This window comes from Rattus rattus, chromosome 3 (genome assembly GCF_011064425.1).
Source record: "Rattus rattus isolate New Zealand chromosome 3, Rrattus_CSIRO_v1, whole genome shotgun sequence".
Taxonomy (NCBI): Eukaryota; Metazoa; Chordata; class Mammalia; order Rodentia; family Muridae; genus Rattus; species Rattus rattus.
Window position 1 is genome coordinate 64,824,915 of NC_046156.1, and position 60,948 is coordinate 64,885,862.

Here is a 60,948-nt window from a genome sequence, read left to right on the forward strand (position 1 = left end):
CTGGGAATTGAACTCAGGATCTCTGAAAGAGCAGCCAGTGCTCTTAACCACTGAGCCGTCTCTCCAGCCCTAATGATGGTTCTTAAATGTTTCAAACTTCCATCACCCACCAGAGGTAATGGAAATGAAAAGATACAGGGGAAGTGGACCTGTTTAGAAAGGTTCTTTGGAGCAACTCCCATCTTGTTGTCTGGAAATAGGCAGTTCAGTTCACAGGTCGGCAGGCGGCAGCAGCTTGATCCACTGGCAAACACTGCATGGATACACCAGCAGTCTAGCTCGGTAGAGTTGGGTCAGCATCAGTGGTGATGTGACCTAACAGAGACAGCCAGGCCTCAGCCTCAGCTTGAGTCAGTGGTGGGGGAGACCAACAGGAACACTAGGAGAAGTTCTTGGCTAGGGGAAGCGAAGATCAGCGAAGCTGCAAGGCCCACTAGCTCCAGCAAGCCGAGCTCAGTCTCCGTCACTCTGTGAGGTCCTCCTTATACCATCCAAACGTCACGTGTGCCCCATGTGCCTTGCCTCAATCTGTGCATCCAATCAGCCTGAGTCCTTGGAGGCAGCAACGAACTGGAGCACAGCACCAGAAACCCTTCGTTGTGCCTCTTGATGGCGCCCAGACAGATGCAGCTAAACCACACAGCGTAAAGCGGATCAGTACATATGTGTTGTCAGGAAAGAATCTTTCCTCACGTGTCCCTTCACGTGCTTGCTTTAGCAGAACATCCTCTCCTGTGTCTGCTTCAGCAAATGTTCCTTCTCCAGTCTACTTTAGTCTTTCACCTCTGTCCACTTTAACAGAACGTCCCTTCACGTTTGCCCACCATTAACACATCTGACTTTCCAAAGACCCCTCAAGTTTCCACTTCAGGGAAAGAGGGTAGTTTTGAGGTAGGAGTTTCTCTGTATAGCCCGGAGTGTCCTAGCACTTTCTTTGTAGACCAGGCTAGCCTGACACTTAGAGAATGCTCACCAAGTGCTGGGACTAAAGGCATGTGCGCCACTATCGCCCTGCTGGTGTTCGTTTTGTAACATCCTTTTATTTATGTTGTGGGATCAGGGCATGATACAGCCTATGGAAGACAGTGACAACTTCCTAGTGGATCCTTGAATCACACTCAGATCAGAGGGTGTGGCTTTACCTTCACCTCACTTTTACTCACTGAGCTATCTCACTGGATTGTGGCACTGTGTTGTGGTTTGCCCTGGAGTTATCAGTATTTTGATGCTAATTCCACTGCCCCAAGGACAGTCATACTCAGGACTCAGGTGACTTCACCAGAACCTTCTCCCCATTGAATTTGTAAAACACAGGTGAGGGGCAGGTACAGGATAGAAGGAGGCCTGTCATTGGAGGAGAAGGAAAGATGGGTGGGAGAGAAGTTTGAAGGAAGAAGAGACTGGAACGGAAAGGAGGAAGAGAAGAGGGAGAAGGTGAGAAGCCATGAAGGTTAAGATTACGCTCTGTGTTGTTATTAATGTTTTTTTTTTCTTTCTTTCGGAGCTGGGGACCGAACCCAGGGCCTTGCGCTCCCTAGGCAAGCGCTCTACCACTGAGCTAAATCCCCAACCCTGTTATTAATGTTCTTAAGAGATGGATGGTACTGGGCTTTGTATGTTTAGGTGGGCAATTATATCTTATCAATTGGATCTAAGGTTATTGTGTTGTGTGTTCTTTTTTGTTTTTTTTTTTAAAGATTTATTCATTTATTATATATAAGTACACTGTAGCTGTCTTCAGACACACCAGAAGAGGGCATCGAATCTCTTTATAGATGGTTGTGAGCCACCATGTGGTTGCTAGGAATTGAACTCAGGATCTCTGGAAGAGTAGTCGAGTGCTCTTAACCGCTGAGCCATCTCTCCAGCCCGTGTTGTGTGTTCTTTCATGTGTAGATTTAAGTGTAATGGAGTGTGGGGCGGCTGGTCTGGGCCGCCACGGAATTGGGATGTGTGCTTCTGGCAAGATATCCAACAGATATCTTGGGGCACTGAGGTGACGGACCTAAGGGTGGTAAAAGACATCCTTACTTTTTTATATTTTTTATATTTTTGCAACAACAACACTGCTATAGAGGGAAGGTGTAAAATATTTTGGCTGAAGCCAGGTCCTTGGCTAAGATCCCAAAGAAATAACCCAATGGTTAGGATCTATCTGATGTCTCTGAACTAGAAGGGCCCTCACGAAGGCCTCATGAGCTGGATCAATGGTGGGCTACACTAGCTGTTCCACCTCAAGATCTTGGGGGAAAAGAGCAGCTTATCAGCCTCCATGAACATGGACTGGTGATTTCTCCCATGCCGTTCTGTTCTTCAGACAGGAGTCCAACTGAGTCAGTAGATGAACTGTTCCAGCTACCTGAGCTGCTGAAAGATTTTGAGACCCTGTCCCAGCACTAGGCAACCTGCTGCTCAGAATGAGGTGACAACAGGTCCCTAAAACCCTCCCTCAATCCTCTGACTTTGCCTGGATACCATCTCCTGGGTCTCAGTGGAAGACACTGTCACACGTTAGAAGGCCTGATTCCCTGTAGGTGAGCACTGAGATAGACTTCAGGCAACCTCCCACCCACACAAATAAAATATAAAAACAAAAATACTGGAATGCCCTCACCATATTAATAAGTAAACAAAGAAATGATGGTAAAGCAACACTCACTAACCTAGTGTACTTTAAAAAAAGTGATTCCAGACATTTCTACCCACTTATAAGGTTAAAAAAGAAAAGAAAATCCAACACTCGTGTTTAAACCTCGTGTATTATGCTGCACAGATTGTCTTCATATGTGAGTGGGCTAGTGAAGAACTTCTTCCCAGGTGACACGCAATACTTTTTAATATATCAAGGTTAAAACATATCTCCCCACCAATTATAATTATTTGTAATTACTAATCTGCTTTAACACAAACAGTTTCAGTGCCTTTCAACTTGTCCTGAGTCTTCTCTTCAAAATTCCAGGGAACACTTGATTTTCATGCCTTCAGGTTGGCCAATACTGATGACCTAAAGCTTGTAAGTTAGCTACTGGACCACTGAGGAGGCCTCCAGCTCACACACTGCACTTCTGAAGCTACCCAGCACCATGAATACAATTCTCAATGCAGATTAAGGGACTAGCTTGTCCAGGATCCAACGTGGAACAGGGATAGCCTTAAAACACTCACTGCAGTTTTCCTCCTACAGAATGAATCCTTTTCATACAGGTCTTCCTAGCAGTGGTTTCCTATTGCCTTGACAATCTTCAATCGCTGTGGCTGTCAGTGCCGTGCTTGGTACTGCTGACAATCCCACAGACTGGGAGAACTGGGCAGTGAAGGCGTTCAGTCTGGCAGTCCTTATGCAGTGAGATATTGTTAAGCAATGGCTGCTGCACTTTCTTCCTACTTTGCTGCTTCTCCTAAGTGCTGCGGCTTCTGTTTCACAGGCTTGGACTTGGGTCTTTCATTTTTTTTTTAAATTATTTATTGTCTTTATGTATGAGTACACTGTAGCTGTCTTCAGACACACCAGAAGAGGGATTCAGATCCCATTACAGATGGTTGTGAGCCACCATGTAGTTGCTGGGATTTGAACTCAGAACCTCTGGAAGAGCAGTCAGTGCTCTTAACCCCTAAGCCATCTCGCTAGCTCCTGGGTCTTTCATTTTTTGATGGCTTCAATATTAAAATGCAATTTGCATAGTAGCGAAAAGGTACCAGGCTCTTCAAAAGACAACTAACCAGAATTTAAAAGTCCCAGCAGACACTCCTTCTGGGATCTGGATCCAGATCTGCCATTCCTCTGATAACGAGGAGCAAGAAGTTGAGTGGCAGCTTTCAAGAGGGGCTGCCCATGGCCCCTGAGCCTGAAGTGACCCCGACTCTCCTGAATGTGCCACACACAGCACATTCGAACCGCAAGATAATCCTGACCCCATGACAGAGAGTTGACCCCTAACAGTTCAAGCTGCTCCGTGCACGACTAGTCTCAATCACGTACAGAGCTGCTTCAGGAGTTCTCTGAGGCTGCTCTGACTACTCTGAGGAAATCTTCTGATTGTGAAGCCAATTCACACATGTGATCCTAAAGCTTCAAGACTGCTCCATCGGACAGACACGCCACACACTGTCCAGCCCCGAGTCTATCTAAGGACTGCTGAGGTTAAGGGAACACAACAATTTTACTCAGCCCCCTGATGGCTCTTCTGTTTGGACAATAACATTAGTCTAGTGAAAAATCATCAGGCCTCACCTAATTTTTCAAAGGGGATAGAAAACTGGACAAGGTCGTGGTAAAATGGTCCTAAGAAAGAATTTGTTTTTATTTACTTGTGGTTTTGTTTTTCTGAGACAGGCTCTCATTCTGTAATCTACGGTAAACTCATGGTAGTCCTCCTGCTTCAGACTTAGGAGGAGTACAGAAGTGATGCCTAGCCCAAAAAAGGATTTAAATAAGATTTGAGTGATTGGCAGTGGTCCCAGACCCAGAAACAGGTTGCCCAGGTAAAGAGGGCAGAGAGGGAAGGGAGAACCAAGCAAGTTCAGGGAGAAATGTGCTCCTGTCTCCTTACCACCTGAGCAGCAGGGTCAAATGTGCACTTCTCTCTCTCACTGTAGGAGCACTGTTCTGACCCTGCATGTTTCTGGCCACGTCTTCTTGTGTGAGCTTAAACCTCGGCCCTCCACAGTCCATGACAGGAGTCCACTCAGCAGACACCTACTCACCTTTAGCGCCAGTTTCGCTACTCAATCTTTGCTGTCTCTAGGATGCACAGTGTGGCTAAACAAGGCAGAGGTTCTTCTGTGAGACGGTACCAGGAGGCTCAAGTTGAAGGGTGGTGGGAAGAATACAACACAGAGTTCCTTTGTAAACTCAGTCAAGTGCACACGGTTCACATACTCTCCTGGGTATAAACAATTTACACGAATAAATTTACATCAGCAACATAACCAAAACAATGGCCAACCAAATTCTAATGTGACAACTAAGGAGTGGACAGTGCCCTGATGAGTTCATGAGTCAGAGTCACCTAGCACAGGGCTTTAGACAGTAAGTCAGTGACAACTCCCAGTAGGCAAGTCCCCTCGCCAGTGACATTTAGAATAAGCACATAGCAGGAGAGCAAACAGCATGCTCACTAGTGCAGAGTACTGACTGCGTGGAGGAGCACTGCAGCTCACAGCGCTGCTGCCCACTTCACTCAGGTCACTGAGTCCTTCTTCCTCCTGAATGGCGACTTCAGCCTCTTCCACACGCTGCTTTTGGGCTTAGCCTTTTTCTCCATGGCCAGTACTAACTCCTTTTCTTTCTTACGAATCTCCCGTACGAGAGCATGGAAAACGTCATCAATGTAGTAACGATAGGCAGCAGAGGTCTCAAAAAAGGGACAATTGAATTCTCGAGCCAGAGACAATCCCTCTTCCTTGGAGACCTTCAAAGGCACAAACAGGAGAAAATGCATGGTGTAAAGCAGGCAGCAGTGACAACTGTCACAGGACAGCCCCTCACCCAGTGGGTACCAGCAGAGTACACAGCCCGTGTGCCTGAGATGACAGGAGGGTACTACATGACTTCACACTACATGATTCTACCTCTAGTGTGTTTTCTAAGATTTTTTTTTAAATACAGAGTCTTATATTCCAGGGTAGCCAAGCACATCTCTGAACCTGTAAACCTTCTGCCCTACAGTGATGGAATTACAGGTGTGTGCCATGAGCTTGATTTATGCAGGGACAGAGCCTAGGGATTCCTGCATAATTTCTTTCTTTTTTTTTAGATTTATTTATTTTATGTACGTGAGTACAGTGTCACTGTCTTCATTCACATGAGAAGAATGCATCAGATCCCATTATGGATGGTTGTGAGCCAGCATGTGGTTGCTGGGATTTGAACTCAGGGCCTCTGGAAGAGCAGTTGGTGCTCTTAACCTCTGAGCCATCTCTCCAGCCCCTGCATAATTTTGTTACATTGTTTTTTCAAGACAGGGTTTCTCATGTGCCCTGGCTTTCCAGGAACTTGTTTTGTAGACCAGGCTGGCCTCAATCTTGGATACCCACCTGCCTCTGCCTTGTGCATCACCATGCCCAGCTCCCTACATGATAAGCAGACAATACCAACTGTACTACCCCATAGCTTGCAATTTTCTTTTCTGAGACAAGGCCTGTCACTGGCCTGGGGCTTTCCAAGTAGGCTGGCCAGCAAACCCAAAGGATCTGCTTGTTTCCATCTCCCCAGTACATACCACCATGCCTAGTTTTAAAAACAAAAACTAGGGGGCTGGGGATTTAGCTCAGCGGTAGAGCGCTTACCTAGGAAGCGCAAGGCCCTGGGTTCGGTCCCCAGCTCCGAAAAAAAGAACCAAAAAAAAAAAAAAAAAAAAAAACTAAAAACCAAATGAATTCAGGTCCTTTTACACTCACTTTAGTGATGGGACCAGGACCTAGCCCTTTCAAGGTAATGTTTTTGGAATAGTTATCAAGTAAATAGGAAAATTGAGAATGGTAGTTTTCTTTATCCTGCTGCTTCTAAGAAAGAAAAGCATAAGGGAAGAGACATCTGCCCTAGCTAACACAGGCCAACATGAGGTATCTTTTTTTTTTTTTTTTTAGCTTTCAGAAAAATATGGAACGCTTCACGAATTTGCGTGTCATCCTTGCGCAGGGGCCATGCTAATCTTCTCTGTATCGTTCCAATTTTAGTATATGTGCTGCCGAAGCGAGCACCAACATGAGGTATGTATTGGGCTGTGGAGTGTCATTCTTCCGTCTGCTCCTCCAGGCAGTGAGGGAGGGTTTGACATAGGAACTGCTAAAGCTTCCGACTTCCCAGGAGACCTGTATCACTGCCCTGCTAGCAGCTGTGGGAGCGCACACTTCAGCACTCCACTCCTGTTCACATTCAAATCATTACTAGACTAAAGGGCATCGCTTGGCACAGCCTTTAATCCCAGCACTTGGGAGGCAGAGGCATGAAATTTTGCCAGTTCAAATCCAGCCTGGCCAACATAAAGGACTCCAGACCAGTCAAGACAACATAGTAGGATTAGAAAAGCCCTCAATCATTTCTCTTATTTCTGAAGGTTTACTTTAGCTTTTTTGTTTACATTTTTTATTATTTTATGTGTATGGGTGTTGGCCTACATGTATGTCTGTGTACCATGTGCATGCCTGGTACCCATGGATTCCAGGCACTGGGTCCCAGGGAGCTGGGGTACAGAGAGTGTGAGCCCTGCTATGTGGGTGCTGGGTAGGGAACCCACGTTCTCTGCAAGTGCAGCCACTACTCTTAACTGTTCCGTTAGCTCTCCAACCCTCAAGTTATAATTAATTTTTATTATTTTAAAGTACTTACTTACTAGGTACGTACACTGTGTGTGAGGTCTGCATGCCCCAGCACACGTTTGACCATCAATGGACAACTCTGTGCAATTGTTCTCTTTTTTTAACTTTATGTGGATTTTAGGGCTTGAGTTTAGGCCACTGGGTTTACAAGACAAAGCAAATGCTTTACTATCTGAGATCTCTTGTTAGCCATAGCCTGTATTAATTAAAAAAAAAATGTCGGATTGAACCCAGGTGCCTGTGTATGCTAGGCAGGAGCTCTACCACTAAGCCACATGCAAACATTTCTGAAGATTTGGAAGGGAACAGCTCATGATCCTCACTTAATGAGTGTTCTATTGCCGTTTGTTTGACGATTAACTAACTAAACCAGGGTCTATGTAGCCTAGGCTGGCCTTAAATGTATGGCCTAGCCTCTCAAGTGCTAAGGTCATAGGTTCATGCCACAGATAGCTTATTAACTGTGTAGACTCCTGTGAATTGATTTCCAAAATCTAAATTTTACCTATAATAACAGGAAATTAATAGAGCGACATTTCCAAGGCCAAGAGAAGATAATGTTCATGTTCTATTTTAGGGGCAAGCAATCTGCAAAACAAAAAACAAAATGACTACCCACAACATCCCAGACCTCTTCTCCTCACCTGCCTCAGCTGCTTTAGGTCAGACTTGTTTCCCACAAGAACCACCGGTGTGTCATCGGTGCGGCGGACTCTGTAAATCAGTTGTTTAAACTCCCGAACTTCATGGAAACTTCGACGATCCGTGATGGAGTAACAAATGATAAATCCTTCTCCTGCTCTCATATACTGATCCCGCATGGCTGTAAACTCTGCCTAAAAGGAAACAAAGGCCCAGAATGCATTGCTGCAGCATGGACTCCCATGCACACACTGGCTACTTTAGAGTAAAGGAACAGCATGTCAGTTACCTGCTATCCTGAGGCAGAGCATGGAAAATTAAGAGAGACAAACTAGTGACACTGTCCACAGAAGCCTCTCCCTGTCCTAGAGGACACCCTCCACTCACACAGTTCTGGGCTTAGTACCTGTCCTGCTGTGTCCAGGATGTCCAGATTGGCGGGCTCGTCGTCAATGCGGATCCGGATCTTATAGGCATCTTCTACAGGAGGGAAGAAAGGCTGTTAGAAAACACAAGGCCGGGCCGTGTTGGCGCACACCTTTTATCCCAGCACTCAGGGGGCAGAAGGAGGCAGATCTCTGCGAGTTCAAGGCCAGTCTGGACTGCAGAGATGGTTCAAGGACAACCAGGGCTACATGAAGAAACCCTGCTCAAAAAACAAGACAAGGGGTTGGGGATTTAGCTCAGTGGTAGAACCCTGGCCCTGGGCTCGGTCCCCAGCTCCGAAAAAAAAAGAAAAGGAAAAAAAAAAAAAAAAAAAGCCAAGACAAAACAAAAACCCCAAAACCAATAAATAAATAAATAAACAAGGGGTTGGGGATTTGGCTCAGCGGTAGAGCGCTTGCCTAGGAAGCGCAAGGTCCTGGGTTCGATTCCCCAGCCCCGAAAAAAAAAAATAAATAAAATAAATAAATAAATAAATAAACAAATCCCTCACGTGCAGGAAGAAGCAATTGACTTTAAAACTTGTCCCACAGAAGAGTTGGTCCCACATATTGTTATTTATTTGTCTGTATATCTGTTTGGTAGAGCTAGGCCTTGAATCCTGAGGTTCAAATGTTCAGCAAGTTCTCTACTCCTCCTGCGCTACTCTCAGGCCCTATCTCTCCAGTGTCTCTGTTTGCTGTCCTGTGTGAGTGTACCCAGGCTGTTACCAGTCTCACCAGGCAGCTTGCACACTGGAGTTAACATATAAGTTCAGGATTCTGGGGACCTGAAATGAACTCTGCTTCTGGATTGTACAGCAAATGCATTAACTTTCAAGCCCACCAAAGTTCTTTTTAAAAGTTTATTATTATCGATGTGTATATGAGTGTATGATGTATGTATAGATGCATAGAAAGGTCATGAGTCAATTTTGTGGAGTTGCCTCTTTTCTTATAACTCTATACATGATCTTGGGATGAAAATCAGGTCTCTAGCAAACTTTGACCTGTTGAGTCGGCTCCTAAGTTGTTTTTATGTGCTTAATTTTCTTAGGATGCTATTAAATTCATCAGAATATATAGGTTAGGGTATACAATAGGTTTTTATTTGTTCATAGGTGGTCATGTATCTTATTCACAGCTATAAATCTAGCCTAAAAATGAACTCTGAGAATTTAAGAAGCAGAGGCAGGATGATCTCTGTAAATACGAGGCTAAATTTGTCTACACAATGAGCTCTAGATCAGCTAGGGCTACAAAAGAAAGTGCTGTCTTAAAAACAGAAAGAAAGAAAGAAAGAAAGAAAGAAAGAAAGAAAGAGAGAGAGAGAGGGAGGGAGGGAGGGAGGGAGGGAGGGAGGGGGAGGGAGGAAGGAAGGAAGGAAGGAAGGAAAAGAAAAGAGAGGGATTGTCTTAGTCACTGTGCTATTGCTATGACAAGACACCATGCCTGAAGAACTCTTATGAAAGAAAGCATTTAATTGGGGACTTTCCTACAGTCTCAAACGGTTAGTCTATTACCACCATAATGGGAGCACATGATGGGGAGCACAGCAGCAATGCATAGCATCAGAGCAACAGCTGATAGCTACAAACTGATGCACAGGCAGAGAGAGAAAGAGAGAGGGGAAGGACACACAGAGTAGACCTGACCTCAAAGCCTACGCTCAGTGACACACTTCCTCCAACACGCCATAACTACTAATCCTTCTAATCCTTTCAAACAGTTTCAGTCTCTGGTGACTAAGCATTCAAATACATGAGCCTGCGGGGTCATTCTAATTAAAAGCACCACAAGGATTCTGAAAGAATTTCTTTTAAAATTATTAAGCCAGAGATGGTCCTGAGTTCTAACCTGAGTTAGATCCCTAGAACACAACATAAAAGTAGGGAAGGATAGAACCTACAAAACTTTCCTTTTGACTTTCTTTTTTTTTTTTTAAAAGATTTATTTATTATTATACATAAGTACACTGTAGCTGTCTTCAGACACACCACAAGAGGGCATCAGATCTCATTACGGATGGTTGTGAGCCACCATGTGGTTGCTGGGATTTGAACTCAGGATCTCCGGAAGAGCAGTCACTGCTCTTAACCACTGAGCCATCTCTCCAGCCCTCCTTTTGACTTTCACACATGTGCTGTGGCATAAGTAGTCCCCCCACCCCCACCCCAGGCATTGTGCACATACTAAAGAAGTATTTTAACTGTTGGGCATAATGGTACCCACCCTTAGTCTCAATTATCATTTACTAAAGTACATGTAAGAGGTAAGGCTAAATTATATGCACTAAATCACTTAGTAGTCACAATAATCCTTCCATTTTTCAGCAAAAGAATGTCAGTCATGATGACAGTACACATTCTTAGGGTGCAGAGGCAGGTCAGGGGTGGTGGAGAACGTCCTTAAACCCACCACAGCATGAGGAGTGCAGAGGTAGGCAGATTTCTGTGAGTCTGGGTCCAGAGAGTTACAGGTGAGACCCTGTCTTTAAAACAAACAGCTAATCCTAAAATACTGGATGTCTTCTTCAACCCACAGTTAACTAGCGATGGGGCAGAATTACAACCCAGGGCTACTTGACTGAAAGGCCTTGTGCACAGCGTATGCTGCAGTTTATCTTTCATACCTCAGCCCCGAGTAATGGTTTGAGTCACCATGCCTCTACACCTTTTTTTTTTAAAGACTTACTTTTATTTTATGCATGAGTGTTTTGGCTGAAAGTGTGTATGTTGAATACCATAGAGGTCAGAAGGGGGCATCAGATCCCGTGGAACTCGAGTTCCAGTTGGTTCTGAGCTGCCATGTTAGTGTTGGAAGCTGAATCTGTGACCCTGCAAGTGTGCTATATTCGGTGAGGCATCCCTCACCAGTTGACTATTTCCTAGAAAATGTCATAAGCCCTTCCTTGCAAAACCAACTTCCTTTCTGCATATTGCTATTAGCTGTAACGCTGGTGATTAAAGCGTGGGTGTTAAGCAGGTGGTAGTGCAAGCATTAGATATCTTAGCCCTTTAATTTCACTTTTCTGTTGTTTGTTTTTGTTTTTGAGATACAGTCTCACTATGTAGACCGGGCTGGCTGGGAACTCACAGAGATCTGCCAACTGATACTTTTTTCCTTCTAGAGCACTGAAGAGGGAGCCCAAGGCCTCTGAAAGACAAGCTCCACCACTGAGCCCCACAGGCCCCTTCTCTGTTTGCTCTTGCTGCAGGCTTTAGCACTGCAACCTTTTCCTCTTGCCGCAGGTTCTCACACTGTGGCCCTTTCTGCTTTTAAAGTGTGGCAACCACGATGCCAGGTCTCATTAGGTTGACCAGGTTAATCTTGAATTTGGTCTGTAGAACAGATCGATGGTCCTTCAATTTGTAAGCCTCCTGCCTCGGCAGCCCAAGAGAAATTTTACTTTTGAGACAGCGTCTTAAATAAACAAATCTAGCTCTGGAACTTACAATCATCAACAGGTGAGATCTCAGGCGTGGGCCGTGCCAGTGTTGGCAGTTAGATAGAGTGGGCTGAGAGATGGCTCGGGGGTTAAGGGCACAGATAGCTCTTCCAGAGGTCTACTCAATATTTTCATCACTTAAAAGCAACTGCCAGATGTGGTGGTGCACAATTTTTAATCCTACCCCCTTGGGGGCAGAGGCAGGCAGATTTCTGTAGGCCAGTCTGGTCTACAGAGTGAGTTCCAGGCCAGCCAGGGTTACACAAACAAACTTTATCTTTTTTTTTCCAGAGGTGAGGACCGAACCCAGGGCCTTGTGCTTGCTAGGCAAGTGCTCTACCACTGAGCTAAATCCCCAACTCTGAAACCTTGCCTTAAAACCAAAACCAAAACCAAAAACTGTCTGCATACATCCCAAGATATTTCCTTTTCACATTTTAAAGTTCATTACAGTATTTAATTGGTTGTGTGTGCACATGGGCACACACATGTCACACAGTGCATGTGGACTTCAGAGGACAACTTTCAAGAGCTGCTCCTCTTTCTACCATGTGAGACTGAAGGATAGGACTCAAGCTAAACAAACCTGCCAGCCCATGACACAGCACAGCTCCAGAGGCCAGAGGAGAACTTGCAGGAACTGTTTTTCTTGCAGTAACCGTGAGTTACTGGAACCAAACTCAGGGCAGACTTGGTGACAGGTGCCTTAACCATCTGAACCATACAGATCACTGGTCCCTAACATTTTAAAAATCAATCCCTGCTTCTGACTCTTTCTCAGAGATAAAGAAGTCTATTTAATCAATGCTTTTTGAATTAGAGATCACTGTCTCTCTCTCTCTCTCTTTTTTTAAAAATTTATTTATTATATATGAATACAATGAAGATATCTTCAGACTCACCAGAAGAGGGCATCAGATATCATTATTGATGGTTGTGAGCCACCATGTGGTTGCTGGGATTTGAACTCATGACCTCTGGAAGAGCAGTCAGTGCTCTTAACCACTGAGCCATCTCTCCAGCCCGGGATCACTGTCTCTTAAGATTGGTAATTTTAAAACCAACTTAGTGGTTGGGACCGACATAGATTTTAAAGTCACATGTGTATACGTGCTTATATGTGAGTATACATATGTAGTAACTTTTTATTTTTGTTTTGTCCACCGTGTGCTAAAGACACATGTACATTGACTGGGGAATCACACAAGACTGGGAGAGTAGCACAACAGGGCAAAAAATGGACTGATTTGGGGTTCCTGCCAATGACCCAGGTTGTCCCACATGCGAGCTCACACCTTTGTAGAACTCCAGTTCCCAAGGGCCCAATGTCCTGCTTCTGCAGGCACCAGGCATACTGTGCTGCATAGACAAACACACAAATACCCATACCCATAAACTAAAACTAAATCTTACAAAAGAAAGGGAGTTCATGAGGCAGGGATAATGATCTGCAGCAGAGTGTTTACAGAAGATATATACAGTCTTAAATCCAATCCATAGCACTGCAGACAAACTGATGAAACCTCCTTAGGGTAGAAAAGTAAGAAAGCTGGGGATATAGCTTGATAGCAGAGTGCTTGTCTACCTTAATCCCCAAAGTTCAACCCCAAGCACCACAAATAAAAACATTTTTAATGTCACTTCCAAAAATATACAGAAGAGGGGGCTGGAGAGATGGCTCAGTGGTTAAGTACACTGACTGCTCTTCCAGAGGTCCTGAGTTCAATTCCCAGCAACCACAAGGTGGCTCACAACCATGTGTAATGGATCTGATGCCCTCTTCTGGTGTCTGAAGTATGTGCAACAGTGTCCTCACATACATAAAATAAATGAATAAATTTTTAAAAATATATAGGGGCTGGGGATTTAGCTCAGTGGTAGAGCGCTTGCCTAGCAAGCACAAGGCCCTGGGTTTGGTCCCCAGCTCCGAAAAAAAAAATAAAAAAAAATAAAAATATATATAGAAGAAATGAGGGGCTGTTTCTGGAGTTCTTTTTGGTTTTTATTTTAAGTTTATTTATATTATTATTTAAATGTTTGCCTCTGTGTGTTTGTACACATGCTTACACGTGCCAGTGTGTGTGCAGAGACCAAGAAGACAACTTCTTAGAGTCAAGTCTCTCCTCCTATCTTTCCATGGGTTTTGCAAAATTCAGGTTACCAGGCTACTGGGGCAAGCACGTTTACCTCAGATGCTAAAGTGGTGGTTAGGTTATATAAGCAGATTTTTGTTTTCAGCGAAAAAAAGAGCTGGGAAAAGTTGAATTTCCTTCTTCTTCAAGAACTATCAGATGGTACCTGCTCCTCGGCCTCAAAACCCTAACTCTCTCCCGCTAGAATAAGTCCCAGGGCACAGGGGCTTCTTCAGTAGCAAATTCCTAGATCCATCCAAGTTTGTTACTAGCTTTTGCAGCTCACATCTCACACTGTGTGACAGCCAGTGAACCTCACTATACTGTAGGATAGCTACTATGTTAAAATAGAAGATGGTCAGTGGTACCTGGGAACGAAGAAGAGACGAGCTCTGAGTAGTTGGTCAGGATTATATCACAGCACCAGAAAACAGACAGGTACCATGTGCACAGCCAAGGAAAATCCTGCCTATTTGGATAGTTCTAAAAACCAATATAGGAGACTAGAACAAAAGAGGTATAGAACTTATCTGCCCTTCTACCAAGGATTGAAGTTAGGACATGGGCCACTAGACTCTGTGGCCTCAGCTCAAGGCCTGGGCTCCCAGCCCAACTGAGGTGACCATGTGACATTTTCCAGCCAATCTCTAGGTGTGGCTAGTTCTCACTATAAACAAGGGCAGAATAACTAGGTGGGTGTAGTAAGCCAGTCTTCCCACACCCAGGAGCCAGCAGTGCAGGAGAGCAGGGGTGGCAAACACTCATCCATAGGCAGAGGGTAGATACTGACCCTGCCTGGCCAGTTGGCACAGGTCATTTCCCTCTAGGGAGGAATCACCAAAGCTGATACAACTTTGAATTTGGGCTCTGCACTGGGAGCCATGGGTGGGCAGCCTGGATTTTATTCATGGAGTTCCCATACCACGGTTTGAGTGTCTGAAACAATGTTCTAAAGTTGATATACCAGAGCTAGGATACAGTGGTACAGCATGTACTTAGCCTGTGTGAGGGCCTGGGCTTAATCCCTAACACAAAAATACAGAACTCCCGTACAGTCTGCTAAAAAGACAGTAAGTGTTTCCATTTTTCCTAAGCCCACAGATGCATATGCTGAATAAAATAGGCACAGCCAGAGATCGGCAGGGTTTTGTTTTGGTTTTGACAGAAGATCTTACTATGTATTCTTGGCCAACTTTTATGCAGCTGAGACTGGTGCTGGATTCACATTGCTCTTGCTGGGTTACAGCTGTCTGTCATTGCTCCCAGCTGACGGCCGAGCTTTTGTGCCCTCCTCAGCCCTACTGTTCTTTTCATCATTTAGAATCAAAACTGCTTCCTTATGATTTAGGAATGAGTAACATCTTTAGTCTACAGCAGATAGTAGCTAATAACGACAACAGTACAGCCCACGAACCACAGAACTGCACATGGGGTTCGCGCCTCTAGTCCCAGACTAAGCGAAAGGAGCTATGAGTTCAAAGGCTAGCTTGGGCTTCCACCTTTATCAAAGGAAACCAACAGCACAACTTGAGACAAGACAAGGCTGGGGACGCAGCTCAGTGGCAGAGTCCTTCCTGGTCTGCGTGCCTTGAGTCTCAGGTGCAATCCTCAGGAGGGGTGTGGGGGGAGACCGATTTGCTCCGCTGGCATTCTACCAACACATGACAGTCAAAGATTACAAAGACACAGGAGACGACATTTCTATATAGTGAGCTGCGAGGATAAGGAAATAAATGGAGAGCTTCACAGGGAAGACTGGCTCTAGAGTTCAGCAGGCTGGCTCTACTTGTTTTTCTGCTTCTTTTTGTGGAAGTTCAAACCAGCTGACTCATACTTCGGGGTCAGGCTCATGTCAGACCCTTAACAGTGATAGCAAGAAGAGGTTTCACTGAGTAGCCTTTAAACTTTTCCTTTAATCTAACAATATATTATATGTCCTGAAAAAAATTTTGTTTATTAGCAACATAATTCAAAGACTAAAGATAGCATAAATGTACATATGAAGTGTAAAATAAAAAAACTTAAATGTTTACTCTTGCTTCTAAGTAAGTATAAATTACATAGACAAACAAGCTTAGGATATAAATTTTTTTTTCTTTTCTTTTTTTCAGAGCTGGGGACCGAACCCAGGGCCTTCCTCTGAGCTAAATTCCCAACCCCGATATAAATATTTTTTAAACGTTAAATCTATTAAGATACTTTCACAGGGTGTATCTGGAAATATAAACAAGGAGCTAACTTACCAATGGTGGGGTCATGATCTTCTGGGAATCGGTGGCTGATGAACTGCATTGTCATGGCTTCAAAACAAGAAATGGAACTCATGACAGTGACCATTATGTATTTTAACTATCAATTTTGCACAAGAGCTAGTAACCCATCTGTTCTGAGTATTGCTTTTCAAACGTTTCTGGCAAAGGTAAAAGGTTACCTACCACTCTTCCCAACTCCACCGGCACCCAGCATCACTAGTTTGTATTCCCTTGAGAGTGCTGCAGGGCTGCTACAGCTGCTACCAACTGGGCGAGCTCCAGACTCCATTGTCCTCTTGGGCAGTCCTGGGCCCCTGGGAAAGGCCTCCTAGAGAAGGCACAGAACATTCAATCCAGGACGGAGACAGTCGGCCACAGTCTGAGAGCCCCCTGCGTCCCCAAACACTGTGGCCTACTCTGCTCACTGCGGAACACTAAGAAGCCTAGGTCCTCTCCCTCCCCCGTTAGACTCTGTCCTAAAACATATCCTAGATTTCCAGACTTACTTTTTCCAGAAAAATAAAAAGAACTTGGACTTCTCTTCAGATTGAGGCAGCGTGCCAGTAGGAAGGAGCCGGATGAATGCTGAGGGTTGCCTGACACTGCCAAGTCCTCTCCGGGTGGCTGTGCTCCCCCATTCCCCTGCCACCACCAACCCCGTCCCTGCCCACCTGTGCTTGTACCTCTGAAACCAGTTCCGATCCGAGCCGTAACCCGCGTTCGTTCCCAGCTGCGCCCCACAGCCCAGGGCCCCGCCCGGGTCCTGGAAGATGGCGCCGGTGGGCGGGGCGTGACCCTGGAGGCCCGCCCCCACAGCTGACAGAGACTTTGCTCCGCCCCACGCCTAGCTCTAACTCGCAAAGCCCTCTGGTCACGTACGAATCTCAAAGCTTGCACGAATCTCAAAGCTTGCACTTACATAAATGGGTGTTCCAGTAATCGAACAGATACTTTTTTTTTTCTTTTTTCTTTTTTTCGGAGCTGGGGACCGAACCCAGGGTCTTGCGCTTGCTAGGCAAGTACTCTACCACTGAGCTAAATCCCCAACCCGAACAGATACTTTTAAAGTGATCAACTTAGGGCTGTTTGCTGCTGGCGGAGAGAAAATATCTGTCACCAGATGTACAAACCCACACCCCCTCAATCTTACTAAAATACATTAGGGTAGGTATGGTACTTGCTACAGAGCCGCGCTTCATTTTCCAAAAAAGCTGTCACGTCTAAGGCTCTTGAAACCAAACCCAGATGTTCGCAGCATCCAGTTATTCTAGTTGGGAGTTTTGTATTTTAAAACTATTAAGACAAATACAAGTCAGATAGGATGCAAGCACATGCCTATAAACCAAGCATTTGGAAGGTGTTGGTGCCAAACAGTTAAAAGGGCCAGCCTTGGATACATACTAAATTCCACAATGCTTGGGTTGCATGAGACAGTCTTAAAAGCAGAGCTCTGTTTATCAGTGGTTAAAAACACTTATTTCTGCACAGAATCGGGATTCATTTTCTAGCACCTCCACAGTGGCTCACAACTGTTCAGTTACAGGGGATCCACAACCCTCTTTTGACCATTTGGAATGAAGATGGTACACGAATATTCATGTAGGCAAAAATATACACATGAATAAATATACCTTTTCTAAAAAAGCAGGTAGCTCACGCCTTTAGTCCCAGCACTCTAGAGGAAGAGGAAGAGGCAGAGGCAGGTGTATCTGACTGAGTTTGTGGCTAGTCTGGACTACAAACTGTCTTGAAAAATTAGACAGATAGTGGGTCTGAATTCCAAGCTAGTAAAGGCTACATATTGTACAAAGTGAGACCCAGCCTCATAAAGAACAAACCAGGGGGTTGGGGATTTAGCTCAGTGGTAGAGCGCTTGCCTAGCAAGCACAAGGCCCTGGGTTCGGTCCTCAGCTCCGGAAAAAAAAAAAAAAAAAAAAAAAACCAAACAAACCAGTAATCACTGGGCACTATCTGTATCCACTCTGTGCATCACAGGTAGGGAAACTTCCCTGCATTATTCTTGCAACCTCCACATCCCTTATCTGTTGGAGACAGGATGTAGGTGTGCAGTTTAAGCTATCCTACAGTTCCTGACCTTTCTGTCTCAGAAAGTGCTTAAGAGTGGTGAGAGGAGGGGTTGGGGATTTAGCTCAGTGGTAGAGCACTTGCCTAGCAAGCATGTAGGTCCTCAGCTTGGGGGTGGGGTTGAGGATAGACGAGGATGGAACAGAAGGGATGGTTTAGGGTCCTACTTTACAGACTGACTTCAAAACCATGGTAATCTGCCGGTCTTCCAAATACCATTATTAAGAGTTTGAGTCTCATGTAACCGAGGCTGTCTTTAAATCCTCCATCCTCCAGCACCTGAGTTCTGGGATAAGTGTTTTCATGTACTGCTGAAACTTTTGAAGAACTGGGTGTGGTCTGACAGCTGTTTGAATCCCAGGTATAAGGGTACGGGTTGCTTGGAATGTCTGCAGCAGCTATGATTTGCCTTGTGCTCTAGCAGAGGCATGGTTTTGCCAGCTGCAGTTTCTGCAATTGTGTTACTTTTATTATTCTAGAACTTTTCAGATTATATAAACTCTAGGACCTGATACTCTTGGGGAGGGGGGGTAGGTTTAGGGAGGTCAGTTGTGGTTTCTTAGTAGCTGTGGTCAAGAAACAAGAGATTAGATTCAGGGATTTTCCTCATTCCCCTCTACACCCACACTTTTCTCTCCTATCTAGTGTTAGGGGGTGAAACTGGGGGGTGAAGGGTGGGAAAAAGAACCCAAAGTAGCAAAGACTGGCTACAAAGCCCTAATTAAATGCTTTCGTTTTAGAGTTGCCTTGGTCATGGTGTTTCTTCACAGCAATAGTGACCAAAAAAAAAAAAAAAAAAAAAAAAATGCTGCCTCAAAATACTAATTTCTCTAAGATAGGGTGTCTCTACATAGCACTGGCTGTCCTGGAACTCACTATGTACACCAGTCTGGCCTTGACCGAAGAGATGGCTAGTCTTCAAAATAATTTATAAAGAGCAAGTGAAAAGTAACCAGACATAGTGGCAAAGTGCTGGCCTAGAATACCAGCACTCTGAAGGCAGAAGCTACATGAAACCCTGTCTCCAAAACTCCAAAGGGGGATGTGTCTAGGATATATCTTAGTGGTGGAATTTTATCTAGCATAGACAGGTTCTGGGTTCAATTGCCAAAAACATGAGAACAAAACATTCGAATGTCTTTTAGGCAGTGGCTGTAACTACACTGAGGTACACAATGATACTCAATGTTAAATACCAGGGGGAAGGCCAATCCTGGTGGGTTTCTTTAATCCCAGCATTCTGGACACAGAGGCAGGCAGATCTCTAGGAGAATGACGCTAGCCTTTTTATACAGAATACCAACCAGGCAGCTCAGATATTAGAGGTACTTGTCACGCAACCCTGAAGAGCTTAGTTTGTTCACTGGAAGCAAAGTGAAAGAATTCATTCCTGAAGGGATGTCCTCTGACAGCTACACACATCATGGAACAAAATGTATCCCATTAATTAATCTTGTTTTAAGATTTATTTTTATGTAGATGTATTTATAATTTTATATGTATCTGGCCTTGGAGGTCAGAAGAGCATACAGTGAGACCCTATCTCAAAAACAAATAAAGCAAACCATTAAAGGGGGAAAGTAAGAAAATAGAAAATAAATAACTTAATAATCATAAATCTTTTTGACTTTAAGGATATACTTTGCAGTTATAACCTCAAGGGGCATATGCAAATGTTGAAGCATGTTAAGTTTTTATTGGGTAGGAAAACTGCATTATGCTCCGAATACAGAAGGTTATTAATAAGGGGCTGGAGAGATGACTCAAAGGTTAAGAACACTATTTCAGGGGCTGGGGATTTAGCTCAGCGGTAGAGCGCTTACCTAGGAAGCACAAGGCCCTGGGTTCGGTCCCCAGCCCCAAAAAAAAAAACCAAAAAAAAAAAAAAAAAAAAAAAAAGAACACTATTTCAGAGGATCCAGGTTCAATTCCCATGTCACACGGCAATTCACAACTATGTATAAAACTCCAGCTCCAAGGGATCTGATATCCTCACCCAGACATACACGCAACAAACTAACAATGCACATTTAAAAAGGAATAAATAATTAAAAAGAGTTTATTGATATTAGTGTATGAATGGGCCAGGGAAGAAAAAGAAAAATGACAAGCAGAATCTTTATACATTTATTTATAATGAAATTATGGTCTAATTATTTACAACATACAGGAAACCAGAGTTTGTACAAAGCCAACCTGCAAAGTATTCAAAAATGTGCAAAAATGACAGTCAGTATCTCAGACACTCCTGGCTCAGCCACCGATTCCTTCACTTCCACACATCAATATTTGATACAAAAAAGTTCTTTTGGCAAAAGTCACAATGCCAAGAAAAAAAGGACAAGTTGCAATTCCAGTCAGAGTCACCGTCCTATTGGTAGCATCACATCTCTCTTCTCGCTTCGACCAGTTCTGAGACAAATGAGTATTTCATTTGTGTGATGAGCTCTGACCAGCTTTCCATCACGTTTTCTTTGAAACGTGAAAACAGGGAGGTTGGAAGGGCAGTGCCAACAGCAATGGCTATCTGAAACAAGTGTGCCTAAGGGTGCCAGCTTTGGGTCATCCTGGTATTGAAACAATGCAAAAATAACTCCATTTTCCTATTGAGGATCCAGTTGTAGTTGACCATTCTAAATTAGTAAAACAGCATTTTCCAAACAAAGAATCCAAATGGAAAGAGGGATGAGGAGCTCTTAGAATTACATGTAAGTATGGAAGGAAGGGTCTTTAAACCATTTCCCACTAATAAATAGTAAGGCTTTGTTTATAACCAGTTATCAAAATTGACCCAATAGTAGTAAAATACAAATAAAACTTTCTTTACAACAGAGTTGAGGCTATTCATTTGGAAAAGGCTAGACCAGGTCAAACATATGTAGCAATGACTCTGTCCTGATATTTCACTGGACAAGCACATTTCATCAACTTTTAAAAAGCTTGATGCAAATTTGTGATTCTAAGTGAATTTTAACAGATGTTATGCCACTGCAGAAATAGGGTTTTAAAAAGAATGGCATCCCTTTATGACAGGGGACACTGCATCCCTAATGTCTTCGAAGGTCCAAGATGGCCCCCAGAACAGGTCCCAGAGTCTTGTTTAATCAAGTGCATGCATTATTGCTAAGAAGAGTCACCGAGTGCCAGAGCTCTGTCCACTATTTCCTATGGGGCCATCCAGAACGGCATCTGCTGCTTAGCTCGTGGCTGTGACGAAGGGTACTGATAGCCCAAACTCCAGCCCTGTGGAAAGCTACTTGCATTTTTATGACCTCCATGTTCTTCCTCTTCATCAGAGGAGTCTGCAGCGTAAGCTACTAAGCCAAATCCCTTCTCTGCTGTTTTCATCTTCTTGGCTGGATAATCTAGAAGAGAGAACAAGCCCAACCCCAATCCCCACCAAGAAAAAAAAATACCATAAATTCGTTAATTAAAAAAAAGATGTTAATTGTAAGTGGTTAGTTGGACACCATTTTGTAGCCACAGGGTCAATGGTCACCCCATAACGTTGATGATCACACGAAAAACAGCCAGCACCAGCAAATGACAATCCACCAGAACCATGTAAGAAAACAGAGAAAGAAAAAAGAAAAAAAAAGAAAAGAAAAAAGGAAAGTTAGCAAGTGAGTCTCTGAAGACTAACATTTCACCTCTTAAAGAGCTAAAAGAAAAGAAGAAAAGAAAAACTATTTTTTTCTTCTGTTCACTTTTATCAACTAGAGGCAAGGAATACAATGATCCCATGCACAGGATGCAGAGTTCCGGGATGCTGCTGGGTGTTGAGCTCAGCTCCCAACACATAGGGAAATTAACTTTCCCTAAATCTACATCAGATGACCGCCAATTAGACAAAATGAACAATAGAATTTTGAAATTACTTCCCAATCATTAGTATTTCCTACGAATTTAATACAAGTGGTATGCATAAAATATAAAGCAGACAACTCTATTACCAACACAGAAGGACTAAAAATAGAAAGGCATATACTATCCTTATAAATTAAAAAAAGTATTGTTATCAGTCAGTAGATGACGGAGATTGGTTCCAATCTTCTGGACCGACCACCAGGTTAGAAGACTAACAGCCACCCTACTTGTCCTCCCAACCCCAGCTCCACTGTACTCACCATGGCTTCCGGTTAAGGCCCCAGACCCATTCCTTTCATCAGACTCAGTTTTTATTCCAGTCACTGGAAAGGCTGGTGGAGGCATCAACTGCCTGTCAAAAGCATGACATTTCTTTTCAGAGAAATCCAGCATTTTAAATTACCCAGTTAATAACAATAGGAACAGTTGCTGATATGAATAACAAGAGACTGCTGATACCTTAACCATTTGCCTTTGCCCTCACTCTTTAATCATCAAGCCTGTCTAAATAAGGAGACCATGCCAAAAACAGTTGCCTATTAAAAGAATTTGGGGGTTGGGATTTAGCTCAGTGGTAGAGCGCTTGCCTAGAAAGTGCAAGGCCCTGGGTTCGGTCCCCAGCTCTGAGAGGAAAAAAAAAAAAAAAAAAAAAAAAAATTTGGTTCCCTCCTAGACAGTTAAAAGCTCTTCCACTGAGCTATATGCCTGCCTCCTCAATACCCCTTTATGAAGGCTGATGTCATATGTCAATGAATATGAAAGGAGAATTCATCTATTACATCCTAAACTACACACTGATTCAAATATTTCTACCCATGGTATGGGTGCTTTTTCTTTGTAACTTTTACTTTATTTTTATGTGTCTGAGCATGTTGCCTACACATATGTGCACCCATGCTAAGTTCCCATGGAGACCAGAAGAGTGGTAGATTCCCTGGGGTTGGAGCTACCAATGGTTTTGAATTTACATGATGGTGCTGGGAACTGAACCTGTATCCTCTGATTGAGTCAATCTTAACCCATGAGCCAACTCTCCAGCACCCACCTATTTTATTTTTTTGAGTCAGTGTCTCCTGTAGCCAAGACGGACTCAAACTTGATGGTCTTGAACTCTTATCTTCCTACCTTTATCTCCTGAAAGGGCATCTACCACACCAGACTCTATCCTTCTGAACTAGTAAAAATGGTTTGATTGTATTAGCACTTTTGTGACTGCATAACTTAGGAAAATGCCCAACACTCAGAATATAACTACCTGAGACAAAGAAAGGGGTTGACATCATATTATTCAGTTTTCATTGAACTGCTCTATTACAATAACTTACCTGTCCCTCTCTCGCTCTTTGCCTGAGGAACTTGCCGGCTTCGATCCTGCGCCTTCTATCTCATTCTGACTGGAGAAGCCTGTACCTAAATTAGTCATATGAATGGGTCCATGCTATGAGCAGAAAAATACAGTAGCATTAGCAAATCTACAACTGCTGCATTGACTTTAGCTCCTTAATGTAACTGTCAAGTGCCTCATCTTTCTGACAAACTGCCATCAATTAAAAGGCATTACAAATTGGGATTTGGGAGAATAACTGAAGTCAAGAAGGGATTGTTTCTGTAGAATTTAAAAGGGATGGTGTATCTCATTGTTTAACCAACTGCTCTAAATCCAAATGGTGCCTAGAAACCTAGTGACATTAACTGCAAAATGCTTAGTTCTGAAGATGTCTGAAGACCATGATAAACACAAAAGAGCCTCTTCTCATGAAATAGCAGCAAAATTATTCTCTGGACCTGGGATTAAACTAGCCAGGGTCCTGTGTGCATTGCACGTGCTCTGCACTGAACTGCGCCTCCTCCAGATCACCTTTACTATATGTTCATGATGTCATCACTCCATGTTCACAAGGGTTTCCTGGGGTGGCAGAGCAGGGTGGAGCTGAGAAAAATTGTCCCCCTCTTTTTTAAGGGGGCTAAAGAGAAGAGAAAATTGAAAGCCCCAGGTTAAATAAAATTTATGAAATTGAAGATTGACACCTTTTGGGAAGTGGCTTTCAATTATCTTCTGTAAGAAAAAGTGTAAAACTTAATACAATTCCTGAGTGTTGGTCATGGGGGACTTCCCTGTAAATTGTTTTATCACAATGAACTCAAAAACAAAAAACTGACAAAGGAAACTCACTCAGGTTTTAAATTAACTCCTCGAGAATAAAATCCTAACCTAACTGGATTCCAGTAGGAAGACTCCTATCTCATAAGACAGTTGATATGGATGCAAATTCTTATTTTAAGGGAGAACACAGAAGGGCAAAAAAAGGTAAGAAAGGACAAGTGGGTGTTCATTTAACCTGGTATCCAAGCAGTCCAGATTCCCGTTCATCAGGAAGCTCCTCTGTGAATCGCCTCTTCTGTGATTGTGGCTGAGCTGGGAGTTGGGGCTGGGGCTGGGGCTGAGGGCCAGCAGGCAAGGCAGTTTTGACAGGAGCAGCAGGAATAAAAGGAGCACTTATTGGGCTCTAGGACCAAAGAAACCAAGGAGGAATAACGTATGAGACGCTGGATGACTAAGTAATGTTGAGGACAAACCTCAACAGTGAGGATGTGTCAGGACTGACCCGACATTCCTCCCCCCTCCCTCCAGCCGGCCCGCCCCGCTCTGATTCCCAGGCTGCACCTGGCATAAGGAGCACTGGGAGAACAATACTCACTGACCAGTGAGTTCCAAAGCAAGAGCAGCATGCCTCAAAAAAACTAACAGACATATATATGCCTAATCTTCACATGCTTTAAGAGGCAATCATTGCTCCCCCTTTAAATATATATATAAATAAAGAGTCTCTGTACAGCAAGTAACCACACAGCTTTATCCACTCTGTCATTTTGCATTTCAAATACAAAGAGCTATACATAACTCAAAGCTAAGCAATTTTGGATCCTTCTTCAGAATGAAAAGGGGTTGGGGATTTAGCTCAGTGGTAGAGCGCTTGCCTAGCAAGCGCAAGGCCCTGTTCGGTCCCCAGCTCTGAAAAAAAAAAAAAAAAAAAAAAAAAAAAAAACAGCCCAGGGCTTGAGAGAGGCGGCTGGGCAGTTAAGGGCAGCTGTTGCTGTTGTTGAGAACCTTGCTTTAGTTCCTAGCACCCACATGGTAGCTCAGAAGTGAGGTGATCCAACAACCTGTTCTGACATTTTCAGGCACCCACACAACACATATACATACATGCAAAACATTCACACCCACAAAATAATCTCAAGAGTTAAAAAAGTAAAAATAGCTGTGCTTGATAGTACATGGACTTTAATTTCTAGACTTAGGAGGCAGAGCAAGCAGATATTTGTGAATTCAAGGACTGATCTACATAGCAAGTTCCAGGCTATCCAAGGTCATATAAAGACACTATCAAAAATGTAAAATAATATTAATGAGAGATTAATAAAAATTTAATTTTAAGCCTTTTAAAAATTTGCATGTGTGGCATATATGCACACATGTAGTGCATGCACCTGAGCACACACTTGGAGGCCAGAGAGGGCATTGGATGTCTCTCATTTTCCAACTATTCCTTTGAAGCAGGTTATCTCCTTAAACCTGCAAATGATTTTCTGGTCTAACTAGAAGTCAAAGGATCCCTCTGTCTCTGCCTCCTGGGGAACTGGGTTTATAGGTATGTGCTGAAATTTTACACTTTTTCTGACTGAAGATAATTGAAGTCTGTCATCCAAACTAAGGTCCTCATATAACTGCAAAAACTCTTTAATCGCTGGGTTATCTCACTAGCCACTAACGACCTTTTTTTTTTTTTTTTTTTTTTGTATAAACTGCACAACCATCAGTGCTCATAGCCCACAGGTATATAGCTAGGCAATGGTTTAAGGCTACAGTTTATTCTGGCATGGGTCCACTAGAAGAGGCTCACACAGAAGAACCCACCATTAATCCATTATCATTTTCCAATTTCGTCTTTTCCTTGCAACTGAGGTTTGTAGATAACACACAGATGGGCTAGAAAGCCAAATTTTCCCTAAAATTCTATTTTGTTATTTATTTTATTGATGGTACTTATACATCCTTTGTCTATACCTGATAAAATTGGACTCTAAGACTGTTACACACAGGAGTTAAAGATTTTGTCTTAAATCATATTCCCTAAAGATCTTTTCAGTATCTTCGTTTCTTCATCAATAACACACGAAATGAAACAGCAATTTGGCCTATCTCCTGAGATTTAATGAGATAAGTTAGCCTTATCAAGAAAGAATGAAAGGTGGCTGGGTTGAAGGGTACCTGCAAGCATCATAGCTGGCAGGAACCATCTGTGTGAGATAAGAATGAAAAAGCCAGGCAGTGGAGGTCCAAACCTTCAATCTTAGCACAGGGGTAGCATGATCTCTACCTCTAATGGTCTAAAGAGCAGGTGAATTTATCTACTGTTATTTGTGCATAGTGCTTCTGAGTGACTCCTATGCCACACACATTTTTCTCTTTGAGACCACGAACAGATGGTTCAAGAGATTGATTTTGTTGACTGCCACGTGTCACATAAAACCAAAGGTTCTTTTGCTTTGTTTTTTCTTTTTTCTTTCTTTTATTTTTAAAGATTTATTTATTCTATGTATGTGAGTACACTGTTGCTTTCTTCAGACAGACCAGATGAGGACATCATTGCAGATGGTTGTGAGCAACCATGTGGTTGCTGGGATTTGAACTCAGGACCTCGGGAAGAGCAGTCAGTGCTCTTAACCACTGAGCCATCTCTCCAGCCCCCTGCTTTGCTTTTTCAAGACAGAGTTTCTCTGGGTAGCCCTGGCTATCCTAGAACTCACTCTGTATACTAGGCTGGCTAGCTCTGCCTCCAAAGAGCTGGGATAAAGGAATGTGCCACCACCTCCCAGCCAGAGCTTATTTTTCTTTTTTTTTTTTTTTTTTTTTTTTTTTTCAGAGCTGGGGACTGAACCCAGGGCCTTGCACGTGCTAGGCAAGTGCTCTACCACAGAGCTAAATCCCCAACCCCAGAGCTTATTTTTCTAAACCACTGGTAACATCATTATTCTAGGTACAATGATATCAACTTTAGTAAACAATACCATCAGGTATTCCCTTTTACATCTATATACAACTATTGTTTCCATTATTAGAACTTTTAAGAAGCCTTAATTATGCTAAAATCCATATTGTGTCTAGACTGATTAGTCTCACAAAATACCCTCCATTCAAGTGATTAAATATTCATATATACCATCTTTTATCCAGATAACTGATCCAAAAGGAAAAAGACAATCCTTAGCATGGCAAAACAACATTATAATGTTTCTTATTTCAGGTGTGCTTTTATCCCCCTCCATTCTTTGTTAATGGCTATGGAGACTGTGGGACCTGGGAGAATGAAGTCAATAAATGAGGTGGACTAAAGTCTAATGCAATAACCAACTTTATTCAAAGCATCTGACAATTTATACTTAGAGAGTTAAGAGGAGTCACATGATTAAAGTGTTCAATCACATGAGCAAGCCACATGTGACAGAGAAGTCTTACATGGTAAGAATGTTTTCTAAAGACGTATATAAACAAGTAACAATAGCCAGTTTTAATAAGTAACCTAAATTTAATAAATAATCTAAATAATATAAATTCACTCCTATGTATCCACTACACCTGGGAAGGGCTTGAAAGCATAATCCAAGAACAAGCCCATGTTTTTGAAGAATCTGAGGTCACAAGACTCTTGTCTTGTTTTCTTGGAGTGTTCTCACAAGCACTCAGAAATCTTAGATACTCCATTCTTGGATCATATCCCCACATCTCCCCCTTTTTTATTTTTTAATAATGGGATATGCATAGTGGTTTTGAGATGTAAGTAAATCTATGCCACCAAACTATGTTTATACTGATCATAAAAATCAATATAATACAATAGCTTGAAAAAGAGACCCATATGATTAGTAGTCTGGTATCTTCTAAAACTTAAGTCTATATATGCCTTTAATAGGAATATAAATGTTATGATGTCCTATTCAAGTGGGAAGTGATTCAAATCCCATATAAAAATTAAACACCGTCCCTTCTTTTTTTTTTTCTTTTTTCTTTTTTTCGGTGCTTGGGACCGAACCGAGGGCCTTGTGCTTGCTAGGCAAGTGCTCTACCGCTGAGCTAAATCCCTAACCCCAACACTGTCCCTTCTTTAGAAGACTTAATGATTCTAATACTGTCCCAAGGTCCAGTCATAAATACGAAATTATTAGTGAACATAATAGGAACTGAATCTGTCCAATTACAAGTTGAAGAAAGAAGATGAGAAACATTAGATCTAAAGACATGTTCAGAGACACTCTCCACAGACGTACAGATCAAGGTAACTAGCACTGCCAGAAAGAAGATTCTCTGGTGACCCAGGGCTCTGTGTGTGTTTCATAGAATAATTTCTCCCTTGGCACACTTGGGCCTTAAAACTTTGTTCCCAGATGACTTCTGATAAGGTTGATATCTCCTTTTGCCCTTTAGCTAGATCTGCTATCTCTCTAGTAACTTTCACTGCTTCCCCCACCTCTGCCTCCTCTTTGACAGCCAAGGCCAGAGGAGGCAAAGGGGAATCTACAATGTTTCAGTGGAACCATCCGCAATAACAGATGCACACTTGTTCCCCATTTTCTTCCGGAGAAGTTAATAATAGGGCAGAGGTAAATGTTATCAGCTTGTTTGTTTCTTTCTCCAATAAAACCAAAAAGGTTAGCGTGTCCAGGAGTATGAGCCTATTGCTAGAAATAATCCTACAACATAAGCAAAATCTGAAATATTTAAGAGCTTATGAATCAAAGCAGTTAGTTCCACCTGTTAGGCTGAGGGAAAAGCATTGATAGACTGATGACTATCTCTCCTATACACTTAGATGAACCATCAATAATATAAGTATCTGAATGGGAGGAAAGTTAGATAATCTTTGGAATCATAAATTCAGTAGTACCTGCGAATGAAATTTGAAAATCCATAGAGTTCTATGATACTCTTAAACACTGGTTGTTAATAGGGGTAATATAATACAGCAATGGTTAAATCCACACAATTGTTCTTGCCTCTCGAGATAGTATGTGGAGACTATCCAAGGCTGACTTTCCTTCTGGAGTTTTTTTTTTTTTTTTTCTTTTCTTTTTTTCGGAGCTGGGGACCGAACCCAGGGCCTTGCGTTTGCTAGGCAAGCGCTCTACCACTGAGCTAAATCCCCAACCCTCCTTCTGGAGTTTTAAATAGACTGGCTAGTGTATAGGAAATACCAAGTGCAGCTTACGAGGCAAGGGAAGAACTGGGAAACAAACTTCATACCCTAGCTTGTCTAGATTGTAAACTTATAAACTTAGCTTTCACATGCTCCCCTGAATCCTTACCAGGAGTTGGATATATTTAAGATTAGATTATCAAATTCCTCACTCCATGCTTCAGGGTCATTTCAGGCAATGAAGGATACTTATCTAAGGAGGCTCTAATAAGGAGGCTGAGGGACCTGGTTGTGGTGGCACACACCTTTAACCACAGAACACCGGAAAACAGATACATAAGTATTCCTGAGTTGGAGGCCAACCTAGACTAGAGGGCTATACAACCTAGAGTAGAGGGCTATACAAAGAAAGCCTCCTTGGGGAGTGAGGGTGTGCATGAAGTTGTCATGGGAATAACTATCAAAGCAGGCTGCTATTATTTTCAATTTTGCCTAAACAGGGAAGATGTCATTTTTTTCTTTTACAATTCTAAGGTTTGATCATTCAGTTTATACTCGTTCAAGGAATTAGCCATCTCCTCCCTCTTGATTAATATTGTCCTTACCTTTCTTAAACATTTTGATAACAGTCTGAATTAATGCTCAAGTGACCCAACTGAATGGGGAACTTTTCTCCTAGTTTATATGCCTTTTCAACATTCCTTTAGATTTTTGTCCCATACTTCATACAAAGTTTCTTCTGGAATCCAGGGCTTATAATCACAAACAACTTGTAAACAATTGAATAGCTGTGATTTAAATACTGTGCTCTTCCATATTCTTTAAAATACAATGCATACGTTCAATACAAAGAAAAGGGTTCTGTGGCTTCTGTCCCATTATTCTCACCTCCTTGTGAGGGTCCGACCCTCTCATCTCATAGCTGACTTCAGGTCCCTACTTGTTTACCATGCTAAAGGCAGTGGGACCCGGAAGAGTCTATAGACCCTAAAAATGAGGTGATTCTCATGCAATATCAACTCTATACAAAGTAGTAGGCAGTTTACACTCTGAGGATAAGTCACATAAGTGTACAATCCCAAGGACAAGCCACACATGGAACAAATAGTAACAGCTGGCTGTAAGAATGATCTGAGGTAAGCGCATTCCTATCCCTATGCTGGAAAGGGGCAAGAAAGCATAATCCACAAACGATTCTGTGACGTCTCCTCAGACTCCAATCTTAGATGGTGTTCTGACACCCCCTGACAAACAGCACTGGGATTCTGCACTGCAAGCTGAGAGTTAACATGCAATAAAGTTAGTGATCATCATTTTGGGGTCAGCCTCTAAAAGGCATACTCTGCAGGCATTTCTTCCTGATGAGGTGTTGTTGTTGTTGTTGCTGTCTATTTCAGGACTTTTCAGTTGTCTGGAGGACTCTGAGATACTGCCCTGGTCAGATGCATTAAAGTGGGAATCATCTTGAGATTTCATTCATCAGGCAGGCCCTTTCCATTGATTAGTCCCAAGACCTCATCTAACATATGTCTCCTTTAGGGAAAAATGCTTTGGGCAGGAGAAAAGGCATTATCTTTTAAAGTGCAACCTGGGGACTGTGAGGATGTCACAGACAGCAGTGACACAATGTAGGTAAGACTGAAACTCAGCAGCTCTTTCTTAGTAGGTCTAGCCCAACCCAGCAGGTTCTGGGCCAAACTTGGCATTTGCCCATGGTGGTTTCTTTTAGCTATATAAATCACAGCACAATTTGGGGGAAAGTTTCCTGAAGATAATTAATTCAGTCCCACATGTACAATGAAGTTTAAGACATGTTTCCATAGAAACTCTTTGCAAAGTACACATGGCTTCTTCCATTAAAAATGGATACTGTTTGGGGTTGGGGATTTAGCTCAGTTGTAGAGCGCTTGCCTAGCAAACGCAAGGCCCTGGGTTCAGTCTCCAGCTCCGAAAAAAAGAAAAAGGAAAAAAAAAATGGATACTGTTGACTTGGAAACATGATAAAGGTCTAGGGAGGAGGACTATGGTAACCACAATGCCTATGAGAGTCAGGATTGGCTTGGCCCTGAGATAACACAGAAGTCACTTAGGCTAGGGTAAAGTATAATTGACAGGTCTCATAATGATGGGTTTTAGGGACTGAGAAGCAATGATTCAGAGAGAAAACTCTGGGATACTCAAACATAATACTCTGAAGGATGTAGGTCAGGCCTGACAGATACAAAGGATCCCAGATTGTAAACTACTCTCTTTCCCAGATATCTAGAAGACAAGTTATACGTCTCCAGCATGTCTAACTCTCCTGGCTTCTCTAGGGCATATCTGTGTACGCATGCACTTTTTCCCCTACAGAATAACTAAATACAGCGTAGTATGTGGGGATAGATGTGTGTGCAGCCACATATGCTTCCTTTTTAATTTTAAAAATTTTTCAATTAAGTATTTATGGTGTTCAATAATAGCTTTACCATGTACACTGTAAGAGATTTTAGTAACATGACTTAATACTTTATAAAAACTTTTTTTTCGAAGACAGGTTCTTCTGTGTAGCCTTGTCTGACCTGGAACTTGCTGTGTAGACCAGGCTGGGTTCAAACTCAAGAGATCTGCCTGCCACCACCTTCCCCAAGTACTGGGATTAAAGGTGTGTGACACCACCACCCAGCTGTAAACTTATTAAATCATTTGCTAGTACAAGTTGGACCATTATCATTTTTAGCTGTAATGAGTCATAGAAAGGAAAACTACAATTCTCTGTATGACATACTGATACTTTTACTGGAGCCCCTGGGGCCCCATGCCACACCTTTGGCTGTGCTCTGCAGTTGGCTAGATATGGAAAGGCATTGTGTATGGCTTCAGTAAATCTTAATACAGATTTCCATATACCTGATAGCAGAAAAAATCCTGGACACAGACAGCCATAATTTCATGTCAAGTTGATATCGATTCATTACTAACTATGCATTAGAAGCTTGGAAAAAAATTATACCTTTATATCGTATAGCACAGTGGCCATAACAGAGAGGATTTCCTGAAGACCATTGATTATCAGAGGAAGGGTAAGCACAAAAGTTAAAAATATACAAAACATTAACAATGGTCATTTATTTTTAAAGATTTAAACTTCTAGTTTTATTACAGTAAGTTCTGGGATTTTTACTGGGCAATGGTGGTACATGCATTTAATCTCAGTGCTTGGGAGGTAGAGGCACAGGGATCTCCAAGTTCAAGGTCAGCCTGTTCTACAGAGTTAAAGGATTAGCCTGGATTACACAGAGAAACTCTTTCCTGAATTCCCCCTCCCCCAAACTTGAGGTTTTTAAAATTAAGGACAATTTTAATTTTGAGCTCAAAAAGATCCTTTTACTAGGTTACAGATTATTTAGAAGTACCTGAGAAATAATCATACATCCTTAAGGAGAAAACGATTGAGCTTTCTATGTAAGCATTAAAATATATATCTAGATGATACTGTAAATGAAATAAAAATGTAAACAATGTCAAAGCCTAACACTTTCATTGAGGAAGAATTTGTTGGAAGGCTTTAATAGGTGGATGGTTTGGTATAAGATTTTAGCCTGTAACAAAAAGTGACTTTAAGAGAAAACTTTTAAATAATAAAATTTCTAATGAATGCTAACTCCCTTTGGCCTCCAAAGGAATTTGAGATTACTATTAGATTATAATATTACTATTAGATTATAATTTACTCCTTTTTAAAAAAAATTCGGGGTTGGGGATTTAGCTCAGTGGTAGGGCGCTTGCCTAGCAAGCGCAAGGCCCTGGGTTCAGTCCCCAGCTCTGAAAAAAAAAAAAATTCATCTATGTGTATTTACATTTTTATTAAAGAATTTTATGTTGCCTAAGAATATAAATTTAAAAATGAAGTTTTAGTAATAAAGATAAAATTCCTTATTTTATTAAGGCTTATGTTCAACTGATAAAGCTAGTTAGCTTGGATCAGTCATTAAACTGTTAAAAATGTCATATGAACCACTACTTCAGTGGTAGAGCACTTGCCTAGGAAGCGCAAGGCCCTGGGTTCGGGTTCGGTCCCCAGCTCCGGAAAAAAAAAAAAAAAAAAAAAAAGAACTAAAAAATGTCATATGAAACACTACTTCTGAGAATTTTTGAGGACCATCTAGTAACCATCCCTAATTTAGTTACTTGCTCTGTAATAAAACTCCTGCTTATAAAAGTTAAAAAGTAAAACATTTGTACTTTGCCTGACTGTAAGCATAGTTCTGAGCACTGTAAAAGATTTGATCATTATAAGGTCTCTTACCTTAAATGCCTTAGCTATCTTTAACAGTTTACAACAAGTTACATATTTAAACACAATCAAACTTTGAGAAAAAGTTTTCAGATGACAACTATTGCAATAAATCTTTGGCTTCCATTGACAGAGAAACTGTTCATGGTAAGAGCCTAGGGATGGAGGAATTGTAATAAGATAAAGATGGTTCCACTGACTCAGGAGCATTGCTCAGGACTGGGGGGATTCAAGGAAAGGCTGGCTCCATAGAACAACATTAGGTATCCACTCACAGCCTTCTGGGTAGAAAACAGGCAACATGCATATCCCTCCCATTGAAGAGGAAAGCTGCTTGTTTAACAACTCAGCTTTCTGCAGACTGCACTACACAGCTGTTGGAGGTGGCATACTCCTTTAATTCAGAGGTAGAAAGCAAGTGGATCTCAGTGAGTTTAAGACCAATCTGCTCTACAGAACAAATTCTAGGATAGTCACAGCTCCTACAGCATCCAGACACCTGTACACACACAGAAAATCCTACCCTCAAGCCCCATCCACAGGTAGGAAGAGATAGAAAATCCCATGGAACTGGGATTGCAGGTGACTGTGAAAGCCTAATAGGGAACCAACATCAGGTCCTCTGCAAAAACTGAAAGCACTTTAACCTCTGAGCCACCTCTTACGCCTCAGGCTGGTTTTACTTGGTTGGTGGTGAGTTTTTTGGTTATTTTTTTGTTTGTTTTTTATATTGATATGCAGTTTCTTGCTGACCTGAAACTCTCCAATCAAGCTAAGCTGTCCAGAGGGCCACACAATCAACCTGTCTATGCCTTCCACCATTAATATCATAAACACATGCTACCACACCTAGATTTCTTTTTAAATTTTTGTTTTTATATATTTTTGAGACAGAGTTTCACTATGTAGCCTTTGCTGGCCTCTGCCCACCATGCCCAGTCCTTCATTCAGATCTTTTTACATGGCTTCAAACTCAAATCTTCATACTTCTTCATACTTGTATGGTAGATACTTGAGTGGCTGAGCTTTTCCCAGTCACTTAAATGTTTATTGCTAAGATGAGACTAGAGAGCTCAGAGCGAACCAAAATGGGAGGTGAAGACAGGAATTTCAGACATTTAAGGCCAGAATGGATTATGTAAGAACACTTCTGTCACGGAGTCTGATAACCTAAGTTCAGCTCTGGAACGTAATCTGGAGCTTACAGAATTGAACAAAGAACCCACTTCCACTCTTACACAGTGCCCTGTGACCTCCTCACATGCGCAGTGGCACACATGCACACAACAATCCACACCATAAAAAACAAATATGGGCTGGAGAGATGGCTCAGTGGTTAAGAGCCTTAGTACTTTGCAGTGACCCCAGGTTTAGTTTCCAGAAACAGCTAGAATCTTACATTCACTTTAACTCCAGATTTTGGGTATCTGACCCCTCTTCTAGCTGCTACAGCATAAATACACATACACGTGGTGCATGCATATGACATACACACACACACATACATACATATATACACACACTTACATACAAATATATGAAAATAAATACACATTAAAAAGATAAAAAGACCTGTTCGGTTCCAAGCACTAAGAGGTGTGTGCTGTAGAGCAGGAACTAACACTGACCTGCCACTTATATATCATAATTAAAGAATGCAATCACATTCATTAGTGTTTTCTACAGCTTTTGTACAGCAACAAGAGTACTATGACAGAGGCTGTAGAGCCCTCACAGTCTAGAACATTCGTCACTGAGTGTTTTATACAAAGTCTGCCAATGACCTCATGGGATACAACTAATTGGGGGCATATGAAGCTTAAAAAAAAAAACCAAAACTGCTGAAATGGGAGAAGATATTATCCCAAAGTCCTCAGTGAGTTGGCGTAGGGACACAGAAGACAACAGGACAAAAAACAGAATAGGACTAATTTCTAGAAAGTACCCTTTTCTCAGTTTTTTCCCTAAGTTCAACAATAGCGTATTACATATCCTGGCATCCTACCTGTCCAGTGCTAGCTGGAGGTTGCACTTGTGTTATCGGATACTGTGTTGGCACAGGTGGGACTCCAGTAGGTAATGCTGGCAAGACTCCAGGTGCCAATGAAACAGCTGGTGGCACTATGCTTGGTACTCCATACGGAGGCTGAACTGGCTGCTGAGGAGGGGGAACAACAGGGTAACCAGACTGATAGCCATTGGATGGATAATATGGTGGTTGAGGAGGGATACTACTTATAGCAGAGGGTTGTGTATAGCCTGAGGGGGAAGAAAAAAAGCGTTTAATCAGCTGCAGCAGAATGAAACATTTTACCTGATTATTAAACAACACCTAGGAAGATAAACACTGAGGCAAGAATGGCTTTCTAAATTACTCTAAGTTGAAAGGACCACCACCAGTGCCCTGGCACAACTAGTCTAGCCTCAAGGATCACACTTACATAAACATCGGTACCAAAATATCTTGACACTTAAAGCCATACACACCTGGTAATGGTACAGCAGTATTTATTTGATTCACAAATCTAGAATACTCAGCATGAACCTAGAAAAATGGGTAAAAGAAAGTTAATAAAGGTCAGTCCCAAGTGACTTCATGTTTAGAATACGATTATATACTAAATTAAAGCAATGGAGAATTAAAATATTTCCTCTGATGCACTGATTCAGTGAGTTAAAGGGACTACTAAACTGTATGTAAATTCCATACATTAGCAGGAAGCACAATTCTAAACAACCAAACCACTCAATCTGGAACAAAGTCATTCCAAGACCCATAGCCAAACATTAAGGAGGAGCTTGGGGAATCTCTTGTGAAGAGGGGGAGGAAGAACTTGAAGAAGCCAGGAGTCAAGGAGACACAAGAAAACCTACAGAATCAAATATCCTAAACCCATAGGGCATCACAGAGATTGAATTGCCAACTAGAGCATGTGCATGGGATGGACCCAGGACCGCTGCACATGTGTAACACATGTTCAGCTGGGTTCTCATGTGGGACTCCTAGAGCTGGAGCTGGAGAGAGCAATCTCTAACTATATTTACCTGCCTTTGAACCCCTTACCCCTATCTGGGCTGCACTGTCCAGCCTTAATAGTAGATGCCCCTAGTCTTCCTGAAACTTGATACTCCAAGGTTGGTTGATATCCATGGGAGGAGTCAGGAGGGTGGATGGAGGTGAAGGGAGGAGAGGAAGGAGGGAAAGCTTCCATCAGAATGTAAATACATAATTTATTAATAATAATAAAAATGTACTACAGGTTGCCTGTGGTCAATCTTATCGAGGCATTTTCTGAGGCTTGCTCTCTCTGATGACCCTATGTTGTGTCAAGTTCACATAAAATTACCCAGCAGTCACCATCACTATATGTAAAATTGATCTACTCTCTGTGTTGCAGAGAGCTCACTAACTTTAATAGAATTAAATCTTAATTTACTTTTAAAGACCATGCCAAAGTCCAGTCTGGTTATAGGTCAGTGCTAGAATATACAACTGTGCACCTAGACCCTGATTTCCACCCCCAGCCACACACAAACTCACTGTTTGTAAGAGATTCTCGCAGAGCTTCTTGGCAGCAGCCAGGCCTTCAGGTTTGGGATGACTATAAATAAGAATAAACCACAAAATCAAAGAACGAAGTTAGAGACTTGTGTTTATGCTTGTGGGCACACTTACCTTGGAATATTCATTAAAGCTCAAATCTAGCACACTGAAGTCATTAAATAGGAATGAATATAAAGATAAGCTTATTTTGTTTGTGGTTTGAGACAGGGTTTCACTATGTAGCTCTGGCTGTCCTAGAACTGTGTAAATTAGGCTAGCCTCAAACGCAAAGATCCACCTGCCTCTGTATCCCCGTGTGCTAGTAGGATTAAAGGGATTTGCCACTCCCCTACCTGATCCCAGCAACATAAGTCTTTGCTATTTTATAGTACCATTCTCTGGATAATGGTTCTTTTGACATAAAGAGACAATAGAAGTACTGGAGAAATGTTTCAGCAATTAAGAGCAGTTACTGCTCTTACAGAGGAAAATTAGATTCACAACACCCATATGGTAGCTTAAAAACCATCCTTAACTCTAGTCACAGGTAACTTCAGTATCCTCTCCTGGCCTCTTCCTACACCAGGTACACACACAGTATAATATGTGTAAGCAAAACATTTTTAATTGGGTATTTTATGTATTTACATTTCAAATGTTATCCCCTATCCCCCCTCTCCCATTCCCCACTCCTCCCTGCTTCTATGAAGATGCTCCCACTCCCCATCCATTCCCACCTCAACATCCTAGCATTCCCCTACAATGGTTTTGCCATTTGCAGACATTGCTGCGATTGTGATATATAGAATTCTGAGAACTTTTCAGAGCCCTGATAGACGAGGGTGAGTGTTTGTTGGTTCTTTAGGGAGAAGTTGGTTACAGTTTGCTAGCAGACATGGTCAAAGAAACAAAGAGAAAGATTTAGAAAAACTCTTATCTCTCTCCTTCTATCTCTTTTACCTACTGTTAAGGGGAAACTGAGGAAATAAGAGTAGAAATAAGGGCTGGAGAGATGGCTCAGCGGTTAAGAGCACCTGACTACTCTTCCAGAGATCCTGAGTTCAATTCCCAGCAACCACATGGTGGCTCACAACCATCTGTAAAGAGATCCGATTCCCTCTTCTGATGTATGTGAAGACAGCTACAGTGTACTTATATATAATAAATGAATAAATCGTTAAAAAAAAAAAAAAAAAAAAGAAATAAGAAAAACCACAAAGGAGCAAAAACAAGCTACAAAAGACTTTGGAATCCTGATTCTCCTGTTCCGACATCTGCATGCAGGCTTTAACCACATCAGATTTCTCATTATTAACAAATTTCCTTTTTATTTTCAATGAACTATTTCAGCCTGTAATTACTGACAAGGACTTGTATATCCTGTTTCATCCATACCTGATATAAATATACATGGGTTCAAAAGCTTCTCGGCCTGAGGCTGGCTCAATGCAGCCGGAGCCTTTGCCTCGTAGGAAGACTTTGGCACCAGTTTCGATCTGAATGTGTTGCAAATAAGAGCAGCCTGGACCTTCCACTTTCTCCTTAACATTAAAAGTGGGCACAGCATGTTCTAGGCCCACAAATAGCTTATCTTGAACATAATGCATCTGTAAGGAAACAGAGCAGTTTGATTAGTAAGAGAAAAACAACAATGAAATAATCCTGTAGAAACTATTATACAAAGTAATGTAACCCTCTATAGACTTAGGACTACTTCATCATGGATTCTTGAAAATTTCCATCATTATCTCCAAGATTTACTCTTGGAGACAGTGTTGCTACAGCTCAGCTGTTTTGAAAGCCACTACAAAGCCTAGGTTGGCTCCATAAATTCAACCCTCTAGACCCAGCCTCCTAAGGAGGTTTAAAAGTGGAATCTTTTATACCAAGTTGGCCAAGGGTAGACTTGTGAGTGCTAATATTAACTTCACTTATCTGGGAAGAGAAAATTTCAGTTTTAAGAATTGCCTCTATCGGTTGGGGATTTAGCTCAGTGGTAGAGCGCTTGCCTAGTAAGTGCAAGGCCCTGGATTCGGTTCTCAGCTCCGGAAAAAAAAAGAAAAGAAAAAAAAGGGGGGGCAAGAGGGGGTGGGGAGGAAGTCAGGAAAAAGAGGCAGCTAAGCAGGCTAGGGAGAACAAGCCAGTAAGTAGCAGTCCTATACTGATTAACGTTCTATCTTGTCATCCATCCATGATGGATTATAAACTGAGAGCTAAGGTTTATCTTCTTCCAGTTGCTTTTGGTCATGGTGCCTCTCATAGCAACAGATGCTAATCAGAATTAGGCCTCTGCCACATGTCCAGCTTTTGAGGAGTTTCTGGTGTGTAAGAACATAGCTTAATTGGTAGAGTGCTTGCCTAGCACCACATAAATAGGACATTGTAGCATGTGGTGCTAATTCCTGACATGTAAGGTGGAAGAGGGGCATCAGAAGTTTCTGGTCATCCTTTGTTACAGAGAGTTGACATCTAGCCAGGAGCCCCTAAGACCATATTTTGTTTTCCTGGCTGTCCTGGAACTCATTTAGTAGAACTGAGAGATCCACTTGCCTCTGTCCCCAAGGGCTGGGATTAAAGACATGCCGCCACATACCGGTCTTGCTCTAAGACTATGGCAATGAAACTTATACTGTAATGAAGACTTAACACTTGTGGAGCTGTGCTCGCTCCGACAGCACATTCACTAAAAAACTGGAACGATACAGAGAAAATTAGCATGGCCCTAGTGCAAGGGCTGGACCCCTGCACTGTATAAAGAAACAAGCACAATAGCACACATTCTAGCACTCATGAAGTAGAGGTAGGAACAACCAAAGTCAAGGTTACTGAGGCTATTCTGAGGTACACGAGAAGAACTTAGGGAGTTTTGGGAAGAGTACTGTCTAGCATTCTAAGCTTTGCTTGACCAAATCAGTACCACAAAACCTAAAACTCTTCATATACCTCTATCTTACCTACAAAATAATGATTCTAGTCAGCAGTTATTTGAATAACCACCCCCCCAACACACACACACACACACACCCCAGAATACAGTGTTGATTACGCATACCCACTTTTCTTCAATAAGAACTAGTAAAGGCAGTACTGGAAATGTTGGGTAGTACAGTGAGCCCTGTGGTTTTCTCCAATAAGGGCTGCTCTCTCCACCCCTTTGTCTAGGAGGAGTGTATCAGCAAAGTCTTGCTTCATCAGACTCCGCCTTCTTAGTCCTCCAGTTAACAGTTTTCAAATGCAAATTACGACTGTTTTCACAGCCCTTTAATCTAGCTGCTCCTTCATTTTAAAATCCTATCAACATGAAGACTTTTACTTAGATACAATTGGTCTATAATATTATAGACTACTTACAGCTTACACACTTTTAACTCCAAAGCCCAAATAGTCATAACTACTGAACAATGACCCTGCCTCAAGAAAATATGTATAAATAAATAAAAATAAAAAAGCAGGTGGTTCTCAGGTTGGAACTTCAGAGTTGTTTTTCTTCCTCTGTATTACTGTGCAAAGTCATCTTTATAGCACCAACAACCTCTTGCCAAAACCTACTCCTGACTGGAAGGAAGGCTTCTGGTTAACAGCGGGCGGCAGCTGAGCGATGGGAGCTGGCTGGTGATAAACAGTGACTGTTGCGCCATTGAAAGTTGGACTTGTCCCTGTGGCAGCCTTCACTACTCCATTGGTGATTATTTCTTTGATTCGGTTTACAGCTCCTAGGGAAAAATTACAGACAGTAAGATACCACACAAGGGGGCTGGAAATACAGCTCTGTCAACAGAGTAGTTACACTGCACTCATGAGGCCCTAGGATTGAGATCTAGCACCACGATAAATAAAGTAACTATCCCAAAGAATGAGCTGACTAATGTCCAATGTACCATTTTATAAACTCAATTTTTAGATTCCACAAATAATGCAGCTCCCATCTCCACAAAGTTCATAAACAGCAGTTAATCAAAGACAGTAAATAATGTTGTCAGTTTTGTACTTTGCTTGCAAGAAGTCACACAAGCCAAAAATTACTTACTGTCTACTAACTCCCGTGTCTGTCCCTGAACATGAAGATACAATGGACGATCTCTGTAAAAACAAATATGAAAGATTGATCCCAGAGCTAGGGAGATAAGATTAGTTAGTAAAATACCTGAATTTGATTCTCTAAAACCCATTTTAGAGAAGTCAGGTATGTAATCCTAGTGTTGGGGAAGCAGAGAAAGGAGAATTCCCTGGGCTCACTGCTCAGCCAACTTGGCCTACTTAACGAGACTGAGGCCCATAGAGAACCTACCCTAAAAATGTCTACTAGAACCAGGCATGGTGGCACACACACTTAAATGTCAGCACTCAGGGATGGAAGGCAGAAGGATCTCAAGTTTGGGACCAATCTGGTCTATACACTTAAGTTTCAGGACAGCCAAAATTATGTAATGAGACCATGTAGCTGGGGGGAGGGGAGTTACAAGCCACTCCTGCTCTTTCAGAGAACCTCAGTCTGGTTCTCAGCTGCTGTACACAACAAAGAAACAGCTCGAGGAACAACACATATAATAAACAAACCTTTAAAGAAAAAAAAGACAGACACTCAGGCATTCACATGTCTGTACAGGGATTTACACACCTACACATATAAGAGCGAGTAGGGAGCTAATAATATGACTCAGAGTGACAAAAGCCTGTCACACAAACAGAAGGAACTAAATGTAAATACCATGAAAGCCAGGCCCTGGATGGGGTATAGATCCTGGGGACTCACAGGCCAGACAGTCTAATTAAAATAGTGCTGTGGAGGTTCAGAAAGAAGGTAGATAACAGAAAACACCCAATGTTAACTTGTGGCCTCCTTATATGCATGAATTAACACACACACAGTCTCCCTCTCCTTCCCCTCTCCCTCTCTTTCCAGAACTTTTGAAATGGATCCTGAAAAGGATCAGGAGTTCAAAGTCACACTCAGCTATATATCAAGTTTAAGGACAGTCAGAGCTTCAAAAGACCCTGTCTTAAAACTGACAGTATAGGGTTGGGGATTTAGCTCAGTAGTAGAGCGCTTGCCTAGCAAGCACAAGGCCCTGGGTTCGGTCCCCAGCTCCGGGGGGGAAAAAAAAAAACAAAAAACAAAAACTGACAGTATAAAGAGATCTTACATACTAATTAATAGAAGGGAAACTTAAAACTGAGATTAACTAGATAACTATAGCCTGTGACTATTATAGGGCCAAGAAATAAATGTGAAAGGTTTGGGAATTTATCTCAGTGGTTGAGCCTGTGGTTAGTTAGTATCTAGGTTACTAGGTTCAGTTTCCAGTGGGAGATGGGAATAGGTTTTATAACACAGTACAAACCCATTTGTGGGTCTCACTAGATAGCACTGATTGTCCTGGAACTCACGACACAGACAAGGCTTCATAGAGAGATTTACCTGCTTCTGCCTCTCAAGCATAAGGTGCTCACTACTATACCTGACACTTGGGAGACTATTTCTATGGGAAAGAGAAACAGGTGTGGCTGTGTGTGTGATTCTGCTCCTGTGTACAGGATACAATGAAAGCCAGTGCTCACGTCTCAAGGTTCTTTTTAAAAAAAATACGTGTATAGGCCTTTTGCATCCACATGGGTCTGTAGACCATATGCATACCTAGTGCCCACAAACAGTTGTGAACCACCATGTAGTACTAGGCATTAAACTCAGGTTTTCTTCAAAAGCAGCAAGTACTCTTTAACCCTTGAGCCATCTCTAGACCAGAATGGCCATTCTTTTTTTTTTTTTTTTTTGGAGCTGGGGACCGAACCCAGGGCCTTGCACTTGCTAGGCAAGTGCTCTACCACTGAGCTAAATCCCCAACCCCCAGAATGGCCATTCTTAGGTCTCTCACTGAAACCTGAAGTTTACCAATTCAGCTATTCTGGCTGCCAGCAAACCCTAGGGAACTTTTTCAGCTTCTCCAAACCTGAGATTATAGACACAGGCTCCTTCTACTGGATGTTCAAACTCAGGTCCTCTTCATTACAAGCACGTTGGAGATTGAGATTTCTCCCCAGTTCACACAAATGTTTAAGTATTAATCGTATCATGCACATTCGTGGTTTTTATCCTTAAAAAAACATGAAGTGGAATAGAACAGCACTAAACACTCTCAGTACAGGTTACCTAAGAAAAGCAAGCAAGTCACGGACATCCTGTCTGTCCCCAAATCATAGGATACACACCCAGGTCCCACTTTGGCCTTCTCCTCCGTCGTCATGAACCGTCCCCGAGTTGACACAGCAGCCCCACTAAGCCGACTGATCTAAAAGAAGATAAATTCTATTAAAAGGTACACAAGCACTAAGGCACTACAAGTATATAGTAACTATAAAATTCAAAACAAAACTATAATGTAGTATTAAGGTATTTCAATCGAATAGAGGACTACTTCTCCCATTTATTTCACCAAGTATAAATTGTTCTCTATCTGAAATTCTGATTGTATCAAACCCAGAGAGGTATGTTTGTAATTCTTTGTTTTTGTTTTGTTTTATTTTGTTTTTTTTCGGAGCTGGGGACCGAACCCAGGGCCTTGCGCTCGCTAGGCAAGCGCTCTACCGCTGAGCTAAATCCCCAACCCCATGTTTGTAATTCTTTTGGTCACTTTCTGTGTTTTATTATTTCCTTACACATAATCTTCCCATGTCTTAAGTCTTATGATTTGTCTTTATAAAACCCTCAACTTTTTCCTGAATGACTACAGTTCCTTTTCATGCTATGGTTTCTCTAGCCTGAGTTTGAAGTCCTTAAAAGAAAAGAAAAGAGAGAGAGAGAGAGAGAGAGAGAGAGAGAGAGAGAGAGAATGAGAATGAATCAGCAAATCCAAACCCACTCAGGAATCCTTGTGTTCAGAAGTACCTTTCTGAACTCACTTTCCACCCTCACCCAAGTGCCCCAATTCCCACACACCTCATCCTGCGTCTGTCCTCGTGTCAGCAAGTTCCTACACGTCAGAGGTACGTCATTGATTTCTACTTCTGCCACCACCAGATCATCTTTGCTTTTATTGCTAGTTAGGCTTTTGCCAGGAGCCTGAAGCTACAAAATAGAAGAGATAAATGAAAATAGAAGCTTTGATAATGATTTTAGTTGTCTCATTTACAGCTATCTCAAGTCCCACCTACTTTCTCTTTTTTCTTTGCCTACTAACAAAAACGTTTCTATCTGGACATTCTTCACAAATGGTATAAAATAGAAATAAAACCTCACTTAAATGGCATAACCAGCAAGCTCAGTTAATAAAGGCACTTGCCATACATGATTTATCAGTCAGAGTTCAGTCAAAAGAACAAAAACAAACAAAAAGCCCAAATAACCAAAACCCAAATGCCTCGGGTGTGAGCAGCAAGCATTCTACCAAGTCCGTCCAGCCACCTAATAAATGTTTATGACATTATAGAAACTACCGACAAAAGGTCAGAGGTACTATGCTTCACAGGTCAATGTGCTAACTGTTTATGGAGTAAATTATAAAAAGAAGGCACACAACAACTCATATACCTCATTCAAGCTCTAGGAAGCATATTCATGTAACTCCTTTCTTTTTTTAAAAAAATACTTATTTAGTATGAGTACACTGTTTTTCTCTTCAGACACACCAGAAGAGGCATTGGATCCCATTACAGATGGTTGTGAGCCTCCAATGTTGTTGCTGGGAATTGAACTCAGGACCTCCGGAAGAGCAGGCAGTGCTTAGCCCTGAGCCATCTCTGCAGCACCTCAACTCTTTTCTTTATAAACAAAGCAAGGTTTCAGTTTGAAGATTTAATTACACCGAGAATAGACTAAAATAACCAAATAATACACTCAACTTACCCGAGATAAAAACACACCTTAGTTCTCCATTTTTAACTCATAATTGTATTTAATCATTAAAATACATGTTTAAATTTAATTAGAGATAACTTTTTTTGCTGCTTGCTTTTTTCCCCTTTTTAGAGACAGGGAAAGATTCACTTGTCTCTGCCTCCTGAGTGCTGGGATTAAAGGCATGTCCCACCACTGTCCAGCTACGAGACTTTTAAAAAACTATTTTAGCTCTTGAGTGATAACCACACTAGCGTGTATGTGAGTTTTAATTCCCAAAACACATGAATCAAGCCAAACCTGATATTTTGCATCTATCCTATCAATGCCCCTAACAGCAAGGTGGGAGGCTGAGAGGAATTATCCCTCGCCTAATATAAACACAGCCGTAAACAGAGACTCAAGCAAAGTGGAAGGTAAAGACTGATACCAACGTTATTGATCCTCTGACCTCCTACATTCACCACAGCACTGGCATTTCCTGTTGACAAACACTTATACGTGGCATACTAACACACTCAACTGAGGGTTAGCAAGATGCTCAGGGCATAAAGGTGCTGACTGCCATGCCCGATGACCTCAGTTCAATCCCTAGATCCCTCACATAGCCAAGCCCCAAATCCTATGACACGAGACACATATACAAATAAGTGTTTTTAAAACATTGACATGATTTACCAGAACTTCATGTTATCAGAAACATATTGCTTTAAATATCCATTAAAAAAAATCCACAGTTAAGTTTGTAAGCACAAAGAACTTGTGGCGCATGCCTTTACTCTAGCAGCACTTGGCAGAACGGGTCTCTGTCCATTAGTTCGAAGCCAGACCACGGTTCCAGGGCAGCCAAGACTACAGAGACTTGTCTTGAAAAACAAAACATGGTAACTAGACCAATTAAAACTGCCTGACCTCGGGTTGGGGATTTAGCTCAGTGGTAGAGCGCTTGCCTAGCAAGCGCAAGGCCCTGGGTTCCGTCCCCAGCTCCGAAAAAAAGAAAAAAAAAAAGAAAAGAAAACTGCCTGACCTCAGGATGTGATGATGGAGCACAACACTTGAGCGACAGACAGAGGCCAGGGGCATCTCTGCGAGCAGGCCAACCTAGTCTATGTATATAGAGTCCCTGTCTCAAACAAGAAAAACCAAAGCCTATTTCCTTCTAAGAACAATTTAACAAGGGATCATCTAAAGACTCCCAAACCTAATCTTCACTCTGTTTTCACCTTCATTAACCCCAATGATTACGCAACTGAAAGGTGAAAAGAAGGGGTAAAAATTACAAAAGAGCAGGGCGTCTAGCGCTCGGAATACCTTCTCCGCCGCATTCTGAGATGGTTTCAGCTTCCCTTTGGCCATGAGCATAGCATTGATCTTGGCGGCCACGGCGGCGGCGGCATCCAAGGCTCCTGAAGGAGCAGCGGTGGAGGCGCCCCCGGGGCTTCCCCCGCTGCTGGTGACTTCTCCACCTGGGGCCGCTGGCGGCAGGAAGAGAAGCGGCGCTGGAGCCGGCTGATCCCATTTGCTGCGGCGCCTACAGGTAGGAAAAGGAAAATACTGGGGCCTAAAGCCTTCCTTTGTGTTGTTCCCGTCGTACACTCTATCCCATTTCGCCTGTCATGTTCCATATACATGACCGAATTTCGTATCTAAAACTCTGGCACATTCCCCAGATTCCCACATCTTTCGATCCCCCGCCGAAACATTTCTCTTCCAGTCACTTCCACCCAAAGATTCAGCTCGGCTTGGATTCCTCTTGCGTTTGCCTTCTCCTTGGCTCGCCCTTCTAAAACACTCTGAGTTCCCTTCTCCCTCGCACCGCGGCCGGCCTTTTTCCGGGAGCCCGAGGCCTGCTCAACATTCTCTCCAGAACCCCGGCCTCAGCGTACGGATACGTCCTACTTGAGGGCCTGTGCCCCCCAACACGCAGCCTCGCCGGCCTCCCTGCCCCGGCCCGTGCTCGCTGCCCCCGCCGGGCCCGCGAAGCCCTTACCCGCCAGCGGCAGGATGTGTCGCGCTCCCTGCGGACATGGCGGCCGGCTCTAGTCAACCACCCGCCAACTACCCACCACCGCCCTCCCGCCACTTCCGCCCAACGCGCTGACGCACAGCCTCTTCCGGCCGTGAGGTATTGCGGTTCCGGTGAGAAATCTTGATCCCGATTGGATCCTCGGTAATTTAAAGCATCTGGCGTTTCTGTGACAGGAGTGCGGAGCGACTCTCTGTCTTTCTCCCTTTCCCTTAGTAAAAATGGTTGCTGTGCTTGATTTAAAAACGAGTTTTGGACTTGGAGAGTCCATTTTTATTGTGGGCAAGCTAGTCGCCTGGAAGACATTTAAGAAAATGAATCCGACTTTCTCCGTGTTCTGTTTGCCCACGTGGAGACCCTGCCTGTAGCAGTGAACTGTTCCCTGCGACTTCAGCGCACTTCCTTTTTCAGTTTATGAAAAAGGAAATGATTCTTTCCAAAGGTCATTTGCACAACTTTCTTTTTTTTTCTTTCTCTTTTCTTTTTCTTTTTTTTTTTTTCCCTTAGGGATACGAGCTGCAGGGCCTCCGTTCTTGGTGGCCCTAAGCATAGCATTGATCTTGACAAAATCATAGGCACTTGGACAACTTGTTATAAAACAAGTAAAGTTGAAGAAAAACTGCTCAGTGTGGTGGGACTTCTAATAAAACGAAGCTAGGGACTGAGAGGTGGCCCTGCGGACAAAGGCACTAGTGGACAAACATGACGATCTAAGTTCGATCCCTGGAGCACACATGAGAGTTGCTCTCTGATCTCCTCACGCAAGTATAAATAAAGAAGAACTGTCATGGTGGAGATTAAACTTCCAAAGTTATGAAATCCCCTTCTCTGAGGGCTGTGTGTTTATGCTTGGCTGCCACTTCAATATCCTAAAGAGCTTTGACTGCTAAGGAGATTTTAGGTGAATCTAGAAAACAGAGCCTTAACATGTGGGCAAGTATTCTTCTAACAGAAAACAAACCAGCCCAGACTGCTACCTTACAGAGATGCTTACGTTCTGACATAATTCACAGAATAAAATTCACTTAAAAACTAAATAAGAGGTTTTGGCATATAATAAATATACGTTTGTGGCAGGGATGAAGACACTGCTCTGTGGTATCAACCACATTATTAGGAATGAGGCTCTCCCTTAATCTTTTAGGGCTAGCCCTCCAGAAAGTCTTTGGCTTTTTTGACATGGGAAAGAATTGCAGAACAAGCCAGTGTGAAACAAAGTTAAGTCCAAAGTTCAGTTACCAACACCTCACAAAGTCCTGAGGAAACAGAATTTCCTGAATAATACCAGGCATAATACCAGGCTTGAATATTTAAGTCATTTGTTTGACTAAAATCAGCATGGCGCTCTCTCTCTCTCTCTCTCTCTCTCTCTCTCTCTGTCTCTCTCTCTCCTCTCTCCTCTCTCCTCTCTCTCTCTCTCTCTCTCTCTCTCTCTCTCTCTCTTCTGTGTCTCTCTCTGTCTCTCTCCCTCTCTCTCTGTCTCCTCTCTCTCTGTCTCCTCTCTCTCTCTCTCTCTCTCTCTCTCTCTCCCTCTCCTTCCTCTGTCCCCACCCCCAGGTCCTGGTGATACTATGTGAAAGGACATGAACCTGCAAGCACCACTGTAAAAGAATCTTTTATTCACCTGATGTAATTGTTTTAGTTCTTTCTGAACTCTGGCTGGCTGGTTCAACTCAGCTGGCTGGCTTAAAACTTTTCTCCAAGCTGACTGATTCAAACTGGTTTCTTTCTACTTTTTAATGAATTGCTCTGATTAGCTTTAAACAAACTCTGGCAATCTATTCTAATCTTCTGGCTTCTTCTCATTCTCTATTTGTTTGTCTTTACCTGTGTCTTGCTTGTTCTCTCTTCAACCTGACTGTAAAACTCTCCTGGTAAAACTGCCTCTGAATTCCATGACCTGACTGAAGGGAACTGAACTGGAGTTCTGAGATCAGAATGCTTCTGTCTCCTGAATACTGGGATTAAAGCTTTTCTTTAATGGAGCTAAGCTTTTCTTACCTCAATCTTGCTGTTTACCAGGCTGGCTTCGAACTCAGAAATCTGCTTCCCTCTGTCTCCTGGGATTAAAAGTATGACTGTGGGGATGGAGAGATGGCTCAGCAGTTAAGAACACCCGACTATTGGCCCGGAAACCGGGAAAGGGAATAACACTCGAAATGTAAATAAGAAATACTCAAGTTAATAAAAAAAAAAAAAGTGTTTGTCTTCAGAATGATGAGAGAAGTCTAGCAGAAACATACCTTGTTTACATTGACTTCTCCATGTCAGATTCTAGTGTCGTTAAAAAAAAAAAAAAAAAGAACACCCGACTACTCTTCCAGAGGTCCTGAGTTAAATTCCCAACAACCACATGGTGGCTCACAACCATCTGTAAAGAGATCCGATGCCCTCTTTTGGTGTATCTGAAGACAGCTACAGTGTACTTATATATGAATTTTAAAAAAAAAGTATGACTGTATTCCAGTGGAATCATACAGACCTGGAAGGTCTTTGGATGTGATCTCTTGCCAGGACAGCCATATACTGAATTAAAATTCCTCTACACATCACTTTACTAAAACAGCATAAATCCTAACACCCATTAAACACTTTACCTAGAGTGTAGTCCTCACTCCACATCAAGGAAATAGAGACCATAACAGAACACCATAATCAATCACAATGAAGAGTTGTGAAGCCCAGACTTGATATATCTAGAAAACATTCCCACATCTATGGCTCAGAGAACAATGCAAAACAGAGGATAGAAGGGCTTAGAGCTGGAGGACCAGGGAGTTTGCTATGACATTGTGTCTCTTGGGAATGTCACAAGCTACACCATAAGTTCTCACCATCAGCTGAACAGGACAACACAACTTCATATGTCAGTTACCTGTCTTAAATTGGCCTTAAACTTGTGACCTTCCTACCATGTCTTTCCAAGTGCTAGAATTCTAGGCAAGCATCACCATGTCCGGCTTTTTAGCAACTCAGTGGTAGGTTGTTGGTACTGAGGTTGGTTTGTAACCAGACCTGTAACCAAACTGATCTCAAATGTCTGATCCTTCTGCCTCCACCTTCTGAGCACTAGAATTACAGAGAGCACTGCTGTTGCCAGCGGCCTCTTCTGAGAAAAAAGCACATTTCATGTCTAAGCAAACGCTAATTCTTGGTACACTAAGGACAGGGAGACATCTCTAGCCCAATAAAGTTGAGTCTACTACCTCTTAAGAAGTAAATGTTGTAGGATATTTGATCACACTGTGAACACCGAGATTGTGTTATTTACTGGAAAACAAAAAACAAAAAACAAAACTGGTTTTAATTGTGGTGTGGTTCAGTCTTAGCACACATCATTTATCCAAAAGCTTTCTGCTTAAATATTCTAAACAGGATTAAATAAAGTCAACCATAGGTCAAGAGGTGAAGCAAGCAATCAATTGACAGGAAGTAAACATAGGATTATTAAAAAAAAAATTTAAAAAGTGAAGGAGTCAGCAGGACTGATAGACAAACACAGGAAGTAGACGGGAGGGACATTGAGTTTGAAGGAGGTTGGTTGAGACAGCTAGAGAGGGAGTTCCTAATGGGAGATCAGCTGAGGAGGAAGGTCAGCTGGGTGCTTTCTCTCCCTCTTGAGCTACGAGGCTTTCACCCTGGCATCTGGTTCCTGAGTCTTCATTGGTAAAATTGAGCAAATTAGATTTTGTTTAAAAAGTTGGTGCTCTAATGTGTGGCATGATTGCAAAGAGAAATCATGCCAGCTGGGCAGAAACTAAAATGCCATCAGATTTGGTGAGATACCTGGGAAGTCCTCAAGGACGGAGTTAAGTAATATTAAAAACTTTCCTTTATAGTTATTATCAGTCTAGTAATTCATATTTTATCCTTTTTTTTTTTTTTTTTGTTGGGGACCCGAACTCAGGGCCTTTGCATGCTAGGCAAGCGCTCTACCACTGAGCTAAATCCCAACCCCTCATATTTTATCCTTAACAGCCATAGTGGGTTTTGTGCCAAACATGGAAAATAGTTTGATAATTGTGCCAAATATGAAAAGAAGATTGATAAGATACAAGCCTTAGAAAGACTTATAGAGGGGTTGGGGATTTAGCTCAGTGGTAGAGCGCTTGCCTAGCAAGCACAAGGCCCTGGTTTCGTTCTCCAGCTCTGAATAAAAAAGAAAAAAAAAAAAAAAAAGAAAGACTTATAGATTAAGTAAAAATACTTAGTTACAGACAGAACAATTTAGACAACTTACTGTGCCACCTCATGATGAAACTGAAGAGGTGCAGCCCAAGGTTGTTAGAAAACTAACCTTAATTTATCCAGTTACTATACAAGACCTACCAGCAGATGACAGGCACCCCCAGGGTCACGATGCAATTAAATGGAGTCCTAGAAACATATTAGACTTGAGATGCTGCTTTTCATATGGTTTACTTTCGCCCTATGTAAAACAGATATTAAGTTCATGGGCCACTCAGAACAGAACTATCTTCCAGGACTGGAAAGATTTGGCAACAGTTACAATGGCAGACATGGTGGAAAGAAGCCAGGGCCATAGAACAATGAAATAAGGCTAGATGTATTAATAGTTTTCGAAATCAGTTGCTGGGTGACAGTCAATATGCTGTTACAAAGGCAGTTTGAATTTGATGATCACACTTTGGTGCTGGCTTTTAGCAGTTTTAAATGCTTGGGACAAGATTGAGGAATCAGGAAAGAGGGCTGAGTCATTAACTAAAATTATACACGGCCCAAAAGAATCACTCAAAGATTTTTTTTTTTTTTTTTTTGCAAAGATTGACTTCAGCTATAAATGGAACAGCTTCAGATTCAGAAGTCAAACAAATACTAATGGAATCTTTGGCTATTGAAAATGTTAATTTAGAATGCAGAAGAGTGGTTGGGCCTTTAAAGACAAGGTTAGCACCAATAGATGAATGGATTAGAGATATAGCTGATATTGGATCCCTATGACGCTAGTTTGATAGAAGTAATTTCTAAAAGTTTTAAGATAAATCAAAGTACCAGATGTTTTAATTGTGGTAAGCAAGGTCATTTGGAAAGGGGTTGTAGGCAAGGCATTCCGAGAAACAATGTTTCTTCTAGAGATAATCCAAAAAGAAGCCTTGTGTAGAGTGCAGAAGGTGTGGCAAAGGCCAGCATCGGAGTAAAGAATGCAGGTCAACAGGGACTAAAAAGAGGGATCTATTGACCTGTGGGGACCAAGGGAAAGATCGCAACATTGGGCTAACACATGATTTACCGATGCTTCATCAACCACTGATGGAACTCACACCAATGGAAATGGCAGCTATCGATGGGGGATGGATGGTCGATACTGAGGGAAAAACCACGGAATCCGTGCAGCACTGTTGGCTATGAGACAAACAGCTAGGAAAGCAGAAGGAAAATCTCTGTCATCAGCTCATGGTTCCTGTGCAGTGGTTTAGCTCTAAGGTCATCAAAATAGAAAACCACCAACTGGGAGGTGAATGGCAAAGATATCTGGTCATGGGAGGCACGAGTGAAAACAGCAGATCTTGGCAAAGACATCAAATTTTATGGAGCTCATTCTGGCAAGCGACAATAATGGAAAATTACGAAATAGTGGACAAGTTGGTATCATTTTTTTTTTAAAGATTTATTCATTTATTATATATAACTACACTGTAGCTGTCTTCAGATACACCAGAAGAGGGCATCATATCTCTTTACAGATGGTTGTGAGCCACCATGTGGTTGCTGGGAATTGAACTGAGGAGCTCTGGAAGAGCAGTCAGTGCTCTTAACCGCTGAGCCATCTCTCCAGCCCAGGCATCATGTTTAATTAAGACTAAAAATTCAAAATTTGCCAGGGAACAAATTCAGAATGTATCAATAAGAACAACAGATCGCACATTCAAACAATGTGAAAGTTTACCCCTAACACTAAAAACTAAGGGGAAATGGAGAACCACATTTAACCAGGACAACCCTATGAGAATAAGTATTATGAGGAACCTACAGTCAGGCAAAGGTTCACACCTTAATTCCCAACACTAGGGAGGCAAAGGCACGCACACAAGAATTACAGTCATTTAAGTTTAAAAGCTGCTTGCAAATGGCAGGCTGAAATTCAAAGTGAACATCCTTTGTGATCTAAGAATAAATACACTTAAACCTTGAATTTATACATAAAGAGATAGGGGAATATAGGTATATTTATCCACACATACTAAGGTATATTTAGTTTCAAATTTTCAAAAGAATTTTAAAAATTTCTATTGAAAGATAATACTTTTCTGTTGAAAAAAAAAACAAAAAACAATTTTTTTTTGTCCTAGGAAAAATATAACCTACCAGAAATGGAATCCCCCACCGCAGTTAGTGTTGGGGCTGCTTTTGGTTTTATCTTTCCAGGAGAATAAAAGCATCCAACTAAGGAAGCTGAGGCCACTGGACAAGGGAAACATCTGAAGAAAAAGGACGGATTGTCTTAAGAAAAAAAGTAAATTGGCCAAATTGTATCGCCCACCTCCAGCTGACCGACCTGATATCCCAGCTCAGAATTCCAGACTAGCGCCTGCCCCAGCCTCGGGCCTTCCCACCAGACAACTACCCAATTTGGGCGGAGGAGGGGAGGGTCAGCCGGGTCAAACCCTTCCCTTCATTCTCTGTACTAAATGGCTGGTCCACCAACCGAGGCCGATTCCCAAATGCTTGTCTCTGCTGCCCTCTGCAGGCATAAATGGTAAATGGTCTTCATGTGGTCCCATTTCAATTAAATATTAAAGCTAGCGTTCGAACATGGATCTCTCCTTCTCTAAACCCATGCATATTTGTTAAAGGAAAATCCAAAATGTCTGTCTCAGATCAGAAGAGACACCTGGTATGGGACAGAGGAAAACCAAAAATTAGGGGCTATTCTATTGACAGTAATCTCATAGTCTTTTGGTTTTCATTTGACTCTAAAAGTTAAGGTATAAATACTATCTCAAAAAACTATAAGGTTATTATGTATATAAAATTTTCTGTCCTGATGCTAGCAGTCAGAGTACTAATTCTAGAAATAAGCTTTATCCCTAGCTTCCTGTATGTGTTTTCAGGTTTGAATCTGAAAGGTAAAACTAGTAACAAAGTTTCTGTGTCTCAGATGTACTTGACAGATTATGGTCCTCAGACCTTTCAGAGATCTGCTGAATATGTTTTTTTTTTTTTTTGGTTCTTTTTTTCGGAGCTGGGGACCGAACCCAGGGCCTTGCGCTTCCTAGGCAAGCGCTTGAATATGGTATTTTTAAATGTTTGCATTTTCTAAAATAAACAGTGACCATTGCTAACAATAACCTTTGAGGTCTCCAAGAAGATGATGGGGCCCTGCGACAACAAAGCCACCTGGATTGTAGTATCGCTAACCACTGGGGAAAACTGCCCCATGCCTCTTCTGCCACCAGATCGGTGCAGACAGAGGACCCCTTTGGGTTGATGGCTGTGTTCTACCTAGTCAGGATTGCCACTGAACTGATGAACAACACCCAAAGGTCAGCTTCGGACTACAAACTGCTCAGGACATTCAAACTGCTGAATTCATACGAGATTGACAGGAACATTATATAGGACTTTAGACTCAAAAATATCTAATCCTAAACTGCCAAGAATAACCAAGCTAAATATTGTGGAAAGGTTGGTAGAAATAGCTTCATTGTTGTAAATAGCTTTACTGTGCTAGAGTTAAAACCTTCCTTTTTTATGTAGACAAAAAAGGGGAAATGTTGAAGGAGTATTTGATCAGACTCTGACCCCTGAGATTGTGTTATTTACTGGAAAATCCTGTTCCTACTTCTTGTGGTATGACTCAGCCTTAACACACACCTTTAACCAAGAGCTTTCTGCTTGAATGTTGTAAACAGGACTAAATAAGGTCAACAATTGATCAAGAGGCAGAGCAAGGGAACTGAACATAGAATTATTAAGAAAAAAAACAGGGGTTAGGGATTTAGCTCAGTGGTAGAGCGCTTGCCTAGAAAGCGCAAGGCCTTGGGTTCGGTCCCCAGTTCCGAAAAAAAAGAAATAAAAAACAACAACAACAACAAAACAGATAACAAGAGGGAGTCAGAGGACAGATAGAGAGATGCACAGGAAGTAGAATGGAAGGACATTGTGTTTGAAGGAGGTTGTTTGAGATGGGGGGGATTCCTGATGGGACGTCGGCTGAGAAGGGAGGTCCGCTGGGTGCTTTCTCTCCTCTGAGCCAGCAGCCTTTCACCCCAGCATCTGTTTATTGGTAAAATCGAACAAATGAGATTTTGTCTTAAAAGCACAAACAAACAGACAGACAAAAAACCCCACAAGAGTCATCTCTCTAGACCCTCAAAATTTGGCTCTGGTTCTCAAGACTGGCCTGGGCAACTTAGAATACTCTTCACAATCAAAGCTAAAGACGTAAAGACGGCCGGGCACAGAGGTCAGCAGTAGAGCAGAGCAGAGGCTCGACCTTGAATCCCTAGCAACGCCAAGTCACAAAACCAAAGGCCTTGTTGAGTCAGCAAACTGATTCCCACCATTGTGTATCATCATCCTTTCGCTTTATTCCTGCAGACAGAGCAGCGCCGGCTATCCACACTCTGATTTAGAGTCCACTTTATCTTCTCCCATTTAATTAAGATGAATTAAGGAGTGCAAAGACAGGCATGGTAGCACACAAATGTGTGGCTGAGGTGGAAGGATCAAGAGGCCACTTTGGACAACGAAGCCAAGTCTCCTGTCAAAAATAGCAACAGTCAGGAGTCAGCTGCATCCCTCTGCCTCAGGAAGACAAACTCCTGGCACCAAGATGAAAACCTTCTTAGGACAGGAAGGCTAAGGCTCTGTGACTGTCACTTCTGTCTCTGTGAGTCCCTATACGCCCTGCTTAGTGATTCTGTGGGCCATGCTCTCCTGTGTCCTTGACTCCCTCTGGCTCCCACAATCCTTCCTCTTCCTCTTCTGTGGGGTTCCCCACGGTCCACTCAATGTTTGATTGTGGGTCTCTGCATCTGCTCCTGTGGTCAATCTTTTAATTTAGACATTCTAAAGGAATACAGCATTATCTCGTGGTCTTAGTATACACTTTCATACCGGCTAACAATGTGGATCATCTCATTACTTCTTTTTTAATATTTTAAAGTTATTAGTTTAAGTCAGTGGTGGTAGTGCATACCTTTAATCAGGAAGCAGAAGCAGGAGGATCTCTGAGTCTGAGGCCAGCCTGGTCTAGAGAATGAGTTCCAGGACTGCAAGGGCTACACAGAGAAACTCTGTCTCAAGAAAAAGAAAAATAAAAAGGAGAGGGGCTGAAGACATGACTTAGCAGTTCAGAGCATCAGAGCACTGAATGTTCTTCCTAAAGGACACAGGTTCAATTCCCAGCACTCACTCACATGGCAGCTCATAGCTATCTGTTCACTGCACACTTCACTGTGGAGAGTAGACGAATTGCTGAGGGAATGTGTGTTACTGACAGGAGTGTGACCACATGAACTGCAATACCTCAAGCTCATTGGAATGGCAAAGCCTCTTCAGGTCAGGCTCAGAGGAATGGCAAGGCCGTGGTCTAGTGCCAATGCTGACCTTGTGTACAGAAAGTACCAACCACAGCTTCCTCCTCACAGATGACTGCAGCCTGAGACTGCTGTCCTACAGAGACCCCTTACCAAGATCAACTAACTCAAGTCTGGCTATATATAATAAACTCGACTCCTTGTTCAGTGATATCCAATAAACATTCTGAGTTTCTGGATCGCTGGTGCACCTCTCTGGAGAGCACGACCCTGATGATCCCAGCATTTCTGTACAGGTGTCTGTCATTTCTTCATTCCCTGTCACCAGAGAAAGGTCAGTCCCTAACCCATATAGTTTACAACACCTAACCACCGAACCATTTTTTTTCTCTGTGTAGACCTGACTGTCCTAAAATTCACTGGCCTCCAACTCACAGTCCTGGCATTAAAAGCACTCACCACCACCACTGTACAAAAGATCCACTTTGAATCCAGATTTTTTGAGGTTGGAAAATACATCTTTAATCTGATGGCAGCCTATATAAAGGATGTGGAGGAAGAAAGCTTTTCTCTCTTCGCATGCTTGCCCTTACTCTCTGTGGCAAATCCATCCCTTCACCGCCATTAGAGATGACTTCTTTCAGGAATCCATATACTGACGACCAGCCAAGGCATCTCTTTTGATAGATAGATAGATAGATAGATAGATAGATAGATAGATAGATAGATAGATAGATAGATAGGTAGGTAGGTAGGTAGGTAGGTAGGTAGATAGATAGATAGATAGATAGATAGATAGATAGATAGATAGATAGATAGATAGATAGATAGGTATTCAGTCTTGTTCTTCTAGAACCATAATATCCCTCCCACTTGATATGTAGTCAGATATGACCCTTAACTTTTGAGACTCCTGCTTCCATGTCCCAAGTTCTGGGACTGCAGGTGTGTACCACCATTCCTGGTTCATGTACGGATCAAGCCCTGAGCTTCATATAGGGTACTTAGACACTCAACCAACTGAACTACATTTCTAGCCCCAATGTATGTTTGTTTGTTTATGGTACTGGGGACTGAACCCAGAGCTTTACGGATGCTAGGCAAGTGCCCTACCACCGATACATGGACTCCTAGCTTTACGGCCATATTTTCTGCACTTTTGTCATCTCTGGTAAAGTAGCTGCTGAAATAATGTACCTCATGGGGCCAGAGCGATGGCTCTGCAGTTAAAGCACGCATTGGCTGCTCTTCCAGAGGACCCAGGTTCTCGTAACAACCACACAGCCCCTCTCACAACCACCTGGAACTCCAGTCCTAGGGGTCTGGTGCCCTCTTTGGTCTCTGAGGGCTCAAGGCAATCAGATCTCTGTGAGTTTGAGTTCAGCCTGGTCTACATGAAAAGTGCTAAGCCATAGTGCACAGTGAGACTGATCTTAAATGACTGCTGAGATATTTGCATTTCTATATTAATTTCAGAGTCTTTAAAAATATCTATTTGTGGGTTGGGGATTTAGCTCAGTGGTAGAGCACTTGCCTAGCAAGTGCAAGGCCCTGGGTTCAGTCCCCAGCTCCGAAAAAAAGAAAAGTAAAAAAAATCTATTTGTGGGGGCTGGAGAGATGGCTCAGTGGTTAAGAACACTGACTGCTCTTCGGGATGTCCTGAGTTCAAATCTCAGCAACCACATGGTGGCTTACAACCATCTGTAATGGGATCTTGGCGCCTTCTTCTGGTGTGTCTGAGGACAGCTACAGTGTACTCACATAAAATAAATTAATCTTTTTTTTTTTAAATCTATTTGTGTGTGTGTATGTGTGTGTGTGTGTGTGTGTGTTTGTGCGTGCATGTGTGCTCATGTGCAGGAAGGAAGGGCCATGGTATCGAGATCAGATGACAACTTGCAGGAATTGGTTCTCTCCTTCCAATATGTAGGTTCTGGGATCACACTGAGGTAGTCATGCCCAGCAGCAGGCACTTTTACATGTTGAAACATCTCATTGTCCCTTCTGTTGTTATTTTGTTTTGATTTTGAGGCAGGGCTATACATGACAGGAGTGTGGGGGGAAGGGTCTCAAACTCCACTTGTAATTGACAATGAGCTTGAATTTCTGATCTTGCGTTCCCCTGGGATTCCAGACATGCACCTCCACACCAGGTTTGTGTGATGTTGGAGAGCGAACCCAGGGCTCCATTCTGTAGCCAAGCATTCTGCCAACTGAACTATATCCTCAGCACCTTTAAAACATTTGTTTATGTGCACAGATGTTTTGTGTACATGTATGACTGTGTACATCATGTGTGCCTGCTGCCCGAGGAATTCAGAAGAGGGCTTCAGCCCTGGAACTGGAGTTATGAATGGATAAGATCCACCTTGTGGATACTGAGCACTGAACTCAGATCCTCTGCAAGAACAAGTTCTCTTTATCTCTGAGCCAGCTCTCACTTGCCTCCCCTTTTTTGGATGGAGGGTCTCATTTGACTCAGGCTGGGATCTATACACCCATGACCATCGCTTGCCAAGTACAAAGAACTGAGTCAGGTAGATTTCTGTGAGTTCTAGACCAGCCTGATCTACATAGTGAGTTCCTGACCAATCACAGAAAAACAAACAGTTCCCTGGGCAGTAGCAGCAGCACACACCTTTAATCCCAGCACTCAGGAGGCCTCGGCAGCTGGATCTCAGACTGGCACCTGGCTCGTTTTTTTTTTTTTTAATTAATTAATTAATTAATTAGCCTGGACTGGCCTTTGTGCATTTGTTTCCGGGCTTTTGCCGTTTGCTCTGTAAGTATGCCTGCCTGTGTGAGCTTTTGTATTCTATGCATGCAAGTGCCTTCAGCACTCAGAGGCATTGGATCCCCTGGAACTGAAGATTCAGGCAATTGTGAGACACCTGCTGTGGGTACTGGGAAACAAACCCAGGTCCTCTGTAAGAGCCATCTCTGTAGTCTCTCAGCTTTAGAGTTTTAAGCACAATACTATTAAATATCTTTGTCATATTTATCACTAATAAATATATGGTTGGATGCTCTGCCAAGTTTTGTTGTGGTGAGTTTAGCTACACCACTTTGGCTTCCAGTGGGTTGCATGCATGCACCTGCCCAGAAGCTATCGGGATTCACGCATGCACGCATGCACACGTGCCAGTTAATTTATTTTATTTTATTCTTTTTTTTTTTTTTTTTTTTTTTTTTTTTTTTTTTGGAGCTGGGGACTGAACCCAGGGCCTTGCGCTTTCTAGGCAGGCGCTCTACCACTGAGCTAAATCCCCAACCCCTGCATTGGCAGCCTTAAACCCTCCCCTGCCACCCCAAGCTCAGTGACCACCCATCTGAATTCTCACATGGCTGGTTGGCTTTATCTTCTGCAGTTCCTAAGTCCCATCCATCTCCCCTGAGTGGTGGTGATTCTCTTTCTCCTTTTTCCCAGTTCCTGGCCCAAACAAATCTAAAGGTCTTGTCCCATCTCCCTTTGCCCAGCCATTGCATCTTTATTGATTGATCAAAAACCAGTTGGCGGGGTTGGGGATTTAGCTCAGTGGTAGAGCGCTTGCCTAGCAAGTGCAAGGTCCTGGGTTCGGTCCCCAGCTCCGACGAAAAGAAAAAAAAAAAAAAAAAAAAACCAGTTGGCTACAAAGATCTTCAGCATTTGGACAGAAAGATTCCTGATTAAATCAAAGCATAAGAACCAATCCTCAACCCCTCACCTTTTCTGTCCAAAATAAAAAAACAAACAAATAAACCCTCTTTTCTCGGGCATAAATTGAACACAACCATATATAATTAACATCCAGCCCATCATATTTGTCAATTAAAGTACTCTACCATCATATCCTAATTAAAAAGCCTAAAATTCTCTACCTGAATTACTTTTTGATTTTTAGCTTGTATCACCATCTGAAAATCATGCTTTCAACCCTATATCATATCATATCTCTCAATGCTAAACAGCTTAAGTTTGCTAATGAGTCTTCAACCTCATCAGAAATCCAATTACAAATTAAATATTACCTGAGTATATTGAAAGCATAAAAACATAGCTTCCAAAACTTAAACTGTAGAGACTGCTGACTACCTGAACAGTTCTTTGCTCCTCAAAACATTGGCGCACCAGTCTTCAGCCTTCTGGCCCAGAGCCATCTGGTAGACCTTGGAATGAGGTTGGAATATGAAGGACTAACTTACCTTGTCTTGGCAGAGCTTAGTAGATGACTATACCACATTCGTTTGTCCCTTTTGAACAGTATTTTGTCTGCAGATGACACAGGCAATTTCTACCCAGTGGCTACCTTGCCACAATAAGCAATGCCCACCCTGCCACCCCCAGTCCTGGAGATAAAGATGCCCAATATCTTCCCTAACTCACGAAGAGGGTACTGTCAGGAGCAGACATGTCTCCAGTCAAAA

The 60,948-nt window shown here is 42.4% G+C and overlaps 2 protein-coding genes and 3 non-coding genes across 9 annotated transcripts; 1 reads left to right on the plus strand and 4 right to left on the minus strand.

Moving 5' to 3' along the window:
* Nucleotides 1–2,740: 2,740 nt before the first annotated feature.
* On the minus strand, nucleotides 2,741–17,010 carry Rit1 (Ras like without CAAX 1). Of its 4 annotated transcripts, none has more exons than XM_032898048.1 (7): nucleotides 16,900–17,010; nucleotides 16,400–16,544; nucleotides 16,208–16,264; nucleotides 8,369–8,442; nucleotides 8,252–8,254; nucleotides 7,965–8,156; nucleotides 2,741–5,411 (listed from the first exon to the last, which is right to left on the minus strand). In XM_032898048.1, the coding sequence occupies exons 2-7, from the start codon at nucleotides 16,503–16,505 to the stop codon at nucleotides 5,181–5,183; spliced, it is 663 nt and encodes a 220-aa protein (XP_032753939.1). In that variant the 5' UTR covers nucleotides 16,506–16,544; nucleotides 16,900–17,010; the 3' UTR covers nucleotides 2,741–5,180. The 4 variants fall into 4 exon arrangements, with proteins under 4 accessions (XP_032753939.1, XP_032753937.1, XP_032753940.1 ...); XM_032898046.1 differs by lacking the exon at nucleotides 16,900–17,010 and adding an exon at nucleotides 16,723–16,893; XM_032898049.1 differs by lacking the exon at nucleotides 8,252–8,254.
* Nucleotides 6,596–6,702, minus strand: LOC116897385. Its single transcript, XR_004387429.1, has one exon. It is a non-coding gene; the product is annotated as a U6 spliceosomal RNA (small nuclear RNA).
* Nucleotides 17,011–20,342: 3,332 nt separating the features above from the next.
* Nucleotides 20,343–47,094, minus strand: Khdc4 (KH domain containing 4, pre-mRNA splicing factor). Of its 2 annotated transcripts, none has more exons than XR_004387355.1 (14): nucleotides 47,006–47,094; nucleotides 46,327–46,546; nucleotides 44,119–44,247; nucleotides 43,392–43,471; nucleotides 41,212–41,264; nucleotides 40,734–40,897; nucleotides 38,580–38,791; nucleotides 37,182–37,242; nucleotides 36,128–36,185; nucleotides 35,646–35,899; nucleotides 24,508–24,675; nucleotides 23,494–23,578; nucleotides 22,429–22,520; nucleotides 20,343–21,666 (listed from the first exon to the last, which is right to left on the minus strand). XR_004387355.1 is itself a non-coding variant. In XM_032898050.1 (14 exons), the coding sequence occupies exons 1-14, from the start codon at nucleotides 47,041–47,043 to the stop codon at nucleotides 21,467–21,469; spliced, it is 1,842 nt and encodes a 613-aa protein (XP_032753941.1). In that variant the 5' UTR covers nucleotides 47,044–47,094; the 3' UTR covers nucleotides 20,343–21,466. The 2 variants fall into 2 exon arrangements, 1 of the variants encoding a protein (XP_032753941.1); XM_032898050.1 differs by having other exon boundaries at nucleotides 23,494–23,606.
* LOC116897454 lies at nucleotides 39,844–39,953 on the plus strand. Its single transcript, XR_004387485.1, has one exon. It is a non-coding gene; the product is annotated as a U6 spliceosomal RNA (small nuclear RNA).
* LOC116897513 lies at nucleotides 40,276–40,403 on the minus strand. Its single transcript, XR_004387532.1, has one exon.
* Nucleotides 47,095–60,948: the final 13,854 nt, after the last annotated feature.

What these genes read in the sequence shown, in the direction of transcription:
- Rit1 (XM_032898048.1), bottom strand. Translation starts at nt 16,505, where the DNA reads ATGGAGTCTGGAGCTCGCCCAGTTGGTAGCAGCTGTAGCAGCCCTGCA. An exon ending in AGATCATGACCCCACCATTG is followed by an intron (nt 8,443 to 16,207) that starts GTAAGTTAGCTC and finishes TCCCTCCTGTAG; the next exon opens with AAGATGCCTATAAGATCCGG. An exon ending in ACCTAAAGCAGCTGAGGCAG is followed by an intron (nt 5,412 to 7,964) that starts GTGAGGAGAAGA and finishes GTGCCTTTGAAG; the next exon opens with GTCTCCAAGGAAGAGGGATT.
- Khdc4 (XM_032898050.1), bottom strand. Translation starts at nt 47,043, where the DNA reads ATGTCCGCAGGGAGCGCGACACATCCTGCCGCTGGCGG. An exon ending in GAGGACAGACGCAGGATGAG is followed by an intron (nt 43,472 to 44,118) that starts GTGTGTGGGAAT and finishes ATCTTCTTTTAG; the next exon opens with ATCAGTCGGCTTAGTGGGGC. An exon ending in CTCCAGCTAGCACTGGACAG is followed by an intron (nt 24,676 to 35,645) that starts GTAGGATGCCAG and finishes CTTTGGTCCTAG; the next exon opens with AGCCCAATAAGTGCTCCTTT.